Source organism: Oncorhynchus nerka, linkage group LG11, assembly GCF_034236695.1.
Source record: "Oncorhynchus nerka isolate Pitt River linkage group LG11, Oner_Uvic_2.0, whole genome shotgun sequence".
In the NCBI taxonomy this organism is placed as follows: domain Eukaryota; kingdom Metazoa; phylum Chordata; class Actinopteri; order Salmoniformes; family Salmonidae; genus Oncorhynchus; species Oncorhynchus nerka.
The window spans coordinates 62900065-62972153 of NC_088406.1; the positions used below are offsets into that span (position 1 = coordinate 62900065).

Genomic DNA, 72089 nt, shown 5'->3' on the forward strand with positions numbered 1-72089 from the left:
ATAATATATGAGTCGGAAGTTAACATACACCTTAGCCAAATACATTTAAACTCAGTTTTTCAAAATTCCTGACATTTAATCCAAGTAAAAATGATCTGTTTTAGGTCAGTGAGGATCACCACTTTATTTTAAGAATGTGAAATGTAAGAATAATAGTAGAGAGAATTATTTATTTCAGCTTTTATTTCTTTCATCACATTCCCAGTGGGTCAGGAGTTTACATACACTCAATTAGTATTTGGTAGCATTGCCTTTAAATTGTTTAACTTGGGTCAAACGTTACGGGGAGCCTTCCACAAGCTTCCCAAATCAGTAACTGAGTCAGGTTTGAAGGTTTCCTTGCTCGCACACAATTTTTCAGTCCTGCCCACAAATGTTCTATTGTATTGAGGTCAGGGCTTTGTGATGGCCAGTCCAATACCTTAACTTCGTTGTCCTTAAGCCGTTTTGCCACAACTTTGGAAGTATGCTTGGGGTCATTGTCCATTTGGAAACCCATTTGCGACCAAGCTTTAACTTCCTGACTGACTGATATGTTGCTTCAATATATCCACATAATGATGCCATCTATTTTTGAAGTGTGCCAGTCCCTCGTGCAGCAAAGCAATCCCACAACATGATGCTGCCACCCCCGTGCTTCACTGATGGTATGGTGTTCTTCGGCTTTTAAGCTCCCCCTTTTTCCTCCTAACATAACAATGGTCATTATGGCCAAACAATTCTATATTTGTTTCATCAGACCAGAGGACATTTCTCCTAAAGTACAATCTTTGTCCCCATGTGCATTTGCAAACTGTCGTCTGTTTTTTTATGGCGGTTTGTAGCAGTGGCATCTTCCTTGCTGAGCGACCTTTCAGGTTATATCGACATAGGACTTGTTTTACTGTGGATATAGATACTTTTGTACCTGTTTTCTCCAGCATCCTCACAAGGTCCTTTGCTGTTGTTCTTGGATTGATTTGCACTTTTCTATAACAAAGTACGTTCATCACTAGGAGACAGAACATGTCTCCTTCCTGAGCGGTATGACGGCTGCGTGGTCCCATGGTGTTTATACTTGCGTACTATAGTTTGTACAGATGAACGTGGTACGTTAAGGCATTTGGAAATTGCTCCCATGGATGAACCAGACTTGTGGAGGTCTACAATTTTCTTTCTGAGGTCTTGGCTGATTTCTTTTGATTTTCCCAGGATGTCAATCAAAGAGGCACTGAGTTTGAAGGTAGGCCTTGAAATACATCCACAGGTACACCTCCAATTGACTCAAATTATGTCAATTAGCCTATCAGAAGCTTGTAAAGCCATGATATTATTTTCTGGAATTTTTCAAGCTGTTTAAACGCACAGTTACCTTAGTGTACGTAAATTTCTGACACACAGGAATTGTGATACAGTTAATTATAAGTGAAATTATCTGTTTGTAATCCATTTTTGAAAAAATTACTTGTGTCATGCACAAAGTAGATGTCCTAACCAACTTGCCAAAGCAATGGTTTGTTAACTTCTTTGGGGTACCCCACCCCCCATCCCTTCTTCTCAATTTCCGCCTAAAGACATTCCCTAATCTAACTGCCTGTAGCTCAGGCCCAGAAGCAAGGATATGCATATCCTTGGTATCATTTGAAAGGAAACACTGAATTTTGTGCAACTGTGAATTGAATGTAGGAGAATATAACACAATAGATCTGGTGGAATAAAATACAAGGAATAAACATACGTTATCTGTTTTTTATTGTATCTGCATCATCTTTCAAATGGCCAAGAACAGCCAAACATACATATAGGATGCTGTGGATGATTTGAATGAAGAACATAAGATGAGCAAAGTTTTAGACAAAAATGCAAAAATGAGCGAGCTACATGACATTGAGCATGAAGTCACCCAGGTGTCCCACACAAATGTACCCCCCCCAAACAATATATATATGAAAAAAATAATTAAATAATTAAATAATAATAAACAAACATATAACAAGGGTAACTATTTACACATTTTCTATTTACAATGTTGTGACGTCCCTCAGTCCTCTACACAATATTGTGCTGCTGGTGCGATGGCACATAGCAGTCTCTTTCTGCTGTAAAGCAGAGGCTTAATGAACAGGTGGTGCAGGTGATGGGGCATTTCCTGTGACAAAGGGCACAACAGCGTCTCCCTACTGTGCCCTTTTTGCCCTGAGGCACATTCATGCCTGCAGAGATTAATCTGGGCAGGTGAACACCACTGGTTGGAGCAGAAGGTGCTGCAGTGGACTTGCTGTAGCTAGCAAGCTCCTGAATGAGCAGCTCCCTGAAGGCTAGCTGTGAGATGGGGGGCTGTCTACAGCTCTTGGCCATTTCCTTCTTGAGAATGAAGGAATTCACCACATCAATGTCAATGAATTGATAGAAAAATGTTTTGTACCATTTCATGGTCTTGTGGAGAACATTGTAGTATCTTATCAGTGCATCTGACAGATCCGCACCTCCCATGCTCTTGTTGTAGTCCTTCACAGCAGCTGGAATGGGGACATTTTTTGTGGTCTATGCCCCGGCACTGTCCTTCACACGCCTGACGACGTGATCTCCACTGAAGGACTTGTGGATACTGGAGCACCACCTCTCTGGTGTCCATCAACTTCACAAACAGCAGGCCATCTTCACGGATCCATCGCATGGTACCCCACTCAGCCCGCTTAGGCATGTCGTTCACCTTGGTCTTTGGAAATCCCTCCCTGTTGGTAAAAATGGTGCCACAAGCCCACACCTCCCTCTTACTCAGCTCTGTAAACAGGGTAGGGCTTGTGTAGAAGTTGTCCACAAAAAGTTTGTAGCCCTTCCCCAGCAGTTGAAAATGCAATAACTCCATAACGGAATCATAACTCAGTCCATTACCGGTAGCAAAACAGTTTTACCCCTCATAAACAAAAATATTGCAAGTGTAGGCACACACAGAATCAGCCAAAACAAACAGCTTGTAGCCCCATTTGGTTGGTTTGTTACGCATGTATTGTTTGAGGCTGATTCTGGCCTTTGAGGCTACCATCCTCTCATCGATGGACAGGTTCTGGGCGGGCTGAAAATAAGTATTGCAGGCATCAACGATGCTGGGGTAGAGAGGTTTTATTTTACAGAGCCTATCAAACCTTGGTGTGCCTCTCTTCTTCTCATTCTCCCCATCAAATTCTGGGTCACTGTTGTGAAGCGCCCGTGAGATAGTCAGAAACATTTTAGAAGACATGACAGTCATGGGGAAAGGCAGTTGATAGGGAGCTGACGTTTTCCAGTTGTCCCTTAGAGTTTTCAACTTCACCAGCCCCATGTAAATGACCATTGAAAAGTAGCAGAAAAGGTCTGACATGGAAATGGTCTTCCATGCCTCTTTCTTTCCTGCCTGCTTCTTAGCCCCGTACTTATTGGTGTTCGCCACCAGGGAATCAACAACTGACGAGGTGAAAAACAGTTGAAAAAGTTGAAGGGGGCTGTACTTTGGAGTCATGTCTAGTGGAGGTCCTGGCTGCCTTTTGGGTCTAAAAACTGGTGGATTTGGTTCCACATCATCTTCTAACACAGAGTGCCAACGACCCTCTGGCCCTCTGTCTGCAGGTTTCTCTCTTCCCCACCTCCTCTTCTCTGTCACTGACTTCACAACTCTAGATGGCCGGGTAGGTGTGGAGCTGGAGACAGCGGGGTTCTTGCTGGATGAACCAGCTTCAGAGGGAGATGGACACCTAGACATTGTCGGCTCATAATCAGAATCACTGCCACTGTGAAAGATTTAAAAAATCAGTAACAATACTTTCACGTATGAACCCTGTATCAACATGTAAAATAAACAGATATATATAGAGTACAGGGAACATAATCACTGGTGAAGTGCTGTTCCATTCCATGTTTATGTAAAATACATTTAAAAAATATATCACACACACACACAGTATTGCCAATGTGTACTTTACACATTTCATTACAGATGATATTTTTAGATATTGCAAATAAAATAAGAAAATCTAAAAAATAATCTCAAATGAATAATATTTCTTATTCATTTCAAACATTGACATTAGCATTACAATTTACCAATCCAGCATGGCATCCTCGCCATGCAGAAACATTTCTTCCACCTGGGAGTCAAAACTAGCTTCGCTGAAAGATTAATCTTCCTGAAGAAACTCGGTCTCGCTGTCTCGATCAATTTCCTCTATAATTTGGGATAAATCTGTATACCTAGACTTTGTTTTAGCTTTTCCTGATTTATTCGCCATAATTTAATTATATAAACTTGTTGAAAATGCTATTGAATATGTACTGCTATCTGTAACACTCGTGGCTCCGTCAAGTAGGATTTGCAATGGCGAATGAACCTATTTTACGCCAGAGTTTACGACAAAGGCTGGTCTTCGAACGTATAACCATTGCATATTGCCGTTTACCTCAACTCATTGGCTATCTTCCAAGCTAGATTTCAAGATGATCAGTGGTCATTGGGCCAAAATACAGTCAATCAACGATAGACCGGTCCTACCATTGAGGTCATTGATTGGTGTCTTCAAATCGTTTTGTTTTGGTCAATACCTCCTGGGAAAATAACCCTCATGTATGGTTGTGTTAGTAACAACCAGAGGATTGCAATGAAATCAACCATGACTGGATAGAAGTTTGTTTAGTGTGTGTAATTGCCATGAACGCTTCGTCCAAAGTTGAATGAGACGGAAATCACGACGCAACCGGGATACAAATGTTTTGTGTTTGATTTTATCAAACAAAACGAACATTCACTGTGTAGTTAGGACACTTTGCATTGCCACCAGAGGAAGATCTTCAATGGTAAGTGATTTATTTTATTGTTATTTTTATTGTTTATTTCTATTTTATTGTTATTTTCGTGACGCTAATGATTGGTTGGAAAATGCTCGTAATACTTGTGTGTGTGGGGCGCCGTCCTCAGAAAATCTCATGTTTGCTTTTGCAGTAAACCTTTTTGAAATCTGACACAGCGGCTGGATTAATAAGACGTTCATCTTTTAAATGATGTAAGATATATTTACACTAATGTTTAATACAACGAATGGTGTAATTAAAATGTTAACTCTCTGCAGTTTCACCGGATGTTGGCCTGGTGGGACGTTAGCGTCTCACCTACCCTAGAGAAGTTAACAAGAAATTTGTGGAGTGGTTGAGAAACGACTTTTAATGGGTGTATGTGAACTTCCGACTTCAACTATAAGTTGACAGTGCATGTCAGAGCAAAAACCAAGGCAATGAATTGTCAATACATCTCAGACGGGATTGTATCAAGGCAAAGATCTGGTAAGTGGTACAAAAAAATGTCTGCAACATTGAAGGTCCCCAAGAAGACAGTGGCCTCCATCATTCTTAAATAGAAGTTTGGAACCACCGAGACTCTTCCTAGACCTTGCCGTCGGCCTAAACTGAGCAATCGGAGGAGAAGGGCCTTGGTCAGGGAGGTGACCGAGAACCCGATGGTCACTCTGACAGGGTTCCAGAGTTCTTCTGTGGAGATGGGAGAACCTTCCATAACTACAACCGTCTCTGCAGCACTCCACCAATCAGGCCTTTATGGTAGAGTGGCCAGACGCTAGCTTCTCCTCATTAAAAAGCACATGACATCCAGCTTGGAGTTTGCAAAAAGGCACTTAAAGGAATCTCAGACCATGATAAACAAAGTTCTCTGATCTGATGTATCCAAGATTGAACTCTCTGGCCTGAATACCAAGCGTCACGTCTGGAGGAAACCTGGCACCATCCCTACGGTGACGCATGGTGGTGGCAGCATCATGCTGTGGGGATGTTTTTCAGGGGCAGGGACTGGGAGACTAGTCAGGACTGAGGGAAAGATTAACTTAGCAAAGTACAGAGAGATTCTTGATGAGAACCTGCTCAAGAGCACTCAGGACCGAATGCACTGTATCCCCATTGATTCTTAAAGAATATAACATATACATGCCTCATGAGCGTACTTCCCCTGTCGTACTCAATCAGAACACAAAATATAAGCTTGTTTTACTCCAATGTTTGTAAACAAAGTAAATGTTAACAAACAACGTATAGCCTCAGAACATGGTTAAAACACAAATGTCGATTTCATGGATGGGATCCTGCTCTGTTTCTGAATTTCAGACTGGTTACATTTCTCCAGCCCCATCCCTAAATGTTTTACCGAGACGTTGGGCGGAGAAATGTGTTAGGGAATGCTTCTGATAATCAGCTACTCTTTCTAGTGTCTGATGTCACACAGATGCCTAGACCTTTAATTAATCAAATGACATGTCCTTTCTTGTAATTCACCAGGGTTTCCGCGTTGTTTTGCCAGTTTGTTGAGAAACTCTGCATAAAAATGTTGTTTGGCCATTCAGGTTTTAGGAATGATGAAGTGATGGGAGTGCTTATGTCATAACCTAATGACTTCCTCTCCTTAAATGCTCCCACATCTACACTCCCAAGGTAGTTGTCATTTGGCTGCGAGGCAGATAGTTCTACATCTGGAAATCAGTCAATTCATTATCATTCTATTGTGGAAAGAAAGTAACAGGACTCCTCTTCGTGGTAAACATAGTTATATTTCTAAAGGTGAGTGATGGATGTCATGATATCTGTTCTTTGAGTGAACATTAATAGTCTCTTCTCACACACCTGAATGCATGAGAGTTGGTCTGCTCTTTGGTTTGACTATAGGCAGTCAAGCATTTGAACACTTCTGACTGCCGATGCATGTGTTGATTGATTTTACACTTTCAAATCACCTAGATTGTTAAATTAGCCAACATCGATAACACATTTTTTTTTAAACTACATTTAAAATACAATATTGGCTGGTTATTTCATTGATCAAATTCCACAAATCGTCCCTTTAATTGTCTGGTCCTATAATATTTTATTTGATCATTTGCTTCCAACTCTTCAATTTGTTCTCTACTCATTTGTAGGTGTTTCCAGGTAGCGGTAGCATTAAAAGGTGACATGTATTGGAAGATTTTGACAGCAGTTCTCTGCTTCTATGCAGTTGTTCCTGGTAAGTTTCTCCTGTTATTTACTCCTCTCTTGAGGAGCCATGTAATGCATCTCCTCTGTCTCCTGTGTGACGGCAATGACGTCAAAACAAATTGATGGTGTTGAAAGTTACTGTGTCATCAATATTGCCAATCCCTGTCAATGTCAATTAAATAGTTGTTACTGGTGAATTACTGTATATTCTTTTGCGATTTTGTTCAAAATAAACTGAAATATCACAGTCCTGTTGGAAGGTGAACTATCGCCCCACTCTGAGGTCCTGAGAGCTCTAGAGTAGGTTTTCAACATGTATCTCTATCTCTATGTACGTTGCTCCGTTCTTCTCTCCCTCAATCCTGATTAGCCTCCCAGTCCATGCCAATGAAAAGGCAACAGACCACCAGAAAATGTGGGGATAATGGGGGAAAATGGGAGACACCTGCTGGGGGGTGGAGACAAGCACAAGACAGGTGAAATAGATCAGGGTGTGACATGTGGTATGCTGCATAAGTCAATACATTGTATTCAAAGCAAAAAAGTTAGTAATAATGCTGCAAAGTGTAAACAAACAAGACAGACAGACAGACATATATCAAGCAGATAGACAGGCAGACATGTCTGTCGGTTTTTATATCTGTTCTCTCTCTGTTCTCTCAGTTGTCTCTCTCACACTCTCTTCTCTAATCTCTCCTCTCCCTCTCTCTATCTCCATCTCTCTAACTCTCTACCTCATAGTTATCCCCCTCCTTCTCTTCTCTCTCCTTCCCCCTTCTTTCATCCCCTTCACCCTCTTTGTCCTTTCTCTCTCTCTCTTTCTCTCTCACTCTCTATGCTCTCTCACTCCCCTCCCAGGACAGACAGACTGACAGACTGACAGACTGATAGGCAGGCAGACATATCCACTCACAGACAGACAGAGACAGACTCACAGACAGACATGTCTTTTGGTTGTTATAGCTGTTCTCGTTCTCTCTCTATTATCTATTCCCCCCTCTCCCTCTCTCATTACCTCTCCCTCTCTTGTCCTTACTGTCTCTCTCTTCCTTCCCCCCTCCCTCTCTCTCTCTCTCTCTCTCTCTCTCTCTCTCTCTCTGAGATTCTTTCAACCTCTGCCATATTGTGGATTCAGAGCTATCTATCTAATATAACTCAAAGGGTTTTATTCAATGGAATATTCTCTAATGTCAAACATGTAAAATGTGGTGTACCGCAGGGCAGTCTCTACTCTTTTCTATTTTTACCAGTGACCTGCCACTGACATTACAGTTTTTCTGCTAAAACACTAAAACCCATTGGCTGAACTAAGTTCTCAGTTGCCTGGACTCATTGAGCTAATTATGCAGTCTGTTGTCAATACCTTAAACCATTTCACATGGTAAAACACAATTTGTAGTTCTCACTTAGACTTTTCAGCAAAACTCTAAACACATTCTCATTCTCAAAACACATTCTGCACTCTAATGCACATGTCATCCATACTGGTAAACACAAATGGCCACAATCAAATACAAATAGAGAACATACAGTGGGGCAAAAAAGTATTTAGTCAGCCACCAATTGTGCAAGTTCTTCCACTTAAAAAGATGAGAGGCCTGTAATTTTCATCATAGGTACACTTCAACTATGACAGACAAAATGAGAAGAAAATATATCCAGAAAATCACATTATAGGATTTTTAATGAATTTATTTGCAAATGATGGTGGAAAATAAGTATTTGGTCACCTACAAACAAGCAATATTTCTGGCTCTCACAGACCTGTAACTTCTTCTTTAAGAGGCTCCTCTGTCCTCCACTCGTTACCTGTATTAATGGCACCTGTTTGAACTTGTTATCAGTATAAAATACACCTGTCCACAACCTCAAACAGTCACACTCCAAACTCCACAATGGCAAAGACCAAAGAGCTGTCAAAGGAAACCAGAAACAAAATTGTAGACCTGCACTAGGCTGGGAAGACTGAATCTGCAAAAGGTAAGCAGCTTGGTTTGAAGAAATCAACTGGGGGAGCAATTATTAGGAATTGGAAGACATACAAGATAACTGATAATCTCCCTCGATCTGGGGCTCCACGCAAGATCTCACCCCGTGGGGTCAAAATGATCACAAGAACGGTGAGCAAAAATCCCAGAACCAAACGGGGGGACCTAGTGAATGACCTGCAGAGAGCTGAGACCAAAGTAACAAAGCCTACCATCAGTAACACACTACGCCGCCAGGGACTCAAATCCTGCAGTGCCAGACGTGTCCCCCTGCTTAAGCCAGTACATGTCCAGGCCTGTCTGAAGTTGGCTAGAGAGCATTTGGATGATCCAGAAGAAGATTGGGAGAATGTCATATGGTCAGATGAAACCAAAATAGAACCTTTTGGTAAAAACTCAACTCGTCGTGTTTGGAGGACAAAGAATGCTGAGTTGCATCCAAAGAACACCATACCTACTTTGAAGCATGGGGGTGGAAACATCATGCTTTGGGGCTATTTTTATGCAAAGGGGCCAGGACGACTGATCCGTGTAAAGGAAAGAATGAATGGGGCCATGTATCGTGAGATTTTGAGTGAAAACCTCCTTCCATCAGCAAGGGCATTGAAGATGAAACGTGGCTGGGTCTTTCAGAATGACAATGATCCCAAATACACCGCCCGGGCAACAAAGGAGTGGCTTCGTAAGAAGCATTTCAATGTCCTCGAGTGGCCTAGCCAGTCTCCAGATCTCAACCCCATAGAAAATCTTTGGAGGGAGTTGAAAGTCCGTGTTGCCCAGCAACATCCCCAAAACATCACTGCTCTAGAGGAGATCTGCATGGAGGAATGGGCCAAAATATCAGCAACAGTGTGTGAAAACCTTGTGAAGACTTACAGAAAACATTTGACTTATGATACAAATTAACTTGTTGCTCCTACCCTCTACTTTTTTGAACATTTTGTTAAAAATCGCGCAACATTTCAGCGCCCTGCTACTCATGCCAGGAATATAGAATATAGTACGTTCATATGGTTAGAATGTGTGGATAGAAAACACTCGGACGTTTTTAAAACTGGTTAAATCACGACTGTGGCTATAACATAACGTGCGTTACATCGGAAAGCGCAGGAAAACCTGATCACAGAAAATGGAAATAAATATCCTTGCGCCACTTCCAGCAATTGTTCACAGTGAGCCGAATTAGATAAGACCGAGGATTCAACTCCCACAGCATCCCCATGTTGTCTAGAGTCTTGTGAATTGAATCATCTTTGATTCTTGGTTGAACCGAATCAGGGGAACCACTTACCTCCAGTCTCCGCCCAGATCATTTGGAAGAGCTCTCTCGTGAAATTTTTTCCAAGACGACAGCTAATGATTTTTACATCGCCTCCTGATGATTTTTATCGCTTATTAACGTTTACTAATACCTAAAGTAGCATTACAAATGTATTTCGAAGTGTTTTGTGAAAGTTTATCGTCTACTTTTTGAATTTTAAAAAATGACGTTACGTTGTGAAATCGCTGTTTTTTTCGTTTATCACACAGTCTACATATAACGATATCTTGGCTTTATATGGCCCGATTTAATCGAAATAAAGACCCAATAGTGTTTATGGGACATCTAGGAGTGCCAACAAAGAAGATGGTGAAAGGTAATGACTGTTTTCTATTTTATTGTGCGGTTTGTGTAACGCCGAAATGCTAATTATTTTGTTTACGTCCCCTGCTGTGCTTTTGTGTTGTAGTGTATTGGTGCATGCTATCAGATAATAGCTTCTCATGCTGTCGCCGAAAAGCATTTTAAAAATCTGACTTGTTGCCTGGATTCACAACGAGTGTAGCTTTAATTCGATACCCTGCATGTGTATTTTAATGAACGTTTGAGTTTTAACTAATACTATTAGCATTTAGCGTAGCACATTTGCATTTCCAGAGCTCTAGTTGGGACGCAAGCGTCCCGAGTAGAGGGAAGAGGTTAAAGGCATCTCTCGTATTTTTAAGTGGGAGAACTTGCACAATTGGTGGCTGACTAAATACTTTTTTGCCCCACTGTATGTCATTGATTGAACACAACCACTCAAAATTGATTTAACCTGTTTCAAATGATGCGACACAACCAATTTAATCAATTTCAGAGAGCACACAGGTTGTTGAAGGTGGGAAGGAGAAAGTCTGAGAATGGATACTGTAGTACAGTGCATTGTAGGCTGTATACTGTACAATGGACAAATTGTATGGCCCTGAACATTGTGCTTTCCATTTATTAACAGTACCGACTGCTCAATAGATTTTGACTGGTTGCAGGTTCATATCAACAAAGAACAAGAATTACAGTATCACAAGGACATCACAAGTGGAGGAGTGACACAAGTCAGAAATAGCGATACAATTAATCACTTACCTTTGATGATCTTCACATGGTTGCACTCACAATACTCCCATTTACTCAATAAATGTTTGTTTTGTTCGATAAAGTCCCTCTTTTTATCCAAAAACCTTTTTTTGTTCGCACGTTTTGTTCAGTATTCCACAGGCTCAAAGGCAGTCACAACAGGCAGATGAAAAATCCGAAAAGTATCAGTAAAGTTCGTAGAAACATGTCAAACAATGTTTATAATCAATCCTCGGGTTGTTTTTAGTCATAATAATCAATAATATTTCAACCGGACAAAATATTTGTCAATATAAAAGAAAGGCGCGCTCTCGGTCGCACGCATGAAAAACCTCTGGGACACTGCGGTGTCCACTCATTCAGAGTGGTCTTAGTCCCTCAATTTTCAGAATACAAGCCTGAAACAATTTCTAAAGTCTGTTGGCATCTAGTGGAAGCCATATGAAGTGCAATTTGAGTCCTAAGTCAATGGAATCTGTATAGGCAGTCAATGGAAAACTACAACTTAAAAAATAATTATTAGGTTTTTGCCTACCATTTCAGTTCTGTTATACTCACAGACATTATTTTGTGTTTTCTATCCAAATCTACTAATTAGGCATATCCTAGCTTCTGGGCCTGAGTAGCAGGCAGTTTACTTTGGGCACACTTTTCATCCGGAGGTGAAAATAGTGCCCCCTACCCTAGTTGTAAGTCTGTTTTGGAATGGGTGGCCAGTAATAAACGGGTCCTGAACATCTCTAAAACTAAGAGCATTGTATTTGGTACAAAGTTGAGGAGACTAAATTACTTGACGTTATCATAGAATGTAAACTGTCATGGTCAAAACATATACAGTTGAAGTCAGAAGTTTACATAGACCTTAGCCAAATACATTTATACTCAGTTTTTCACAATTCCTTACATTTTATCCTAATAAAAACAATTGGTCAGTTAGGATCACCACTTCATTTTAAGAATGTGAAATGTCAGAATACTACTAGAGAGAATGATTTATTTCAGCTTTTATTTCTTTCATCACATTCCCAGTGGGTCAGAAGTTTACATACACTCAATTAGTATTTGATAGCATTGACTTAAATTGTTTAACTTGGGTTAAACGTTTCAGGTAGCCTTCCACTAGCTTCCCACAATACGTTGGGTGAATTTTGTCCCATTCCTCCTGACAGAGCTGGTGAAACTGAGTCAGGTATGTAGGCCTCCTTGCTCGCACACGCTTTTTAGGTTCTGCACACACATTTTCTATAGGATTGAGGTCAGGGCTTTGTGATGGCCACTCCAATACAGTTGTGGCCAAAAGTTTTGAGAATGACACAAATATTAATTTTCACAAAGTTTGCTGCTTCAGTGTCCTTAGATATTTTTGTCAGATGTTACTATGGAATACTGAAGTATAATTACAAGCATTTCATACGTGTCAAAGGCTTTTATTGACAATTACATAATGTTGATAAAAAGAGTCAATATTTGCTGTGTTGACCCTTTTTTTTCAAGACCTCTGCAATCCGCCCAGGCATGCTCTCAATTAACTTCTGGGCCACTTCCTGACTGATGGCAGCCCATTCTTAATCAATGCTTGCAGTTTGTCAGAATTTATGGGGTTTTGTTTGTCCACCCGCATTTTGAGGATTGACCACAAGTTCTCAATGGGGTTAAGGTCTGGTGAGTTTCCTGGCCATGGACCCAAAATATCAATCTTTTTTTACCCAAGCCACTTACTTATCACTTTTGCCTTATGGCAAGGTGCTCCATCATGTTGGATAAGGCATTGTTCGTCACCAAACTGTTCCTGGATGGTTGGTAGAAGTTGCTCTCGGAGGATGTGTTGATACCATTCTTTATTCATGGCTGTTCTTAGGCAACATTGTGAGTGAGCCCACTCCCTTGGCTGAGAAGCAACCCCACACATGAATTGTCTCAGGATGCTTTACTATTGGCATGACACAGGACTGATGGTAGCGCTCACCTTGTCTTCTCCGGACAAGCTTTTTTCCGGATGCCCAAAACAATCGGAAAGGGGATTCATCAGAGAAAATGACTTTACCCCAGTCCTCAGCAGTCCAATCCCTGTACCTTTTGCAGAATATCAGTCTGTCCCTGATGTTTTTCCTGGAGAGAAGTGGCTTCTTTGCTGCCCTTCTTGATAACAGGCCATAATCCAAAAGTATTCACCTCACTGTGCATGCAATTGCACTCACACCTGCATGCTGCTATTCCTGAGCAAGCTCTCAGCCCCGATCCCGCAGTTGAATCAACTTTAGGAGATGGTCTTGGCGCTTGCTGGACTTTCTTAGGCACCCTGAAGCCTTCTTCACAACAATTGAACCACTCTCCTTGAAGTTCTTGATGATCTGATAATTGGTTGATTTAGGTGCAATCTTACTGGCAGCAAAATCCTTGCATGTGAAGCCCTTTTTGTTCAAAGCAATGATGACGGCACCTGTTTCCTTGCAGGTAACCATGGTTGACAGAGGAAGAACAATGTTTTCAAGCACCACCCTCCTTTTAAAGCTGCCATTCTGTTATTTGAACTCAATCAGCATGACAGAGTGATCTCCAGCCTTGTCCTCGTCAACACTCACACCTGTGTTAACGAGAGAATCACTGACATGATGTCAGCTGGTCCTTTTGTGGCAGGGCTGAAATCAGTGGAAATGTTTTTGTGGGATTCAGTTCATTTGCATGGCAAAGAGGGACTTTGCGATGAATTGCAATTCATCTGATCACTCTTCATAACATTCTGGAGTAGATGCAAATTGCCATTACACAAACTGAGGCAGCAGACTTTGTGAAAATTAATATTGTGTCATTCTCAAAACTTTTGGCCACGACTGTACATTGACTTTGTTGTCATTAAGCCGTTTTGCCACAACTTTGGAAGTATGCTTGGGGTCATTGTCCATTTGGAAGACACATTTGCGACCAAGCTTTAACTTCCTGACTAATGTCTTGAGGTATTGCTTCAATATATCCACATAATTTTCCGGCCTCATGATGCCATCTATTTTGTGAAGTGCACCAGTCCCTCCTCCAGCAAAGCAACCCCACAACAGGATGCTTCATGTTTGGGATGGTGTCTTCGGCTTGCAAGCCTCCCCCTTTTTCCTCCAAACATAACAATGGTCATTATGGCCAAACAGTGCTATTTTTGTTTCATCAGACCAGAGGACATTTCTCCAAATAGTATGATCTTTGTCCCCATGTGCAATTGCACACCGTAGTCTGTCTTTTTTATAGCGGTTTTGGAGCAGTTGCATCTTCCTTGCTGAGTGGCCTTTCAGGCTATGTCGATATAGGATTCATTTACTGTGGATATAGATACATTTGCACTTGTTTCCTCCAGCATGTTCACAAGGTTTGTTGCTGTTGTTCATGGATTGATGGATTGATTTTCACTTTTCACAACAGTGTGCGTTCATCTCTAGGAGACAGAACGCATCTCCTTGCTGAGCGGTATGATGGCTGCGTGGTCCCATGGTGTTTATACTTGCATACTATTGTTTGTACAGATGAACATGGTACCGTCAGGCGTTTGGAAATTGCTTCCAAGGATGAACCAGAATTGTGGTCTACAATTATTTTTCTGAGGTCTTGGCTGATTTCTTTTGATTTTCCCATGATGTCAAGCAAAGAGGCACTGAGTTTGAAGGTAGGCCTTGAAATACATCCACAGGTACACCTCCAATTGACTAAAATGATGTCAATTAACCTATAAGAAGCTTCTAAAGCCATGAAATAATTGTCTAGTATTTTCCAAGCTGTAAAGGTGATAGAGGAATTTTAGATTCCTCTATGCTTTAATTCCCAAAACCAATTACCACTCATTTCTAAATTCATTAATGAATTGTAAGTTCATTAATTATGCATGAAATAGATTGAGACCAGTCTTAAAAGCCAGGTAAGAGCGTTTAATTCCAGAGAGTACTGAATGCTTACACACATTTCCACAGGTTATAAACTGAAAATGACGTCAGCGTTTTCCAAACGTTCCGTTTCACAAACAGAGGGCCCCTCTAACTTTCAAGCCTCCGCGTTATCAGCACGCAGTCAAGGCCAGTCAGCATAAATCAACATTCCCGACCATTTGGAGATGGCCCGTTCCCACCACCTGGAGATTTGTACAACTGAATGAACTAAGGAACAGACCTATTATTGTTACTAACTCCTGACTACATTATATACAATTGGGAAAGGGAGCAAGAGGGATAACTCACATGTACCGTACATTATAGCATTTGGACTAGTCAGTTTCTGATTGGAATGTATACATAATTAGTCATTTCAACCATATTTTCCTCTATCAATCCTCCCTTTGATCAAATATTATACATTCAAATCTACAAAATAAAAATATTATTATAAATGTTTACCCAACTTTTCACCCATCATTAATCAAATCTAACCTTAACTCCAACTGTTTTTAAACCTACATCAGAATCATAACTCCTCTTTCAGGATTTTTTTTTTTCTTTTTACAATCTTTATTAAAAAACAGTTTAATCATTGAAACAAATTACAATCTAATTCCCCTTCATCTCAACACTATTCTCATCAAACATAAATTCCCCACAAATGACAGATCCGGATTCGTCCACTTCCTCTGTTGACATGCCTTCAGTCCTCCATGGGTCAGAACCTGGAATCTGTAGTGTCATTGATCTTTTCCAGAGTCCTGGAAACAATAACTTTCATACATACACGCAATCAACCACGTACGTACAAGACTAACACAGTCACACCGGTTAAGGTGGCCCATAACACCACATTTTTCCGTAAATACTGTCTACCCAATTTAGTTCAGAGAATTATCCACCCCAGAGTTTCTGCCAACCCGTGAGCCAGGGTGGTCAAACCAGCTGAGGCTTCGGGCACTGATTCGTTCGGAGCTGTGCTACCTGGGATGTAAGACACGGTCCTGATTACCACGCCCACTTCCTCCTTTTATCTAATGCAATTCTATTCTGTCAGGTCTTCCAGCTGATTGCTTCAGTCTGTTCTACAAACCCTTTAATAACCCTTCTGGTAACTATAATTAATCCAGTCTACATTCTTATTGAGAGTAGACCACTCTAATCCTGCTAGTATCTGATTTCTTGCCTTGAACTCATCCGGCACACCTCGTGGAACCCCAATGTTATCAATATATACTCTTTCCCCCGCACAACCACCAGATGTCGACACTGGCCCATTTTATTTTATTGAAGTCCCCAGAGTTCAACCAGCCTGTCAATTCAGACATGGTCTCGTCAGTGGTCATATTCTCTGTACCAACTTGGTTCCTGGGGATATAAATAGTGCAAATCAATACAACTGTCATTATTTGGCATTCCTGCTTTCATGAACAGCTTTACCATACATGCCATTCCCTTAGGGGAATTAATTCCGTTCAGTGGAAAAGGGATAGTGGTTAACTGGGGTTTAGCGTTCGCACAGGCATAACATTCTTCTTTAGCCACTGATCTGGCCGTATATTGAATCCATTCCAACCATAAGTTGGACTCCCCAAACCCAGTCTCCACCTCTATAACTTCTTTGAGGTCTTTGGTCTGAACTATTCATACCTTTATACAATACTTCCTCTGTTCAGGAACACAGTCCAAAATGCCAACCCTTACTATACTCCACCTGGTCCCAAATTGAGTGTATGGGTTTACGTAGCCATCCCTTTCAGTGTGAGCTATGACCTGTCCACGATCAATATGGGAACCTGCACTGATATCTCTTCTATTTTGGAACAAAATCCTCACCGTCTAAACCATGGGTCAAATTACCACTCTCCGCATATCTAGTAGGACGTGCTGTATCAGGAATACGTCACCCACGATAAGACAGCTCAGACGAACAGCTTCCATGTGTAACCCCACCCTTTCCCCGAAAACACATAACTTAGCAAGAGCCAGATACATCTTCACTTCTATGAACAAAAACAGGGGTGACAGGACAGGGAGGGTTACTTCATTCGAGAGATGGCCCCCGGAATTCTGTTAATTCCAGTTCTCCTCCCGAACACTGTTTATTTGTTCGACAGTGATCTTACCCCCCCCCCCCCCCCCCCGCAGTGCGATATGAATCCGGGTGGCCCACGGGACTGGATTGAGTGTCTTCACCTGTAGTTCACCTGTAGTGCATAAACTCTTGGACATACAGGTTTGGTTAATAAAACAGTTTCTTATTCGTCAAACCAAAAAATACAAAAACAACAAAAAATGTTTTATTAGCTAATTATCCCGTAGGTCACATCCTATTCTAGAACACTATTTACCCATCCCCTTTTGTTACCTGGCTCTGCCCAGGTAACAACCTTGCCTTATTCTTATACAATGACTTAGATAAGATTTAGTGAATTATCCTTATGTCTGAAATTCCATTTAGGAGTGTCCCTTTCATTTTCCACATGTCCAATTCTCACTTTTGTCTCCACTCAGTAACTTATCTACCCACTATGTTATCTTTGCTCGTCCTGGCCCCCCTTCTAAAGCTTCTCTGTTCTCCAACCTTCAAGGTCTCTGCAGTGCGGGGGAGGGCTCCTCTGTATGTTTCTCATGTTTTCCAAATTTGAACTACATGTCTCACTATTTGGCTCCATCCAAACCCATGGACCCTCTTTTAGAAGAAAAAAACATATCTATGAGCAGCTTTTCTCCAAATTCCTTAATCAATCTATCTTAATCCTAACAATAATCCTAACTCCTCATAGATGTCCTATATTCCTGTTAAATATAATACTATTTAAAAACTTATAATCTAATAAATGCTAACCATATTAAAAATCCTTCCTACACTAACAAGCCCTCTCCTTGGGGACCCTCAGTATTCTATCTGACAATAACATGGATTTAATGTGTTGCAAAGTGTGGAATAAAACTTTGGTCCTGTAAAACAGAGTAAAGCAGAACAAAGCATTCTTATAACCCATCTGGTCCTCTCAGCTATTCTTATCCAGCACCAGGTGGGCACCATGCCACCCTTCACGACAGGGAGAACAAACATACATGGGTCATCCTCAGTCAGTCTTATCCTCCCCTCAAAGCATGCTTCACCTCAGCCTCTCCAACTGGAGCATCAAGCAAAGGCATCATGCCTGAAGCCTTCACCACATCTGTAACAGACTTCTTAAAACACGGTATGATGCAAGCAGCACATCACATCAATAACAAATAATACAAGAATTAGGGTCAGAAATCCAGTAACCACCATACCAGTATACTTACCAAACCAGTCTCCCAACCAGGTGGACAGTCAGACTCCTCTACCCCCGCCATGGTCCTCATCTCAGCAGATAGTGCATCGAGCCCATTTAAGGCCCTTAGATATACTACCATCTGGACTGGTGTTATTAGGGATATACGTACACCATTGTTCACCGAACATCGTGCAGACTCCCCCCTGACTAGCAAGAAGCATATTCTAAGCAAGTCTATTCTGTATAAGACAGCCACAAATTGTCCCTACCATCAAAACCAGTCTCCGTGTCTAATTGATCAATAGCTGAATAGTCTAACATTAATTACCTGAATGGGATTTTTAGCACAGTGGTGGCAGGTTCGGTCCAGGGGTGGTAGAGGAGTGTGTCTGGCCCCCCCGGCTCGTCTGAGACCTCTGTTTTTGGCAGTACCTTAATAGAAAACACACCCACCGTGTCTGTCCCGGTCCTTTGTAGTCCGGGGGTGTAAGTGCCTGCATCAGAGAGCTTAATAGTTTTGATGGTTAGTAGGATTTCATCACCTTTACAAAGTTCAACAGTACTCCCAGGTTTCCCCCATCTCATGGAAAACCTATCCACCTTTGTGGGATTCCCTATGCCGTAAGGATATCCTCTTCTCCAGTCCCAGAACTGTCCCAAGTTGGTTATCATGTAATCCCCATACGGACACCCTCCCCCATTACACAGGTAATGTCCCCCGTCTTTTGACACTCCTGTACACGGGTGTTAAAATCAAACAAAAATACCTCAATTCCTTCCCTGCCCTGTTGGCTCAAAATATGTTATCTTCCCCTATTTATTCTCAATGATGAATATGACTTTCTCTCTGTTACAATACCAACTCCCTAATAGCCCATCCAAAAAAAAAAAACTTCACAGCTAATGTTATAAGACAGAATCCTGAACCACTTTCTCATTTGCAGTTCAAACAGTAATTCTAAACCCTCAACCAAAACTGCTTCATTTCTAATGAATTTACCTTAAAACTAGTAACTCAATATGATCCCATTCATTATACAAATGACTCTCCCCTGAGGCTGATCAGACCTCAGAAGCCAGTCATGATAAGGTCAAAAGGCCATACCATATTTAGACATAAAGATCCCTTTATCCTTACAATAGAAATAGTCACCTGTATGATTCAAACCCATAAAAAAAACATCTCATAAGGTTCCATATGTGAGCGTGCCTCTTTAAAATCTCCTTGCACTAAAACAAATCGTTCTAACAGTTGTTTTATATATATATAATTTGCAGACCTTTTTCAATTTGGTCGTTTAAAGCTGCACTCTCCCCCAAAATTATAATCCCAGGAGGCCTCTAAAAGTGAGCCACCACATCCCTAACTATCATTCACTAATGCTACCTCGAATCAGAAACTCAATAAGTGAACTATAACTAAAACCTAATGATAATTCCCCTTTGACTCAAGTCAATAATCGTAAGTTTTAAACATCGTCTACGGATATGTTTACTTAAATGACCATGCTACCTTTAGATACAATTAACCCGATAACATTATTATCCAATGCATTACTTTTTCTCTCTGCCGCAAATGTCGTACATTTCGCAGTGTAAGGAATCCGTAATTTAATCCCCGATATTGAATAAATATGCATTTGCATTCCCTCATGGCTCTTTTAATTTACTTACTTATGGGTAACTTTCATCCGTTCCGGAACAAAGAGTTCTACCTAAACCCGCCAGAACACACTGTTCAACTAAGTTAAATCAAACCCTAAAATTGACTATAACCAATAAACAAATAAACAAAACAATTTTATCTCAACTTCTGAAAGGTTACTCGAAGCCTCGATACACACACTAACAGCCATACAGTTTGCTCCGTTATTCCCAGTCTCTGGTGACAAAAGTGTCTCGCTAGTGACGTCATCATCAAGCGCTCAACCTGCCAATTCGTAGCGACTTCAAATGGATTGTAAATAATTCTTGTTCTATTAACCAAACCTAATTTATCACATCTGTTCTAATCCTGAATTATAATTTACCACCCCAACCAACATCTCTAAATTCGCCAATTTTATAAAAGCTTTTCGATGGGCATAAACCATAATTGTCTCTTTGTTATCATTTAGAATCCATTTTGCTCTAAATACCTGTCTCGTCTTTGACTTAGTATTTTAATTACAACTCTATTCCCAATACGTTATTCACTTGTCTAATTACAACTCAGACCAGCATTAGTGAGTGCTCGCCTTAAAAATGCCTTGTCTCTGGGAACAGGGAAATCACCTTAACCCAAACATTTACTCCTACAATGACACCCAATAATTCTTATGATCCCTTCACGTCGTTCGTTTTAAATCTCTTGATGTATCATGTAACTTATTTTTCTCTCTCCGAATTGTCGTCCCACAATATTTTTTCCACTGTCATACACTCAAACCACTGTGATTACCGTGCACTGTCCCTTTAAGATAAGACTTTTCATTTGTTCCCCGCAACGAGAACGGAAATCAGATCATTTTTAGAATACGTTACTTTTTGTTCAAATTCACTGGTGTTACCTTAACCAAAAATCAATAATCAGAAAAACAATCACAACTTCTTACGATTCAACTATTCTTACCTAATTTATAGTCCAAAGCGTTGCACTAAATAGCCACATTGAGTGTCTAGCAATTCCGTTGCTGGCCATAGCCACTGCCCGCCTTTGTAAAATATATATTCCCTATTCAGATTGAGTTCCCCCCATTTAACTTTAGGTAACTCTCTCTCTTCTATGATACATCTATTTAATTACGACTCCTATCTCAATACATTATTCCACCAGATCATTTTGGGTGAAATAGCGTTTTACATCGAAATTGTTTCGTCGTTATTTTTAATGACTTCTTTTATCAATTCTATCTGGAACACATAATATCCGTTCAGTTATATCTTTTGCAAACACTGGCGACCGTATTTTCAGGCAAAACATGCAAGTAGGTCGATTACGATCTAAAATCAATTTTAGTTAAACGGGAACCGACTGCCGCGCTCACCACTCCCCTACCAGTACAATGGAATTGACTGAGACTCTCCGCAAATATACCCATTTTCACAGTTATCTGTATTTGTTACTACGACATCTAGACAACAGAAAATAGCCCAAATTTAAACGCCCATATCTCTTTTATTGGAATCCTCATCTACTAAAGTCTGACTACGTGTGTGTCCCTTTAAAAATAATCAGTATGTATTTTCCATCCTGTGAACCGCGTCCATAGAAGACTTTTGATCGGACATCATTTCCCCCATAGGATATTCCTTCTGGGACAACGTTAAATGTCTCAAATCTCACTTCTCTAGACTAAGTTGACCTCTCCTGTGAACCACGTCTATAGAAGACTTTTGATCGGACATTCGAATTTCACCCGTAGGATATTCCTTTTGGGACTTTCAACGTAAAATGTCTCAAATCTCACTACTATAGACTAATCACGTATCATTTGATATTAATTTCTTTCAGCATTGTACAGGTTCATTTATTCTGTTCGCCTAGAATTACCCTGCCTTCTCACCAAGCCTAATTTATCCTCACCTGTTTTAACATATCTATCTGCTACTTTCCACAGTCAGTTTCCCATATACAGATAGACTATTAGGTAAAAACTTTATTTAGGTATGTTTATTGAAGTATTGGCCATCCTATTTGTACGGAACAAGCGTCCTAATTCTCCAATGCGTACTATATCACTCCTTAATAATCCTTGGCTTGCAAAACCAGGCCGTATTAAGCTCTAGTTTATTTGTTGGTAGCGCCCCTTACCTCAGGGTCAATTTCGGACCTGCTTCCATTTTATCGATATCCTGGTTAATACCCCCGGTAGAAACCCATTTTATTTGTTCGGAATATTCAAGCACCTATTATTGATCAAATTCAACTCCTTCATAACATTTTAATCAATAAATATCCTAAATAATCCCTCCCAAATTCGAGAATAAAGGCTACTTTACCTGCTGCCGACTGGGATAAGCATTGTTCGTTTGAATCTAGTCACCCTCTCTGTCCTCTGTGATAATATGCAGGCCTGTTTCAATTTTTACCTCAATTCAGAGGTCAGGTCTTTAGTAAAACGAGTCAAAACTCGTCCGTGCACGATTTTCCAGCGTACTACCTACAGGCACAGAGAGGGATATTTTAGATCCGGCTCAAACGACCAAATTGATAGAGGAATTTTAGATTCCTCTATGCTTTAATTCCCAAAACCAATTTGCACTCATTTCTAAATTCATTAATGAATTGTAAGTTCATTAATTATGCATGAAATAGATTGAGACCAGTCTTAAAAGCCAGGTAAGAGCGTTTAATTCCAGAGAGTACTGAATGCTTACACACATTTCCACAGGTTATAAACAGAAAATGACGTCAGCGTTTTCCAAACGTTCCGTTTCACAAACAGAGTGCCCCTCTAACTTTCAAGCCTCCGCGTTATCAGCACGAAGTCAAGGCCAGTCAGCATAAATCAACATTCCCGACCATTTGGAGATGGCCCATTCCCACCACTTGGAGATTTGTACAACTGAATGAACTAAGGAACAGACCTATTATTGTTACTAACTCCTGACTACATTATATACAATTGGGAAAGGGAGCAAGAGGGATAACTCACATGTACCGTACATTATAGCATTTGGACTAGTCAGTTTCTGATTGGAATGTATACATAATTAGTCATTTCAACCATATTTTCCTCTATCAAAAGGGCACAGTCAACTTTGTGCATGTAAACTTCTCACCCACTGGAATTGTGATACTTTGAATATATAAGTGAAATAATCTGTCTGTAAACAATTGTTGGAAAAATTACTTGTGTCGTGCACAAAGTAGATGTCCTAACCGACTTGCCAAAATGTTAGTTGGTAACAAGAAATTTGTGGAGTGGTTTCAAAATGACTCCAACCTGTGTGTATGTAAACTTCCGACTTCAACTGTAGATACAATGGTTGTAAAGATGGCCGTAATAAAGAGATTCTCTGCTTTTTTGACACCACACTAGAAAAAGCAAGTTCTGCAGGCTTGAGATTTGCATTTTATTGTAATCAGAGGGCTGTTATAAGTACTATGCACACCAGTCTCTCTAGGCTAAGAGTTGAGGAGAGACTGACTGCATCACTTCTTCTTTTGATAAGAAACATTAATATGTTGAGAATCCCATTTTTTTTTGCATAGTCAATTTACACACAGCTCTGACAACACACATTTAATCCACCACCAGACATGCCACCAGGGTTCTTTTCACAGTCCCCAAATCCAGAACAAATTCAAGGAAACGTGCATGGAACTTACTTCCATCTCATATTGCTCAAATATACATCAAATCTGGTTTCAAAATACAGATGAAGCAACACCTCGCGGGCACAACGCCTCTCCCTTATTTGTCCTAGATAGTTTGTGTGTATGCATTGATATGTAGGCTACGTGTGCCTTCATTTTTTTTAACGTAGTTCTGTCCTTGAGCTGTTCTTGTCGAATGATGTTCTGCATTATGTCATTCTTTATTATGTTTCATGTGTTGTGTCGACCCCAGGAAGAGTAGCTGCTACTTTTGCAACAGCTAAAGGGGATCCTAATAAAATTCCAAATACCAAATACCCCGACAGACAGGCAGTTTCAAGTTTCCAGTTCATCTCAAAATATTTGACTGATATTCTCTTCAGAATTAATTCTAACAAGGCAGTTTGTTTATTGTGTTATTTTTTGCCCCACTGTAAATGCTTTCGGGCTGATTGACTTAAATTGTCATATGCTGGTAATTTGGGAAGGTTCAACCTTTTTAACCCCTCAAAACTGTTCCTATGACCCCCAATTAACTCACTTCCTATAATCACAGGAAGCTGATGTTGAATGTATGACTTCCTGGGGACACCTTTTAAAAATGTACCGAATTTTTGTCTTTACGTTAAGAATTGACTGTTCTACAGACGATGGAAGACCGTGTTTTTGTGTAACCTCAGGGAGAGAATGAAGAACCATGTCGAGAATGAATTAAGTCACCACCTATTTCCACAGAAGCTGAACCTTAACACAGGCAATCCCTATACAGTCAGAATGGATTTTGTGAAAAGACAGTTAGCTAGCTCAATCGAGTCCGCGGGGCGTCATGGATATGTAAGGGATGTAGGTAATGCTTTTCTATGGAAGAAAGGCCTTGTTCTTGCTGTAAAGAGTTAATTTCACATGGTCAGCTGTAATCTTGCGTTCATCGAGAGCTTCTGCTGAATGATCCCAAATGTGAATTGTCTTTCTAGTCTCAACCATTCTGCAGATGTCACTCACAGCCCTAGCCCTAAGCACTAGCAGACCGGACACTCCGGCATCCCCTGCAAGGCCGGGCCCATGCGCCCGTCATCTATGTCTATTTTCTTTTATAAAGAAATATTTTTTTGTTTTATACAGCTTTTTTCACTCCAGACACAAATGTATACATACGAAAAACAACTTACATGAGCACACAAACAATGACTAGATTTCATCAGCCCAGACGTGCATGCTCACACCCCCATCCCTAGTGCCTGCATTATTGTTTGCCACATGGCCTTAAATTGCACAGATTTGTTTTTCTTCTGTCAACCATGCTTTTTCAATATTTTAATACTAGTCATTTGATTTTACATTGTGTTAATGATGGCGGATTGATTGATTTCCAAGTTTGTAGTCTAACGTTTTCTTGAAATGTGTAACGGTCGTCGTTGGAATGAGGTGAGGACCAATGTGCAACGTGGTAAGTGTCCATCGTTTTAATAAAGTAAATGAACACTGAACAAAAACAACAAAGTGAACGAACGAAACCAGAAACAGTTCTGTCTGGTGCAGATACAAACACTCAACAGAAAACAATCACCCACAACTCAAGGGTGAAAACAGGCTGCCTAAGTATGGTTCTCAATCAGGGACAACGATACACAGCTGCCTCTGATTGAGAACCTTACCAGGCCAAACACAGAAATACCAAATCATAGAAAAAGAACATAGACCGCCCACCCAACTCACGCCCTGACCATACTAAAACAAAGACATAACAAAAGAACTAAGGTCAGAACGTGACAAAATGAGTGATGAGAAGAGAATCGTCCAGCCCATTGGGTATCTCACTATATCCCCATATGCCATGTCTTGAAATATGTAGACAAACAGATTAAAAGTAAGTTTACAATGTAGTACTTCTGATAGACAACTTTCTAGCTCCGCCCGTAATTTTTGGACTTCATAGCATCCCCAGCAGCGATATTGAGAAATTATTAGTTTTACACTTAAGACATAACTCTGCCGTTCTGCTGTAAATCGGACCAATTTTTCTCTCCATGTCCCTGGATTTCAACCGCTAACTCTGGACATTCATACCTGGATCTCACAGCTAGCTAGCTGCTATCCGTGTGACTATCGGCTTTCGTCGATCCTGGAGCAAACATCAATTATTCCGGAGCTAGCAAGCTTCGTCAATCACTCCTGAGTTCCATCAATCACTCCTGGGCTGCAGTCACCTATCCGGACCCGTTTTACTGCCTACGCGGAGCCCCACCGGGCCTTCACAACTGGACTGCCGACGTTATCTACCCGAAGGAGTTATCCGGCTGGCTTCTCCGTCGCGATGTTACCTGAACGCCCATCTGCGGCCTGCTAACCGTTAGCTGTCTTATCGGCTGCTATCTGAATAGACAATCGGACAATTTATTTATTTATTTTTATTATTATTATGTTTTCTTTTTGGGCCTCTATAACTATATGTATTGTTTTTATTTTTGTTGTTGTTGTGGGATTTGGATTAATCCCCTCTACCACACGGAACCCCACTAATCTATTGACGGAACGCAAGAGGTGGCTAATAACAGACCTCCATCCTATGCTAGCTTGCTACCGATGGCCTGGCTAGCTGTCTAAATCGCCATGACCCCCAACCAACCTCTCCACTCACCGGACCCTTTTGATCACTCGAATAAGCATGCCTCTCCTTAATGTCAATATGCCTTGTCCATTGCTGTTCTGGTTAGTGTTTATTGGCTCATTTCACTGTAGAGCCTCTAATGCTGCTCACTATACCTTATCCAACCTATTAGTTCCACCACCCACACATGCAATGACATCTCCTGGTTTCAATGATGTTTCTAGAGACAATATCTCTCTCTTCATCACTCAATACCTAGGTTTACCTCCACTGTATTCACATCCTACCATACCTTTGTCTGTACATTATACCTTGATGCTATTTTATCGCTCCCAGAAACCTCCTTTTACTCTCTGTTCCAGACGTTCTAGACGACCAATTCTTATTGCTTTTAGCCGCACCCTTATTCTACTCCTCCTATGTTCCTCTGGCGATGTAGAGGTGAATCCAGGCCCTGCAGTGCCTAGCTCCACTCCTATTCCCCAGGCGCTCTCTTTTGATGACTTCTGTAACTGTAATAGCCTTGGTTTCATGCATGTTAACATTAGAAGCCTCCTCCCTAAGTTTGTTCTATTCACTGCTTTAGCACACTCTGCCAACCCGGATGTTCTAGCTGTGTCTGAATCCTGGCTTAGGAAGACCACCAAAAATTCTGAAATTTTAATTCCAAACTACAACATTTTCAGACAAGATAGAACTGCCAAATGGGGCGGCGTTGCAAACTACTGGAAAGATAGCCTGCAGAGTTCTGTCCTACTATCCAGGTCTGTACCCAAACAATTTGAACTTCTACTTTTAAAAATCCACCTCTCTAAAAACAAGTCTCTCACCGTTGCCGCCTGCTATAGACCACCCTCTGCCCCCAGCTGTGCTCTGGACACCATATGTGAACTGATTGCCCCCCATCTATCTTCAGAGCTCGTGCTGCTAGGTCACCTAAACTGGAACATGCTTAACACCCCAGCCACCCTACAATCTAAACTTGATGCCCTCAATCTCACACAAATTATCAATGAACCTACCAGTTACCTCCCCAAAGCCTTAAACACGGGCACACTCATAGATATCATCCTAACCAACTTGCCCTCTAAATACACCTCTGCTGTCTTCAACCAAGATCTCAGCGATTACTGCCTCATTGCCTGCATCCGTAATGGGTCAGCGGTCAAACGACCTCCACTCATCACTGTAAAACGCTCCCTGAAACACTTCAGCGAGCAGGCCTTTCTAATCGACCTGGCCGGGGTATCCTGGAAGGATATTGATCTCATCCCGTCAGTAGAGGATGCCTGGATATTTTTTTTAAATGCCTTCCTAACCATCTTAAATAAACAAGCCCCGTTCAAGAAATTTAGAACCAGGAACAGATATAGCCCTTGGTTCTCCCCAGACCTGACTGCCCTTAACCAACACAAAAACATCCTATGGCGTTCTGCATTAGCATCGAACAGCCCCCGTGATATGCAGCTGTTCAGGGAAGCTAGAAACCATTATACACAGGCAGTTAGAAAAGTCAAGGCTAGCTTTTTCAAGCAGAAATTTGCTTCCTGCAACACTAACTCAAAAAGTTCTGGGACACTGTAAAGTCCATGGAGAATAAGAACACCTCCTCCCAGCTGCCCACTGCACTGAAGATAGGAAACACTGTCACCACTGATAAATCCACCATAATTGAGAATTTCAATAAGCATTTTTCTACGGCTGGCCATGCTTTCCACCTGGCTACTCCTACCCTGGTCAACAGCACTGCACCCCTAACTCGCCCAAGCCTTCCCCATTTCTCCTTCTCCCAAATCCGTTCAGCTGATGTTCTGAAAGAGCTGCAAAATCTGGACCCCTACAAATCAGCCGGGCTAGACAATCTGGACCCTTTCTTTCTAAAATTATCTGCCGAAATTGTTGCCACCCCTATTACTAGCCTGTTCAACCTCTCTTTCGTGTCGTCTGAGATTCCCAAAGATTGGAAAGCAGCTGTGGTCATCCCCCTCTTCAAAGGGGGGAGACACTCTTGACCCAAACTGTTACAGACCTATATCTATCCTACCATGCCTTTCTAAGGTCTTCGAAAGCCAAGTCAACAAACAGATTACCGACCATTTCGAATCTCACCATACCTTCTCTGCTATGCAATCTGGTTTCAGAGCTGGTCATGGGTGCACCTCAGCCACGCTCAAGGTCCTAAACAATATCTTAACCGCCATCGATAAGAAACATTACTGTGCAGCCGTATTCATTGATCTGGTCAAGGCTTTCGACTCTGTCAATCACCACATCCTCATCGGCAGACTCGACAGCCTTGGTTTCTCAAATGATTGCCTCGCCTGGTTCACCAACTACTTCTCTGATAGAGTTCAGTGTGTCAAATCGGAGGGTCTGCTGTCCGGAACTCTGGCAGTCTCTATGGGGGTGCCACAGGGTTCAATTCTTGGACCGACTCTCTTCTCTGTATACATCAATGAGGTCGCTCTTGCTGCTGGTGAGTCTCTGATCCACCTCTACGCAGACGACACCATTCTGTATACTTCTGGCCCTTCTTTGGACACTGTGTTAACAACCCTCCAGGCAAGCTTCAATGCCATACAACTCTCCTTCCGTGGCCTCCAATCCGTGGCCTCTTAAATACAAGTAAAACTAAATGCATGCTCTTCAACCAATCGCTACCTGCACCTACCCGCCTGTCCAACATCACTACTCTGGACGGCTCTGACTTAGAATATGTGGACAACTACAAATACTTAGGTGTCTGGTTAGACTGTAAACTCTCCTTCCAGACCCATATCAAACATCTCCAATCCAAAGTTAAATCTAGAATTGGCTTCCTATTTCGCAACAAAGCATCCTTCACTCATATGCTGCCAAACATACCCTTGTAAAACTGACCATCCTACCAATCCTCGACTTTGGCGATGTCATTTACAAAATAGCCTCCAATACCCTACTCAACAAATTGGATGCAGTCTATCACAGTGCAATCCGTTTTGTCACCAAAGCCCCATATACTACCCACCATTGCGACCTGTACGCTCTCGTTGGCTGGCCCTCGCTTCATACTCGTCGCCAAACCCACTGGCTCCATGTCATCTACAAGACCCTGCTAGGTAAAGTCCCCCCTTATCTCAGCTCGCTGGTCACCATAGCATCTCCCACCTGTAGCACACGTCCCAGCAGGTATATCTCTCTAGTCACCCCCAAAACCAATTCTTTCTTTGGCTGCCTCTCCTTCCAGTTCTCTGCTGCCAATGACTGGAACGAACTACAAAAATCTCTGAAACTGGAAACACTTATCTCCCTCACTAGCTTTAAGCACCAACTGTCAGAGCAGCTCACAGGTTACTGCACCTGTACATAGCTCACCTATAATTTAGCCCAAACAACTACCTCTTTCCCTACTGTATTTAATTAATTTATTTATTTTGCTCCTTTGCACCCCATTATTTTTATTTCTACTTTGCACATTCTTCCATTGCAAAACTACCATTCCAGTGTTTTACTTGCTATATTGTATTTACTTTGCCACCATGGCCTTTTTTGCCTTTACCTCCCTTCTCACCTCATTTGCTCACATCGTATATAGACTTGTTTATACTGTATTATTGACTGTATGTTTGTTTTACTCCATGTGTAACTCTGTGTAGTTGTATCTGTCGAACTGCTTTGCTTTATCTTGGCCAGGTCGCAATTGTAAATGAGAACTTGTTCTCAACTTGCCTACCTGGTTAAATAAAGGTGAAATAATTTCTTTTTTTTTAAGTAACCCTACAAAAAGTAATTAATACACCTTTTTATTTTATACGTAGGAAGTTGTGTTTTTCAATAGTCTACATGGGTAGTAGGTGCGTCAGAGACAATAGGCCTATCATTGCCATGCATCTAATTGGCCTCTTGCTCAGCCCCGGCCTCCTCACTTAATTGGCTATCCAGTTTTTTTTTAAAGTAAATTGGATCAGCAGGTCGGACTCGGATACGGAGAGTGAGATGGATAAAAGGCAAGACCAAGTGGTGCACAAAAATGCCAAGAAAAAGTATTATCTGATTAAGCTCGTACCAAACTATCGAAGATTATTCAGACCAGTCAGCGAAGCCACCTCGTCCTCGACTGACGCAACACCATTGCATGTGGAAGAAGCTAGCACTTCTGCAGCAGCTTTCGATAGCAGCCCCCCAATCCCAACAGATACCTCACTGCCAGCAATGACAGCAATAGCAGTGGCCTTGCTCCTCTTCCTCTCCACGAGAATAGTCACAGTTCATCTAGTGAGAGCACTGGTTCTCCATCTCCTCCTCCTCCTCTCCCAGAAAACCAAGCTGATGACCAGAGACCCTGCAGCGCTAATGAGTGAGATTGTCCTTCTCTGAACATTGGTAGGCCTGCTACGAGTGAGTTACGTACTGACAGGGTCAATTTCCCCGTTGATGTAAATTATGACAATTATGACAACATTAAATCAGTGTCAATATAAATAGTCCGGGTGGCCATTTGATTAATTGTTCAGCAGTCATATGGATTGGGGGTAGAAGCTGTTAAGGAGCTAATTGGTCCTAGACTGCTTGCCATGCGGTAGCAGAGAGAACAGTCTATGAAGTACTGGAGTCTTTTACATTTTTTTGGTCTTTCCTCTGACATTGCCTAGTATATGGGTCCTGGATGGCAGGAAGCATGGCCCCAGTGATGTACTGGGTCATACGCACTATCCTCTGTAGTGTCTTGCGGATGGAGGCAGAGCCGTTGCCATACCAGGCAGTGATGCAACCCGTCAGGATGCTCTCAATGGTGCAGCTGTTAAACCTTTTGAGGATCTGAGGACCCATACCAAATCTTGTCAGTCTCCTGAGGGGGAATAGGTTGTGTTGCGTCCTCTTCACGACTGTCTTGGTGTGCTTGGACCATGTTAGTTTGTTGCTGATGTGGACACCAAGGAACTTGAAGCTCTCAACCTGCTACACTACAGCCCCGTCAATGAGAATGGGGGAGGGCTCGGTCCTCCTATTCCTGTCGTCCATAATCATCTCCTTTGTCTTGATCACGTTGAGGGAGAGGTTGTGTCATTGCACAACACGGTCAGGTCTCTGACCTCCTCCCTATAGGCTGTCTCATCGTTGTCGGAGATCAGGCCTACCACTGTTGTATCATCAGCAAACTGAATGATGGTATTGGAGCCTGAATGCCAAGCGTCACGTCTGGAGGAAACCTGGCACTATCCCTTAGGTGAAGCAAGGTGGTGGCAGCATCATGCTGTGGGGATATTTTTCAGTTGCAGGGACTGGAAGACTAGTCAAGATCGACAGAAAGTTGAACGCCGCAATCTAGAGAGAGATCCTTGATGAAAACCTTCTCCAGAGCACTCAGGACCTCACACTGGGATGAAGGTTCACCCTCCAACAGGAAAACGACCCAAAGCAAAAAGCCAAGACAATGCAGGAGTGGCTTCGAGACAAGCCTCTGTATGTTCTTGAGTGGCCCAGCCAGAGCCCGGTCTTGAACCCGATCGAACATCTCTCGGAAACCTGAAAATAGCTGTAGAGCGACAGGGCTTTAGAGGATCTGCGGAGAAGAATGGGAGAAACTCCCCAAATACAGGTGTTCCAAGCTTGTAGCGTCATATCCAAGAAGACGCGAGGCTATATTTTCTGCCTGAGGTGCTTCAACAAAGTACTGAGTAAGGGTCTGAATACTTCTGTAAATGTGATATTTAATTTAAAAATTTTTAATACATTTGCAAACATTTTTAAGAACATGTTTTTACTTCGTCATTATGGGGTATTGTGTGTAGATAAATCGTGTGGGGAAAACTATGTAATCCATTTTAGACAAAGGCTGTAATGTAACAAAATCTGGAAAAAGTCAAGGGGTCTGAATACTTTCCGAAAGCACCATAAGATTGCAACAATATGCTCCAACAATGTGAGTTGTAATCAGCAAGAAATTAGTTTTCTACTGAAAAAATATGCACGAGATTATTACACGAAAATGTAATACAGATATTGGTTCTTTATATAAATGCATTCACTGTTTTTCAGTAGAACCTACTGCATCCTCAGCAGCTCCCACAACAACTGGAAATGCAACAACAACAGCCACAGCTGCCAACACCACAATCACAGCTGCCAACAATATCACCACATCTGCCAACACTACAACCACAGCTGTCCCCACAACAGCCACAGCTGCGAACACTACATCCACATATGCCAACAATATCACCACATCTGCCAACACTACAACCACAGCTACCAACACAACAGCCACAGCTGCCAACACTACAACCACAGCTGCCAAAACCTCAACCCCAGCTGCCAACAATATCACCACAGCTGTCAAAACCACAACCACAGCTGCCCCCACAACAACCACAGCCGCTCCAACTACAACACCCTCGCCCCCAGTTGTTTTTGACCTGGTATTCAGATCAGATGAGGTTTTCAGTCCTGCTCTGACAAATACCTCTTCACCTTCGTTCCAGAATCTTGTAACAAAGACAATTCAAGCGGTAAGATCCTCGTTTACCATGCAATAGGAAAGTACCAGGCATCCACAGTAATGATTTAAATTAAAGGCAGCTCATCTGGGCCATTGAGTTTGCTTTGACAACCAATTTCAAATTAAATTAAAAATAGGAATTTTGTTTGGCACATTTTGATAATCTCAACAAATTACTTTTAGTGAAATGATCATGTAGATTTCATTATAGGACCCCTGTAAATTTTAAACACACATTCAAACATTCATACCAGGAAGTGAAAGTTTGCTAAACAGAATATCATTTATCACAGATAACAGCACCAATTGTGCATAACATGGGAAATCACAAGACTGTAAAATGTTGTTTACCTCTAAAACAGCATTTTAGAATAATGAAGTTATTGAAATATTGTTTTATATTTTTAGAATTTCTTGAAAAATATCCTCTACCAGGCAGATGAGTTGCCCATTAATTAGAGGAATGCTGTTTAGTCAATGCTAGCTATTATAGATAATGGAGAAATGTTGCTCTGGGATTTGTTTTGAGCAAATAGAACAATATTTTCATATTCATATCAGTATTTACTGTCTGCCACATGTCACTGAATCACTCTTTATCATTTTTGTTTTTCAGCTTGAGCCTCTGTTTAAGGCACAATTCCCAAACTTCATAAGACTGATTGTGGTGGGTTTCAGGTCAGTAAGCTGTAACACTCAATATACAAAGTCAGTAACATTTATAACCCTTTTGTATACCCAGTGTAATTTATTTCTAAATCAGTATTACCATTAAACAGTTTTAAATAGCTAGTACAACAGTTTACTGCTACCAACAACCACCAAACTAATTATAAAAAATAAAATATTCGGTCTATGCCTTGTTTTGTCACCCCAGGAATGGTTCCATCATCACAGACACCCAGCTGGAGTTTGCTGCCGCTAACACAACTGCTAATGCGACCACACCTTTTGCTGATGCTGTGGCTACTACTCTGAAGGCTGCGATCACCAATGGAAGTTTGAGTATCAACATCTCAGCCAATTTCAAGATTACTGGTCAGTTCTTGCACACTTCAACATTATACATTTAATCAATAAGACACGGGGGGGTGTGGTATATGGCTAGTATACCACGGCTAAGGGCTGTTCTTAAGCACGACGCATCGTAGAGTGCCTTGACACTGCCCTTATCTGTGGTATATCAAAATCAAATCAAATTGTATTTGTCACATGCGCCATACAGTGAAATGCTGTAAGGCGCCGGTACGGAGTCAATGTGCAGGGGCACCGTTGTTGAGGTAATATGTAAATGTAGGTAGAGTTATAGATAATAACAGAGAATAGAAGCATTGTTCCAGGGGTGGGGGCAATGGTAGCAGTCTGGGTAGCCATTAGATTTGCTGTTCAGGAGTCTTATGGCTTGGGGGTAGAAGCTATTTAGGAGCCTCTTGGATCTAGACTTGGCGCTCCATACCACTTGCCATGCGGTAGCAAAGAGAACCGTCTATGACTAGGGTGGCTGGAGTCTTTGACAATTTTTAGGGTATTCCTTTGACACCGCCTGGTATAGAGGTCCTGGATGGCAGGAAGCTTGGCCCCAGTGATGTCCTGGGTTGTACGCACTATCCTCTGTAATGCCTTGCGGATGGAGGCAGAGCCGTTGCCATACCAGGCAGTGATGCAACCTGCCAGGATGCTCTCAATGGTGCAGCTGTTAAACCTTTTGAGGATCTGAGGACCCATACCAAATCTTGTCAGTCTCCTGAAGGAGAATAGGTTTTGTCGTGCCCTCTTCATGACTGTCTTGGTGTTCTTGGACCATGTTAGTTTGTTGCTGATGTGGACACCAAGGAACTTGAAGCTCTATACCAGCTTACACTACAGCCCCGTTGATGAGAATGGTGGCGGGCTCGGTCCTCCTATTCCTGTCGTCCATAATCATGTCCTTTGTCTTGATCAGGTTGAGGGAGAGGTTGTGTCATTGCACAACACGGTCAGGTCTCTGACCTCCTCCCTATAGGCTGTCTCATCGTTGTCGGTGATCAGGCCTACCACTGTTGTATCATCAGCAAACTGAATGATGGCATTGGAGCCTGAATGCCAAGCGTCACGTCTGGAGGAAACCTGGCACCATCCCTTAGGTGAAGCAAGGTGGTGAAGGCATCATGCTGTGGAGATGTTTTTCAGCGACAGGAAGACTAGTCAGGATCGACAGAAAGTTTAACGCCCAAACTAGAGAGAGATCCTTGTTGAAAACCTTCTCCAGAGCACTCAGGACCTCACACTGGGACGAAGGTTCACCCTCCAACAGGACAACGACCCTTAGCACAAAGCCAAGACAATGCAGGAGTGGCTTCGGGACAAGCCTCTGTATGTCCTTGAGTGGCCCAGCCAGAGCCCGGTCTTGAACCTGATCGAACATCTCTGGGAAACCTGAAAATAGCTGTAGAGCGAAGTTCCCCTTCTAACCTGACAGGGCTTTAGAGGATCTGCAGAGAAGAATGGGAGAAACTCCCCAAATACAGGTGTTCCAAGCTTGTAGCGTCATATCCAAGAAGAAGCGAGGCTGTAGTTTCTGCCTGAGGTACTTCAACAAAGTACTGAGTAAGGGTCTGAATACTTCTGTAAACGTGATATTTACATTTTTAATTTTTAATACACATGCAAAAATTTTAAGAACATGTTTTTACTTCGTCATTTTGGGGTATTGTGTGTAGATTGATGGTGGGGGGAAAACTATGTAATCCATTTTAGAATAAGGCTGAAATGTAACAAAATCGGGAAAAAGTCAAGGGGTCTGAATATTTTCCGAAAGCACCACAAGATTGCAACACTATGCTGCAACAATGTGTGTTGTAATCAGCAAGAAATTAGTGTTCTACTGAGAAAATATTATGCACGAGATGGTGGACACGAAAATGTAATACAGATGTGGATTCATTATATAAATGCATTCACTGTTTTTCAGTAAAACCGACTCCATCCACAGCATCTCCCACCACAACTGGAGATGCAACAACGACAACCACATCTGTCCCCACAACAACCACAGCTGTCCCCACAACAACCACAGCTGCCAACACTACAACCACAGCTGCCAAAACCACAACCACAGCTGCCAACACTACAACCACAGCTGCCAACACTACAACCACAGCTGCCAACACTACAACCACAGCTGCCAACACTACAACCACAGCTGCCAAAACCACAACCACAGCTGCCAACACTACAACCACAGCTGCCAACACTACAACCACAGCTGCCAACACTACAACCACAGCTGTCCCCACAACAGCCACTGCTGCCAACACTGCAACCACAGCTGCCCCCACAACAACCACAGCCGCTCCAACTACAACACCCTCGCCCAAAGTTGTTTTGAATCTGGTATTCAGATCAGATGAGGTTTTCAGTCCTGCTCTGACAAATACCTCTTCACCTTCGTTCCAGAATCTTGTAACGAAGACAATTCAAGCGGTAAGATCCTCGTTTACCATGCAATAGGAAAGTACCAGGCATCCACAGTAATGATTTAAATTAAAGGCAGCTCATCTGGGCCATTGAGTTTGCTTTGACAACCAATTTCAAATTAAATTAAAAATAGGAATTTTGTTTGGCACATTTTGATCATCTCAACAAATTACTTTTAGTGAAATGATCATGTGGATTTCATTATAAGACTCGTGTATTTTTTAAACACACATTCAAACATTCATACCAGGAAGTGAAAGTTTGCTAAAACAGAATATCATTTATCACAGATAACAGTACCAATTGTGCATAACATGGGAAATTACAAGACTGTAAAATGTTGTTGACCTCTAAAACAGCATTTTAGAATAATGAAATTATTGAAATATTGTTTTATATTTTTAGAATTTCTTGAAAAATATCCTCTACCAGGCGGATGAGTTGCCCATTAATTAGAGGAATGCTGTTTAGTCAATGCTAGCTATTATGGATAATGGAGAAATGTTGCTCTGGGATTTGTTTTGAGCAAATAGAACAATATATTCATATTCATATCAGTATTTACTGTCTGCCACATGTCACTGAATCACTCTTTATCATTTTGGTTTTTCAGCTTGAGCCTCTGTTTAAGGCACATTTCCCAACCTTCATAAGACTGATTGTGGTGGGTTTCAGGTCAGTAAGCTGTAACACTCAATATACAAAGTCAGTAACATTTATAACCCTTTTGTATACCCAGTGTAATTTATTTCTAAATCAGTATTACCATTAAACAGTTTTAAATAGCTAGTACAACAGTTTACTGCTATCAACAACCACCAAACTAATTATAAAAAATAAAATATTCGGTCTATGCCTTGTTTTGTCACTCCAGGAATGGTTCCATCATCACAGACAGCCAGCTGGAGTTTGCTGCCGCTAACACAACTGCTAATGCGACCACACCTTTTGCTGATGCTGTGGCTACTACTCTGAAGGCTGCGATCACCAATGGAAGTTTGAGTATCAACATCTCAGCCAATTTCAATATTACTGGTCAGTTCTTGCACACTTCAACATTATACATTTAAGCAATAAGGCACGGGGGGGTGTGGTATATAGCTAGTATACCACGGCTAAGGGATGTTCTTAAGCACGACGCATCGTGGAGTGCCTTGACACTGCCCTTATCTGTGGTATATCAAATTCAAATCCGGTACAGAGACAATGTGCAGGGGCACCGGTGTTGAGGTAATTTAGGTAATATGTACATTTATGTAGAGTTTTAGATAATAACAGAAAATAGCAGCTATTGTCCAGGTGTGGGGTCAATGCTAATAATCTGGGTAGGCCTTTGATTAGCTGTTCAGGAGTCTTATGGCTTGGTAGAACCTATTTAGGAGCCTCTTGGACCTAGACTTGGTGCTCCGGTACCGCTTGCCGTGTGGTTGCAGAGAGAACAGTCTATGACTAGGGTGGCTGGAGTCGTTGACAATATTTAGGGTCTTCCTTTGACACCTTCTGGTATAGAAGTCCTGGATGGTAGGAAGATTTGCCCCAGTGATGTACTAGGCCATACGCGCTATCCTCTGTAGTGCCTTGCAGATGGAGGCCGAGCAGTTGCAATACCAGGCAGTGATGCAACCCGCCAGGATCTCTGGTCTCTGACCTCCTCCCTGTAGACTGCCTTATCATTGTCGCTGATCAGGCCTACCACTGTTGTGTTATCAGCAAACTTAATGATGGTGTTGTAGTCTTGCCTTGCTGTGCTGTCATGAGTTAACAGTGAGTACAGGAGGGGACTGAGCACGCACCCCTGAGGGGCCCCCGTGTTGAGGGACAGAGTGGCAAATGTGTTGTTACCTACCCTACCACCTGGGGACGGCCCGTCAGGAAGTCCTTGATCCAGTTGCAGAGGGAGGTGTTCAGTCCCATGGTACTTATCTTAGTGTTGAGCCCTCAAAGAACCGTAGTGCATTCAAATCAAGATGATGCCGGAGAACAAGGCTGACGTTTTATGTATTCCTAACCAGTTGTGTTTTTTTGTTTGTTTCTCTGCAACTTATTTATTTTATTTATTTTGTTCATTATGTTGCTGCTACCATCTCTTATGACCATAAATAACTGCAATTACTCACCAGGGACTGGCAGAATCCTTTTTTCCCTTTAACCTCTCTAGGGTAGGGAGCAGCATTCGGAATTTTGGATGAAAAGCATGCCCACATTTAACGGCCTGCTACTGGGGCCCAGAAGATATGATATGCATATACAGTGGGGCAAAAAAGTATTTAGTCAGCAACCAAATGTGCAAGTTCTCCCACTTAAAAGATGAGAGAGTCCCTGTAATTTTCAACATAGGTAAACTTCAACTATGACAGACAAAGTGAGAAAACAAATTCAGAAAGTCACATTGTAGGATTTTTTATGAATTGATTTGGTTTTGTAGTTTTCTATTCAATGCCATTACAGTATCCATTGACAGTATCACGTGACTCCATTTGCAGTTTCTATGCCTTACACTAGATGTCAACAGTCTTTAGAAATCGTTTCAGGCTTGTATTCTTGTAAATGAGGGGTAAGACCAGTCTGAACGAGAGGACCCTAACGTGACGCAGACCTTTTTTCAGGCGCATGTACATTTCTAGTTGACCTTTTATATTGGCGACGTTATTGTCCGGTTGAAATATTATAGATCATTTAGGCTAAAAAACAACCTGATGGTTGAATATAAACATTGTTTGACATGTTTCTATGAACTTTACGGCTACAGTTTGGATTTTTTTGTCTGATTGTTTTGACTGAGTTTGAGCCTGTGGATTACTGAAGAAAACGGCGCTAACAAAACTGAGTTTTTTGGATATAAAGAGACTTCATCGATCAAAAGGAACATTTATTGAGTAAATGAATGTATTCTGATTAACACCATATGAAGATCATCAAAGGTAAGGGATTAATTGTATCTCTATTTCTGAGTTTTGTAACGCTTCTACTTGGCTGGTTACTGTTCTGGGCTAGGTATGTTTTGGGCTAGGTATGCTTTCCCCGAAAAGCATTTTATAAATATGACACTGTGATTGGTTTAACAATAAGTTCATCTTTAAACCTATTTAAAATATGTTTTGTTTTCTGAATTTTTATAATGATCACAGCAACATTAATTGTATTTGTTTATTTACAGGGGACAATGCACATTAATCAACATCAATATTACAATAATGTAACATCCATGTAAATGTGTCAGCCAAAAACGAATTTGCACCCAGGCAGCTAAGGACAATTACACAGCCACAATACAAATACTCACTAAAACAATACAAAATAGTCATTAGGATATTTTAGCCATTAGGATCATTTAGCCATCCGCATTAGGAGACGTCCTAAATGCCTCCTATGATGAGTGAGTGTGACGTTGCAAAAACAAAAACAAATTACATTTGGGACGTCTGCCCCTGAAAGGCCTGTGCGCAGCCCTGACTACGGCACATCAACACATACAATTATGCACTACTGTGCTGCAAAACTGTGTGTGGTAATCCGCAAGGAATTTGTATCTACAGAGAAAAAGATTATGCAGAAGATGTTAGAAATGATATACATTCAAATTAAATACATATGTTGATTTATTATATGAATGTATTGATTTGTTTTTCAGTCCAAGCTAATGCAACTACAGCAGCTCCCACAACAACCACAGCTGCCCCCTTAACAACCACAGCTGCTCTCACAACTACCACAGCTGCCCCCTTAACAACCACAGCTGCTCCAACAACTACCACAAGCGCACCAACAACAACCACACGTGCACCAACAACAACTACAGCTGCCCTACAAACAACCACAGCTGCCGTTGCCCCGACGACCACCGCAGCCCCAAATGTTTTGCTTCTGGAGTTCAGTTCAGATGAGAACTTTACCGAAACTCTCTCAAACAACACCTCGCAAGCTTTCCGGGATCGGGCTACTACTGTAAAAAACGCGGTAAGGTCATTTTTTGCAATCAAGCAGCAAATAGAGTTTGTAACGTTAGTTGATTTCAAATTTCCCAGCTATGAACCTTCTAAGGTCTGTGATTTCTGTCTTGATCCTGAAGTCTTCATACCATCTCTGTTTGCTTTTCAGATTGAGCCAGTCTATCGCAAAGTCTTTAGAAGTTTCATTCAGCTTGTTGTGTTGAGTTTCAGGTGAGTGGCAGTCTGAGTTCAATAATGATCTGGGTGTTCTTCTAATAGATGTACAAATTGTCCTTTTTCCAATTTACTTCAGCCACTTTTAAGGGACTGTACCACTTTTTTTAACCTTAGCTCTGTTCCTTGTTTTGCATTCACAGACGTGGGTCCGTCATCACAGAATGCAGAATGGAGTTTGGACCTACTGGTAACGGGACTGCACCCACTGCTAATTCGGTGAAAGATGTTCTGGTGGAAGCAGTCAACAACGGGAATATAGATATCCGTGTCAATGCCAGCTCCATCGTTGTCAGCGGTCAGTTCAACACATCACCTACTGATATTTCTGACATGTCACGCTCAACATTTCACCACAATCATAGCTGCCCATCTTCATTCTGCGTCACTTCACTATACCATGCACTTGACATAAGGTGGCACAATGTCACTCTATTCAGAGCAACACATAACAAGTCAGACAGGGACACAGTTGAACATAAATAAATGTTACCATTTAATAGTCTGGGTAGCCATTTGATTAGCTGTTCAGGAGTCTTATGGCTTGGTAGAACCTATTTAGGAGCCTCTTGGACCTAGACTTGGTGCTCCGGTACCGCTTGCCGTGTGGTTGCAGAGAGAACAGTCTATGACTAGGGTGGCTGGAGTCGTTGACAATATTTAGGGTCTTCCTTTGACACCTTCTGGTATAGAAGTCCTGGATGGTAGGAAGATTTGCCCCAGTGATGTACTAGGCCATACGCGCTATCCTCTGTAGTGCCTTGCAGATGGAGGCCGAGCAGTTGCAATACCAGGCAGTGATGCAACCCGCCAGGATCTCTGGTCTCTGACCTCCTCCCTGTAGACTGCCTTATCATTGTCGCTGATCAGGCCTACCACTGTTGTGTTATCAGCAAACTTAATGATGGTGTTGTAGTCTTGCCTTGCTGTGCTGTCATGAGTTAACAGTGAGTACAGGAGGGGACTGAGCACGCACCCCTGAGGGGCCCCCGTGTTGAGGGACAGAGTGGCAAATGTGTTGTTACCTACCCTACCACCTGGGGACGGCCCGTCAGGAAGTCCTTGATCCAGTTGCAGAGGGAGGTGTTCAGTCCCATGGTCCTTATCTTAGTGTTGAGCCCTCAAAGAACCGTAGTGCATTCAAATCAAGATGATGCCGGAGAACAAGGCTGACGTTTTATGTATTCCTAACCAGTTGTGTTTTTTTGTTTGTTTCTTTGCAACTTATTTATTTTATTTATTTTGTTCATTATGTTGCTGCTACCATCTCTTATGACCATAAATAACTGCAATTACTCACCAGGGACTGGCAGAATCCTTTTTTCCCTTTAACCTCTCTAGGGTAGGGAGCAGCATTCGGAATTTTGGATGAAAAGCATGCCCACATTTAACGGCCTGCTACTGGGGCCCAGAAGATATGATATGCATATACAGTGGGGCAAAAAAGTATTTAGTCAGCAACCAAATGTGCAAGTTCTTCCACTTAAAAGATGAGAGAGTCCCTGTAATTTTCAACATAGGTAAACTTCAACTATGACAGACAAAGTGAGAAAACAAATTCAGAAAGTCACATTGTAGGATTTTTTATGAATTGATTTGGTTTTGTAGTTTTCTATTCAATGCCATTACAGTATCCATTGACAGTATCACGTGACTCCATTTGCAGTTTCTATGCCTTACACTAGATGTCAACAGTCTTTAGAAATCGTTTCAGGCTTGTATTCTTGTAAATGAGGGGTAAGACCAGTCTGAACGAGAGGACCCTAACGTGACGCAGACCTTTTTTCAGGCGCATGTACATTTCTAGTTGACCTTTTATATTGGCGACGTTATTGTCCGGTTGAAATATTATAGATCATTTAGGCTAAAAAACAACCTGATGGTTGAATATAAACATTGTTTGACATGTTTCTATGAACTTTACGGCTACAGTTTGGATTTGTTTGTCTGATTGTTTTGACTGAGTTTGAGCCTGTGGATTACTGAAGAAAACGGCGCTAACAAAACTGAGTTTTTTGGATATAAAGAGACTTCATCGAACAAAAGGAACATTTATTGAGTAAATGAATGTATTCTGATTAACACCATATGAAGATCATCAAAGGTAAGGGATTAATTGTATCTCTATTTCTGAGTTTTGTAACGCTTCTACTTGGCTGGTTACTGTTCTGGGCTAGGTATGTTTTGGGCTAGGTATGCTTTCCCCGAAAAGCATTTTATAAATATGACACTGTGATTGGTTTAACAATAAGTTCATCTTTAAACCTATTTAAAATATGTTTTGTTTTCTGAATTTTTATAATGATCACAGCAACATTAATTGTATTTGTTTATTTACAGGGGACAATGCACATTAATCAACATCAATATTACAATAATGTAACATCCATGTAAATGTGTCAGCCAAAAAATGAATTTGCACCCAGGCAGCTAAGGACAATTACACAGCCACAATACAAATACTCACTAAAACAATACAAAATAGTCATTAGGATATTTTAGCCATTAGGATCATTTAGCCATCCGCATTAGGAGACGTCCTAAATGCCTCCTATGATGAGTGAGTGTGACGTTGCAAAAACAAAAACAAATTACATTTGGGACGTCTGCCCCTGAAAGGCCTGTGCGCAGCCCTGACTACGGCACATCAACACATACAATTATGCACTACTGTGCTGCAAAACTGTGTGTGGTAATCCGCAAGGAATTTGTATCTACAGAGAAAAAGATTATGCAGAAGATGTTAGAAATGATATACATTCAAATTAAATACAGATGTTGATTTATTATATGAATGTATTGATTTGTTTTTCAGTCCAAGCTAATGCAACGACAGCAGCTCCCACAACAACCACAGCTGCCCCCTTAACAACCACAGCTGCTCCCACAACTACCACAGCTGCCCCCTTAACAACCACAGCTGCTCTCACAACTACCACAGCTGCCCCCTTAACAACCACAGCTGCTCCAACAACTACCACAAGCGCACCAACAACAACCACACGTGCACCAACAACAACTACAGCTGCCCTACAAACAACCACAGCTGCCGTTGCCCCGACGACCACCGCAGCTCCAAATGTTTTGCTTCTGGAGTTCAGTTCAGATGAGACCTTCACCGAAACTCTCTCAAACAACGCCTCGCAAGCTTTCCGGGATCGGGCTACTACTGTAAAAAACGCGGTAAGGTCATTTTTTGCAATTAAGCAGCAAATAGAGTTTGTAACGTTAGTTGATTTCAATTTTCCCAGCTATGAACCTTCTAAGGTTTGTGATTTCTGTCTTGATCCTGAAGTCTTCATACCATCTCTGTTTGCTTTTCAGATTGAGCCAGTCTATCGCAAAGTCTTTAGAAGTTTCATTCAGCTTGTTGTGTTGAGTTTCAGGTGAGTGGCAGTCTGAGTTCAATAATGATCTGGGTGTTCTTCTAATAGATGTACAAATTGTCCTTTTTCCAATTTACTTCAGCCACTTTTAAGGGACTGTACCACTTTTTTTAACCTTAGCTCTGTTCCTTGTTTTGCATTCACAGACGTGGGTCCGTCATCACAGAATGCAGAATGGAGTTTGGACCTACTGGTAACGGGACTGCACCCACTGCTAAATTGGTGAAAGATGTTCTGGTGGAAGCTGTCAACAACGGGAATATAGATATCAGTGTCAATGCCAGCTCCATCGTTGTCAGCGGTCAGTTCAACACATCGCCTACTGATATTTCTGACATGTCACGCTCAACATTTCACCACAATCATAGCTGCCCATCTTCATTCTGCGTCACTTCACTATACCATGCACTTGACATAAGGTGGCACAATGTCACTCTATTCAGAGCAACACATAACAAGTCAGACAGGGACACAGTTGAACATAAATAAACGTTACCATTTACACCAATTACGGCAGAAAGGACTAGTGTCTAGTGTTCTTTACCGTCACTTTTGTCTTAAACTCACCCAGGCAACTCTTGTTCAGATAGTGATGATGATTATAAATTGTACATGTGTTTCAAGTGTTTTAACGGGAATCCCATTTTTATGTCCACAGTTCTAAGCTCATCCATGTCTCCAGTGGTAAACAGTGTGTTTTCCTCTTTTGGAATGACCCTGGTTTTCCTGCTGCTGTCTGCTGCAATGCACAGACTTTAAGACCAGGACAAACCAACTCATTTGCAACCCTGCACCTGACTACACATGTAACTCTTTTATTTTAATTTTTTTTATCACATAGCCCTCTTTTTCCAGTGAAATATCTCTATAGCATATGCATATTAGGATCCAGCTCTATCATTCAAATGAAATTATGTTTGTTTAATCCTAGATGCTCTTTAACGTAATGTTAAACCTATTGTACAGGAATGGATGCGTAAGCAGATTTTGTTTGTTTGGTTATAGCCCATAGTAAAATATGATGTAGAGCACGTTTGATAATACATTGAGTGTATTCATAGAGTAAACCTTTTTAGTGGAATGAATTTCAATATGCAGTTAATGAAGGCAGGGCAAACAATGAAACCCGACCTGAAGATCATCCCAACCATCAAAATCACCCATTATCACTATTGTGAGAATATGTCTGCGTTAATACAATTATCCCTTGTGTTTACTGTTGATTTGATGAAAATAAAAAGGAAACTTTGGAAGAACTTTCACATGTCTTTTTTTTTTTACTGGTCCAAGAGAAATCTCGAAATTTACTCGTTATTACTGTTACGTTCGTCGATGGAAGGATCGGACCAAGGTGCAGCGTGGTAGGCGTACCTTTTAATTTATTAAATGAACACCGAAAAAACAACAAATACGAAACGTAACGTCTAGTAGGGCTAAACAGCACAGTACCAAAAACAAGATTCCACAAACAACAGGTGGGAAAAGGCTGCCTAAATATGATCCCCAATCAGAGACAACAATTGGGAACCATACCAGGCCAACATAGAAAAGAAAAACTAGAGGACCCACCCTAGTCACACCCTGAACTAACCAAAATGGAGAATAAAAAGGCTCCCTAATGTCAGGGCGTGACAATTACAGAAGTCGAAAAAAGGCACCGTGATTATGGCATCCATTCCATGTGAAAAACGAACTGTGTATATTTTCCTGACATTAAGTAATGAAAGAATGAAAATGTTATAATTCCGAAGTAATTTGTTAAGTGTTTTTTTTCTTCAAATTTGAGCCATACCAAGGATGGATGATTTGTCAATTTAATTATGAATTCTGAAAAGTCTTCAAGAAGTCCTGGGTGAACACAAATGATCATATACTGTATATGCCTATTAATAATGTATTCATAAATACTCATATAAAATAAAAAGTCAGATAATGTGACCTAAAGCATAAACAACAATAGACAGGCCAATACATTTGTTTTGCTTCATAAATCATTTATTCTTAAATATGAATAAGTTATATACAGAATGTATCATTCTTGTTTTAATCCCAGTATTTTTTTGCATATTGCAACCGGCCCACCATATGACTTGCAGTAGCATAGCATGTAAACATAGCACAACTTTTCAAAAGCTTACTTTGTTTTCTTCCTATGAAATAATGTCAGTATTTAGCTGGTGTTTTGGCTATGATTATGTTTGCATGTGAATTTTGTCATTCACAACTTCTCCTGATTCATCATTATTGCAGATAAAACATGTTGAGCCACTTTAAATGTGAAAGTCACTCCCCTCTAGAAAGAATGTATATGGCACACCTAGTTTTCCTCTCTTTTTCCAATCCCTCCAGTACTCACTTTCATAACAATTGTTGTGTTCCTCGGTTAATGTCCTTTAGTTCATAAGGGTTCGAGCAAGCTGACATTCTTTACTTTACAAGGGTTATAGCCAGCTGGACAGTCCTGTTAGCATAGTGAAACTGCAATCATCATGGTGATTTTCAAGGTGTTGGCATCTGCGACTACAGCTGCTGTAGTTGGTGCTGTGGTGGTAGTGGTTGTCAGGGTTTAACAGCGGAAGAGAGTGAAATAACACTAAGATGTATTCCCTTGTATAAAGCTCCATTCGTTTTCATAATAATGGTAATAATGCAACAGCTACATCAGAAACACTATAACATCTTAGAATAACAGATGGAATTACTTACTTGCTCTAATGGAGGTTGTATCAACGGTTAGGAAGGTGTTCCCCTGAGCCAGAGATTGAGCCAAACCCTGCTCTGCACTCATTGTATTGGGAACCACTGTCTGGTTCTTGAAAATAAGCGTCAGGTGGGCAATAACTGAGCTACTACTGTAAACAAATAAAAATATAAATATTTAGTATTTCTTTTGAGGTCAGACTTAAACAGTTGTTTCCCAAAAAGTATTTAGAAAGATGACAATTGTTTATAGTAATTATTTTAAAAAAAAATCTTACTGTATTATTCAAACTTGCTATTTCTAAATAATTATATTTAAGTGTCGACATTCATACAGTTACAGAATACAATTCATTGTTACTTACGTGGATTTAATGATCTTACACCTTAGGTAATTTAAAAGGTAAATGATTTTGTAACCACGATTCACCTGTAAAAAATAAGTATATTAGTATTAATAGTTTCAATCAATAATTTCAGCATTATTGTTCATAGACACGCTACTCACCTCTGTGGTAACATTTGCTGTGTCCGAATAGTCACTTAGGAATGTACAGATCATTCTGAATCCTACTCCCAGTGATCCCTCATTTGCTGTCAGTGCTGCTGTTGAGTCGGTAGTGGTGGTTGTCTCAGCTGTGGTGGTTGTGGGAGAAACTACGGTTGTTGTTAGTGTGACTGTGGTTCTTGTGGTAGAAGCAGTTGTTGTGGTTGTGGCAGCAGCTGTGGATGTATAAGCAGAAACTGTGGATATTGTGGGTGCAGCTTTGGTTGTTGTGGGTGCAGTTGTGATTATTGTAGTAGCAGCTGTTGTTGTAGCAGCAGCTGTGTGTGCTGTGGGTGCAGATGTAATTGCTGTTGGTGTAGCTGGGGTTGTTGTGGGAGTAGCTGTTATTGTTGATGAAGCTGTGGTTAGTGTGAGTGCAGCTGTGGTTATCCGTAGCTGTGTTAGTTGTTGGTGGAGCTGTAGTTGTTGTGGGAGCAGCTGTGTTTGATGTGGGAATAGCTGTTGTTGCCGGTGCAGTAGCTGTGGTTGTTTATGGTGCATCTGTGGTTATTGTTGCTGCGGATGTGGTTGTTGTTGGTGTAGATATGGCTGCTGATGGTGCAGCTATGGTGGTTGTTGGTGCAGTTGTGGTTGTCTTGGGTGCAGCTGTGGTTGTTGTGGTAGTAGCTGTTGTTGTCTTGGCAGAAGCTGTGGTTGTTGTAGGTAACGCGGTGGTTGTTGTTGGTGCAGCTGTAGTTATTGTGGTAGTAGCTGTTGTTGTCATGAAAGCAGCTGTGGTTATTGTAGGTGCAGCTGTGATTGTCATGGCAGCAGTTGTGGTTGATGGTGGTGGAGCTGTTGTTGTAGTGGCAGTAGCTGTGGTTGTTGTAGGAGGAGCTGTGGTTGTTGTTTGGAGCTGTTTTTGTTGTAGCTGTTGTTGTCTTGGCATAAGCTGTGGTTGTTGTAGATAATGCGGTGGTTGTTGTTGGTGCAGCTGTAGTTATTGTGGTAGTAGCTGTTTTTGTCTTGGCAGAAGCTGTGGTTGTTGAAGGTGCAGCTGTGGTTGTTTTTGGAGGAGCTGTTGTTGTCATGGCAGCAGCTGTGGTTGTTGTAGGCGCAGCTATGTTTGTTGTTGCAGCAGCTATGGTTGTTGGTGGTGGAGCTGTTGTTGTCATGGCAGTAGCTGTGGTTGATGTAGGAGGAGCTATGGTTGTTGTTTGCAGCTGTTTTTGTTGTAGCTGCTCCTGTGGTTGTTGTGGGTATAGCTGTCATTGTAGTTGCTGCAGCTGAAGTTATTGTGGGAGCAGCTATTGTTGTCATGGCAGCAGCTGTGGTTGTTGTGGGTGGAGCTGTTTTTGTCTTGGCAGAAGCTGAGGTTGTTGTTGGTGCGGCTTTGATTGTTGTAGGTGCAGCTGTGCTTGTTTTGCTGTAGTTGTGGTTGTTGTGGGTGAAACTGTTATTATCGTGGCATCAGCTGTGATTATTGTGGCAGCAGATGTTTTTGTTGTGGTGGCGACTGTGGTTGCTGTGGGGTAGGTTGTGGTTGTTGAAGAAGAACCTGTAGTTATGGCTGCTGAAAATGTGATTGTAGCTGCGGCTGTGGTTGTAGTTTGTGCAGCTGTGTTTGTTGTGATGGCTGCTGTGGTTGATGTGTGTTTCTCAGGGGCGGCTGTGGTTGTTGTTGGAGCAGATGTGGTTGTTGCGAGGCAAGCTGTGGTTGCTGAAACAGCAGCTGTGGTTGTTGTGGCAGCTGTGGTATTTTCTTCACCTGTAGTTGTTGTAGCAGCTGAAATTGAAGTTGATGTCCCTGTAACTCATAAAATGTACCCAATATTAACATGCCATGTGTCAATCTTGAAAGTGATGAAAATGCCAACAACGTCAGCAATGATGGCTTTACTTACTTGCAGTAATGGAGGTTGGATCAACGGCGAGAAGGTGTTCCCCTGTGACAGAGAGTCAGTCAATCCCTGCCTTGCCATGGTTGCATTTGGAACCACAGTCTGATTCTTGAAAACAAGTGTCATGTTTACAATCACTGAGCCACTCCTGTAGGAAAAGATACAGACAAAGAGATGTAGTATTCCTTTCAGGTGAGGTGCTTGAACAATTGATTCAGATTCAATTTGATTCATCCATTGACATCTTTTAAGGAGAGTGCACAGTTTTGAACAATGGTTCGTTAGATCAGTCTAAAACTTTGCACAAACACTGCTCCCATCTACTGGCCAAATTATAAATTGCAGCCGGGCTGGAATATTGCAATTAAAAGAGGATGGTACAAAAAAATACAAATTAATGGTTGTTCTTTTCTTTGTGTTGTCTTTTACCAGATATTTTGTGTTATATTCTCCTACATTAATTTCACATTTCCACAAAGTGTTTACTTTCAAATGGTATCAAGAATATGCATATCCTTGCTTCAGATATTCTTGCTACAGGCAGTTAGATTTGGGTAGGTCATTTTAAGCGAACATTGAAAAAAAGTGTCCGATCCTTTAAAACAGGTTTCCAAACGTTGTATAGTCTGGTACCTCTTCAAACATTCAACCTCCAGCTGGTAACCCCTCTAGCACCAGGGTCAGTGCACTCTCAAACTTTGTAATCCTACCACACACACACTATACGATACATTTATTAAACATCAGAATGAGTGTGAGTTTTTGTCACAATCTGGCTCGTTGGTATTGACAAAGAGCTGTTTATAGGACCAGGGCACAAATAATAATATTATAATTATCAATAATTTTGCTCTTTATTTAGCCATTTTATATATACCTCTGTATTTGTTCATCGAAAATTGTGAAAAACGCAGGTTAAAGAGAAGGGTGTGCTTGAAGGGATTTTATTTGTATTTAATTTAACCTTTATTTAACCAGGAAGGGCTCATTGAGATTTGAAATCTCTTTTTCAAGAGTGCCCTGGCCAAGATAGGCAGCACCAAGTCATTACATAATTACAGACAGACAACATGAAAAACTACAGGTAATCCAGTAAAAAAACATAGAATTCACAAGAGTATAACAAAATCATAAAACAGCTAATTAAAAACATTGCCAGGTCAGGGAATCATCCTCCACATCCTTTATCAATGATTTAAAAACACCAATTGGGATAAATTCTTCCAGATTAAAAGTATTTTTTAAGGCGTTCCAAGCCGATGGTGCAGAGTACATAAAGCCCCTCTTACCATATTCAGTTCGGACATTTGGAACAGTTAGCAGGATAAAGTCCTGCGAACAAAGAGAGTACCCACCACATTTCTGAACAATACAAATGCCCAAATTAAATGGTAGTAAACCCAAAATGGCTTTGTAAATAAAAGTATACCAGTGACTGAGCCTACGATTGACTAGAGAAGGCCAGCCCAACCCTTGTATATAAAGTGCAGTGGTGCGTAAGGATTTTGCAGTTTAAAATAAATCTCAATGCTCCATGGTAAAGAGTGTCAACTGATCTCTATCACTGAGCGGAATAATTCATATTTAAATTATCCCCATAGTCTAGTAAAGGCATAAATGTAACTGATACTAGCCTCCGTCTGGCTTCAAAAGAAAAACAGGCCTTTTTCCTAAAATAAAATCCCAACTTCAGCTTCAATTTTTTTTGTAAATTGTTGAATGATCAATTAAAATTCCAGGATATTTATTTGAGGTTAGAGTCTCAATCTCATTGTCCTGACAGGTAGTAATATGTGAAAGGTTCAGAGGTCTATTTCTTGCTTTAGAAAACAGCATTAGTTTAGTTTTGTCAGTATTGAAGATAAGCCTCAATTGACACAAGGTATGTTGAACAGTATAAAAAGCAGTTTGCAAGTTCTGGAAAGCATTTGTGAGAGATGAGGCACAGCAATAAATAACAGTATCATCAGCATAAAAGTGAAGTTGCGCATTCTGCACATTTCTGTCTAAAGTACTTTTTAAATAGTCAATAAGAGGGGACCAAGTACAGAGCCCTGGGGCACACCATTACAGACAGACAATGTAACAGACATGAGCCCATCAAATTAAGTGCACTGAGTTCTATCAGACAGATAGTTATCAAACCAAGCAACTGCATGCTCCAAAAGACATACGCTTGACAATCTGTCTCAGTATAGCATGATCAACTGTATGAATAGCCTTAGAACAGGGGTGGGCAATTCCAGTCCTCGAGGGCCCGATTGGTGTCACAGTTTTGCCCCAGCCCCAGCTAACACACCTAACTCCAATAATCACCTAATCATGATCTTCAGTTTGGAATGCAATCAGCTGTGTTTTCTAGGGATGGAGAAAAAGTGTGACACCAATCAGGCCCTCTAGGACTGGAGTTGCCCACCCCTGCCTTAGAGAGATCAATAACAAGTGACACACAGTGCTGTTTTTGTCAAGTGCTTCAGTGAGTATGCACATACCTCTGCAATGTTGGGTTGTATTGTAGAGAGTCTCAGTCTTAAATCCTTTTCTACACACAGTCTGTGCCTGTATTCAGTTTTCATGCTAGTGAGGGCCGAGAAAACAATCTCACACAGGTACGTGGTTGCAAAGGCATCCGAGCGATTTGCCAAGGCAGGTTTCTCAGAACGCAGCCAAATCCAGAAATCTGGCAGTGTCTTCTGATTAAATTCAATTTTCACAGAATCGATTGTTGCAATTTTGATGAGGCTCTCTTGTTCAGATATTGGTAAGTGGACTGAAGGCAGGGCATGAAAGGGATAACGAATCCAGTTGTTTGTGTCAACCGTTTCGGGAAAGTACCTGCGTAATTGCACAACCAACTCACTCAGGTGCTTCGCTACATCATATTTGACATTGTCCGTAAGCTTGTGTTAATTTGCAGACAAAAATTCATACAATGATGGAAAGACCTGTTTGTTTTCCTTGCTAATGCAGACAGAGAAGAGCTCCAACTTCTTAACCATAGCCTCAATGTTGTCCCGGACATTGAATATAGTTGCGGAGAGTCCCTGTAATCCTAGATTCAGATCATTCAGGCGAGAAAAAACATCACCCAAATGTATAGCCCCGTTGGAAAATATGACTGCACTGTTAGAAAATGTGAAGAAGAATAAATACTACTTTAATATATCACTAAGATAAACACTGCCCTTTTGTCAATAAAGCGATTTCTACTGCTCACCATGGTGATGCTAAGGATTCCTTTTTGGGCCAGAATGGTAGCAACAAATCGACTAATTATTTTTATTTCACCTTTATTTAATCAAGTAGGCCAGTTGAGAACAAGTTCTCATTTTACAACTACGACCTGGCCAAGATAAAGCAAAGCAGTGCGGCACAAACAACAACACAGAGTTACACATGGAATAAACAAACGTACTGTCAATAACACAATAGGAAAAAAAATCTATATACAGTGTGTGCAAATGAGGTAAGACTAGGGAGGTAAGGCAATAAATAGGCCGTAGCGGCGAAGTAATTACAATTGAGATATTAAACACTGGAGTGATAGATGTGCAGAAGATGAATGTGCAAGTAGAGATACTGGGGTGCAAAGGAGAAAAAAAAATACATATCAATATGGAGATGGGCTATTTACAGATGGGCTATGTGCAGGTGCAGTGACCTGTGAGCTGCTCTGACAGCTTATGCTTAAAGTTAATGAGGGAGATATGAGTCTCCAGATTCAGTGATTTTTGCAATGCATTCCAGTCGTTGGCAGCAGAGAACTGGAAGCAAAGGCGGCCAAAGAAGGAATAGGCTTTGGGGTGACCAGTGAAATATACCTGCTGGAGGGTGTTCTACGGGTGGGTGCTGCTATGGTGACCAGTGGGCTTTACCTCGCAGAGACTTATAGATGACCTGGAGCCAGTGGGTTTGGTGACGAATATGAAGTGAGGGCCAGCCAACGAGAGCATACAGGTCGGAGTGGTGGGTAGTATATGGGGCTTTGGTGACAAAACGGATGGCACTGTGATAGACTGCATCCAATTTGCTGAGTAAAGTGTTGGAGGCTTTTTTATAAATGACATTGCCGAAGTCAAGGATCGGTAGGATAGTCAGTTTTACGAGGGTATGCTTATTTGCGAAATAGGAAGCCGATTCTAGATTTAATTTTGGATTGGAGATGCTTAATGTGAGTCTGGAAGGAGAGTCTACAGTCTAACCAGACACCTAGGTATTTGCAATTGTCCACATATTCTAAGTCAGAACCGTCCAATGTAGTGATGCTGGACGGGTGGGCAGTTGGGGGCAGTGATCGGTTGAAGAGCACGCATTTAGTTTTACTTGAATTTAAGAGCAGTTGGAGGCCACTATCCAACTTTCTGACGATCACAGTGGGGAGGTGAGAACTACAGTATTTGTGCCAATTTGAAACTGGGGTTGACAAAAATAGCCATTACAATGTATGTTTGGGAATACATTAAGCCCTGTAAGTACTTGTGGAGATTTGATAGGATTAGTGTAGTCAGTAAGCAATATGGTAATAGCTATATTTAGCGATCTGAATTTGTTGTTTTAGGCTTAGACCTATCTAAATACAGTATAATAATATGTCTGGAAGTGCAAAGGTTATAAGGTCTAATACTGTTTGCCTGGCAGTGCCATTGAGGTAACCTTAGTTTAGAGAGAAGAGTGTACTCTACTGGCCCTCCAACACTACTTCCTTGTACAGCAACCGCAATTATCCAAGGTTTCTCTGTCCTATGTACCGACCAGGCCCATCCCTGCTTAGCTTTAGCTGAAAGCCAGGAGAGTGATCCAAGGTGATATGTCAATTTATAAGAAACAAGAATCTCCATCACCTTGAATGTTTTTATTGTTCTTTGAAGGGTCAGGAAGTTAATTGACAACACCTGTACCATCAGTCTTGGACTTTCATGCTGAGTAATCAGCAGAATGAGGTTTACTCTGGAAGCAGAGGCTACTGTAATGGTCAGTCTTACATTTTACCCCCTATCAAACTTCAGGACTTGGGGAGCAGTGGGGGAAAAAGTACCCAATTGACATACTTTAATAAAAGTAAAGATACATTAATAGAAAATTACTCAAGTAAAATTGAAAGTCACCCGGTAGAAAACTACTTGAGTTTTAAATATGTTTAAGTATCAAAAGTAAATGTAAATGCTAAAATACATTGCATTCGGAAAGTATCAGAACACCAGACTTTTTCAAAATGTTGTTACGTTACAGCCTTATTCTAAAATGGATTAATTTGTATTTTTTTTCTCCCTCATCAATCTTGGCACAATACCCCATAATCACAAAGCTAAAACAGGATTTTAGAAATTGAAATATCACATTTACATAAGTATTCAGACCCTTTACTCAGTACTTTGTTGAAGCACATTTGGCAGCGATTACAGCCTTGAGTCTTCTTGGGTATGAAGCTTGGCACCTGTATTTGGGGAGTTTCTCCCAGTCATCTCTGCAGGTCCTCTCAAACTTTTTCAGGTTGGATGAAGAGCTTCGCTGCACAGCTATTTTCAAGTCTCTCCAGAGATGTTCGATCGTGTTCAAGTCCGGGCTCTGGCTGGGCCACTCAAGGATATTCAGAGACTTGTCCCAAAGCCTTGTCTTGGCTGTGTGTTTAGGATTGTTGTGCTGTTTGAAGGTGAACCTTTGCCCCAGTCTGAGGTCCTGAGTGATTTGGAGCAGGTTTTCATCAAGGATCTCTGTATTTTCTCTGTTCATCTTTCCCTCAATCCTGACTAGTCTCCCATTCTCTGCCGCTGAAAATTAGCACCACTGCATGATGCTGCCACCACCATGCTTCACCGTAGGAATGGTGCCAGTTTACCTCCAGACTTGATGCTTAGCATTCAGGATAAAGAGTTCAATCTTGGTTTCATCAGACCAGAGAATCTTGTTTCTCATGGTCTTAGAGTCCTGTAGGTGCCTTTTGGCAAACTCAAAGCGGGCTGTCATGTGCCTTTTAATGAGGAGTGGATTCCATCTGGCCACTATACCATATAGTACTGATTGGTGGAGTGCTTCAGAGATGGTTGTTATTCGTGAAGGTTCTCCCATCTCCCCAGGGGAACTTTGGATCTATGTCAGAGTGACAATTGGGTTCTTGGTCACCTCCCTGACAAAGGCCCTTCTCCCCGATTGCTCAGTTTAGACGGGTGGCCAGCTCTTGGAAGAGTCTTGGTGGTTCCAAACTTCTTCCATTTAAGAATAATGGAGACCAATGTTTTCTTGAGGACCTTCAATGCTGCAGAAATGTTTTGGTACCCTTCCCCAGATCTGTGCCTCAATACAATCATGTCTCGGGTCTCTATGAACAATTCCCACGTCCTCATGGCTTGGTTTTTGCTCTGACCTGAACTATCAACTGTAGGATCTTATATTTATTTATATATATATATATATATATATATATATATATCTTCCAAATCATGTCCAATCAATTGAATTTACCACAGGTGAATTCCAGTCTAGAAACATCTCAAGAATGATACATGGAAATAGGTTGCACCTGAGCTCAATTTCGAGTCTCATAGAAAACGGTCTGATAACCTATGTAAAGAAGGTATATCTGTTTTTATTTTACTTTTAATTTGCAAATATAAAACAAACTATTTTGACTTTGACTTTACAGAATGCAGATTGATGAGGGAAAAAATGTAATCCATTTTAGACTAAGGCTGTAACGTAACAAATGTTCGAAAAGTCAAGCGGTCTGAATTCTTTACGAATGCACTGTGTACTTATTAAGCATAAAAAGTAAATGTATAAAAGTAAATGTAATTTCAAATTCCTTATATTAAGCTAATGTTTTTTAATTTACGTATAGCCAGGCCAAACTCCAACACTGAGATAATTAATATACAAAGCATTTGTTCTTTGTGAGTCCACCAGATCAGAGACAGTAGGGATGACCAGGGATATTATCTTGATTAGTGCGTGACTTGGACCATTTTTCAGTCCTGATAAGCATTAAAAAGTAGTAATTGTAAGTACTTTACACCACTGTTGGGGAGTATACGCTGATCCTAAATCTGACTGATGGATAACTACCCAGAGCAAAGTAAACATACCTACAATAATGTAAATAATGTATCAAAAAAGATGTCACATACACAGGATAGGTGCATGGATAGTAGCCATAGTAGTACAGAGCCCCTAATGCAAATGAAGTGCCTTGCTCAAGGGAAGGCATGTCTGATGTCATCAGATTTTTCACCTGTCGGCTCGCGTATTCAAACCACCAACCATTCGAATATTGGTCCAACTGTAACTCACTGCGCGCAAGAGCCAGGAGATACAGAGTAGCGCTTTAATACTAACCGGGAAAATGTACTCTCCAAGACACTGTGCGCACATAAATAATCGCCCAAAACCAGGACCACACCAGTCCGGAGGGAAAATCTAAAACAATCAGCACTACTACACAAAATACACAGTGGGGAAACAAATATAAGCCTGCACAAAGAGCAGGCGGGCCTACCGGCTTAAACAGTCCAACTAAACCTAAACAAGAAACAGGTGTACTAATCAGACAAACACAATAGAAAAGGGGAAAAGGGATCGGTGGCAGCTAGTAGGCAGGTGACAACGACCGCCGAGTGACACCAACGCTCTAACTGATATACAATACTACCTGCCGCCACTGAAAGGGGGAAAAGGGGATGGTAATTCACAAACACTCTTTAAACACTCTTCAATTAATTTCAGCTGCATTGAGTCAATTTCCACTTCCCCTCAAAAATTGAATTAGCATCATAAAAAGAATCCCATAAAATCCATCTGTTTAAGATAGAGATATCTGCATGGGCTGCCTCTCAACCCACCGCATCTGCCGATATCGGCCTGCCACATCTGCAGCGAAAGGTGTTCGTCAGACCATGAGACATCCCAAAAATCTGTCTTCTCACAAAAACGTATGTGGTGTCTGAAAGGTTTGGCCTACACAATGATATGACCCCTCTATGGAAGGTGAGTCTCTCACCAACACATACATGTCAGTTGTTTTAGAAAGTATATATGGAAGTAGTTTAGTGCCTAAAAACGTTTATAAATATTTAAAACATTGTTTCCCTGATCTGTCATCAAAGCAAAGGGTGGAATCTCAAATATATGTTGATTTGTTTAACACTTTTTTTAGGTACTACATGTGTTATTTCATAGTTTATATGTCTTCACTTCTACAATGTAGAAAATAGTCAAATAAAGAAAACCCCTTGATTGAATAGGTGTGTCCAAACTTTTGGCTGGTACTGTATATAAAACAGGAATATACTGTATCTTGATTACAGAGGTATTCAACTTACTGTTAGAATCATTGTTTAGCAGTGATTACAGTTGTTAGTCTTTCTGGTTAAGTCTCTAAGAGCTTTGCACACTTGGATTGAACAATATTTAGAAATTATAATGTAAACATTTCTTCAAGGTCTGTCAAGTTGTTGTTCATTACCAGGCAGCCATTTTCAAGTCTTGCCATACATTTAAGTCAAAACTGTAACTAGGCCACTCAGGACCATTCAATTCCAGTGTATATTTGACCTTGTATTTTAGGTTATTGTCCTGCTGAAAGGCAAATTTGTCTCCAAGTATCTGTTGGAAAGCACACTCAACCAGGTTTTCTTCTGGGATTTGCTAAGTTCTATTCCATTTATTTTTATCCTAAAAAACTCCCTATTCCTTGACGATGACAAGCATATACATAACATGATGCAGCCACCACAATGCTTGAAAATACTGTATGACGAGTGGTACTCAGTGATGTGTTGTGTTGGATTTGACCAAAACATAACGCCATGTATTCAGGATATAAAGTTAATTTCTTTGCCACATTTTTTGCAGTTTTACTTCAGTGCCTTATTGCAAACAAGATGCCTGTCATGGAATATTTTTCGTCTGTGCAGGCTTCCTTCTTTCCCCTCTGTCATTTAAATTACTATTGTTGATCCATCCTGAGTTTTCTCCTATCACAGCGATTCAACTCTGTAACTGTTAAAGTCACCATTTGGCCTCCTTCCTCTCCTGCATCTGAGTTAGCAAGGACACCAACTTCAGACGGGCCTGGACATGTACTGGCCTGGACATGTACTGGCATGTACTGGCTTAAGCAGGGGGACACGTCTGGCACTGCAGGATTTGAGTCCCTGGCGGCGTAGTGTGTTACTGATGGTAGGCTTTGTTACTTTGGTCCCAGCTCTCTGCAGGTCATTCACTAGGTCCCCCCGTGTGGTTCTGGGATTTTTGCTCACCGTTCTTGTGATCATTTTGACCCCACGGGGTGAGATCTTGCGTGGAGCCCCAGATCGAGGGAGATTATCAGTGGTCTTGTATGTCTTCCAATTCCTAATAATTATTATTTCTTCAAACCAAGCTGCTTACCTATTGCAGATTCAGTCTTCCCAGCCGGGTGCAGGTCTACAATTTTGTTTCTGGTTTCCTTTGACAGCTCTTTGGTCTTGGCCATAGTGGAGTTTGGAGTGTGACTGTTTGAGGTTGTGGACAGGTGTCTTTTATACTGATAACAAGTTCAAATAGGTGTCATTAATACAGATAATGAGTGGAGGACAGATGAGCCTCTTAAAGAACAAGTTACAGGTCTGTGAGAACCAGAAATCTTGCTTGTTTATAGGTGACCAAATACTTATTTTCCACCATAATTTGCAAATAAATTCCTAAAAAATCTACAATGTGATTTTCTGGATTTTTTCTCTCATTTTGTCTGTCATAGTTGAAGTGTACCTATGATGAAAATTACAGGCCTCTCATCTTTTTAAGTGGCTGACTAAATACTTTTTTGCCCCACTGTATGTGATAGCTGGCTTCTAAAAGAGTTGGACAAAGTGAGTTCATTGTCTGTATGTATAAATTTGGTGTCAGTATGATATCTTATTGACTGATGGCTGACTTGATGGTATTATACTTTTTTGACATTGTACATTTTATATTGCAAATGGACAGTTTACATTTCCAATGTATTTATTGAGGGATTATCCATCACCAAATGGACAGGCTGAAATCAACACCAAAGAGCGATGGAGAGGGACCACCATCACTGCTCGGCCATCCCGAGTTCAACGGGCTTGTCAGTTGGGCATTTCTGCAGTACATTAGAGCATGTCAATTTTGTGATGGTAAATGCCCATTGTAATACATTGCAAATGGACAGTGTACATTTCCAATGTATTTAATGAGGGATTTACCATCACCAAATGGACATGCTGAAATCAACACCAACGAGCGATGGAGAGGAACCACTATCACTGCTCGGCCATCCCGAGTTCAACAAGCCAGTAAATTGGCCATTTCAGCAGTATATTAGAGCATGTAACTCCTAATGGGAGACAGTTGAATGCTGAAAGGGTTCAATCTATTTTGGCTATACCATAGCCTGTTATTAAGCAGCACATGGTGACCCTCAATGGGATGGCAGGGCACTGCAGGGCATGGTTGCTCCATTATGCTCAGGGAGTACAACCACTTGCTGATCTAATATACGGCCACAAGATGGCGGTGCAAGACCTCACTAAGTGGACTCCAAAGGCTAAGTTGTCTTTGACTAGGTTTAAACAGCTTCGTACTTCCTCTCCTTGTTTAGGATTGCCTGATCATGAGAAGGTTTTTAATCTTTTTGTTTTTGAAAATGATGGGTTTATGTCCTCAGTTCTTACTCAGGATCATGGTGGTAAACAAAGACCTGTTGCTTACTATTCTATTGGTATGTTGTCTGAGAGCTGTGGCTTCTGCATATGAGGCTGTGCTGGCTTGTGCTGATATTGTGACTATGTGCCCATTGACCGTTCATGTTTCTCACACAGTATCTCTCAGGCTAAGACTGTACACCGTACTCCTGCCAGACTGTTGCATTATCAGAACGTGCTACTAACAATGTCTCATGTCACCTTTAAGCGTTGTGCAGTTTTTATTCCAATATATTATATATTGCCGACGGAGGAGGATGTTGAACCGCATGATTGTGCTGCACTGTTGGAACAGGTCTGTAAGACACGCCCTGATTTATTTGTTGTGCCATCAATGAATGTTGATTTGGAACTGTTTGTTGATGGCTCTGCCCAGAGGTCAGAATAAAGGTGAACCATTGGTGGCATATGAAATAACTACTGCTGCCAGCACCCTGGAAAGTGCAAAGCTACCATCTCATGTATCTTCCCAAGCAGCATAACTGTTTGCTTTGACTAGAGCATTCCATTTTGGCAAAGGATAAAACTGTGACTATTTACACAGACAGAGGGTATGCATTTGGGGTTGTGCATGGTACTCTATGGAAGCAGGGTGGTCTTACCTCCTCTGGTAAGACGATTTCACATTGTAAATTGGTTGATAACTTGTTGAAGGCTATTTTGTTACCCACTTCCATTTCAGTTTGTAAATGGCACAATCGCACTCATTTATCTGACCCCATTTCTAAAGGGAATGCTGCTGCCGATCTGGCTGCAAGGGCGGCAGCCACCTCAACTGTCTCGCCACACTTCTGAAGGTTTCATTTCCTATTTCTGTGAAAAAATATGCTTTCTTTAAAGGATGTGTTTGATCTGCAATCAAGTGCAGGTCCTGGGGAGCTTTGCATGTGGAATACAAAGTGTTCATTTGATGCTGGTCAGAACCTATAGACAGGACCTAATGGCCTGCCGGTTCTGCCCCCTCTTGTTATCCAAAGTTTGCTCATGGTCCAGATCGTGTGTCAAAGGGGGGATTTGTGGGAATTGGACTTCATATTTGGTTTGCTTCTGGGTTTTCTGTTTTTGCGGAGGAATTTTGTGCAAAGTGTGTGATTTGTATGACTAACAATGCAGACAGAGGCATTCCTATGCCCATGTCAGCCCACCCAGAACCTGAAGGACCCTTTGAACACATTATGTTGGATTTTATTGAGCTCACTCCATGCCAGGTGTGTAAGTACTGTATTGATGCTTTTTTTTTTAAAGTGGATAGAGGCATTTCCTTTACACCTATGACTTTAGTCAAGAACCTACTGAGGGAAATCATTTCTAGGTGGGGTCTGCCATCCAAATTAACGTTGGACAATGGCACACATTTTGTAAATAGTGTTATTCAAAATATTTCTGAGAGTTTGCAGGTTGACCTGCGGACACATTGCAGCTGTCACGCAACAAGTGGTGGTCTCGTTGAGAGAGCCAAACAATCGCTGAAAAATTAAGCTGACGAAACTGATGGCTGAGACAGGTTTGCCAAGGGTAATGGTAATGACTTTGGCTCTAATGTACATGCGTGGGCGCACGCATCGTACCACTGGGTTAGCACCTCATGAGATACTAACAGGGAGACCTATGAGAATGCTAAATACCCAATTTCCACAGAATAGGCTCAGAATAGGCCTTAGCAGAAAGACATGGCACCAGAAGCGTTGGACTGGTCCATTCCAGGTACTCCTGACAACCCAGACTGCTGTGAAGGTTGCTGAGAGATCTATGTGGGTTCATGACAGCCACTGCATGAAGGTGCCATACAAACCGGTCCAAGATGTACCAGAGGACGAATGGCCGCAGAGGACCTAGACGGCCATGGGAGGATCAGGACCAGACTCGTATCCTGTTTGTAGCTTTTCTGACTAGCCTCCTTATTGCAGCTGCTGTATTGACCCTGAAGGGAGCAGAGCAGACCCGAGGAGGTGATGAAAAGAATGCTACCATTCTAACTAATTCCAGTGCAGTCCTACTGCGGGACTTATTAACTAACAGCGACACAAACAGAAATAAATGTTCAGCACCTTGGCAATATCACCCAGAAACACTGAACATTTCAACACCATGAAAAGAAAATGTATGGTATGATATGCTGATGTCAGAAAACGGGACATGTATAGCAAGCCTTCCCATCCCTACTAGTTCAATGTCTATGTTCACTCTGTATGAAAAAAAAAGAAAGTGAAGCGAATACTAGATGTGTTGTGTTACTGATGACATACTGGGCAGATGCTGGGAGATTGCCAGGACCCACACTACTGAACAAAGGTTCCTGTTTAGAATTAGTACAAAGCTTAACTGATGTGTTTTCATCTGTTGGTGGCCATTATGAGAGTGAATGTAAAAAAAATGTGTGATAATGAATGGTATTTCCTGATAATTCCACTGATAAAGGAATTCGTACCAGCATTATGTATCTGCAAGGGCAGTATTCAGACTGCAATTAAATGTAACACCACATGTTCAGATTAGAGAGTATATTTGGGAACATCTGTATGTGCAAAGCAAATAGTCAGTTAACTGGTGTGTAATACCAAAAGCTGCTATTTCAAGGTGAATATGAGAAACCCCAATCACAGAAACATGTCTGTAGTCAAGATGGCACCGCGTATACAGTGGGGAGAACATGTATTTGATACACTGCCGATTTTGCAGGTTTTCCTACTTACAAAGCACGTAGAGGTCTGTCATTTTTTATCATAGGTACACTTCAACTGTAAGAGACGGAATCTAAAACAAAAATCCAGAAAATCACATTGTGATTTTTAAGTCATTCATTTGCATTTTATTGCATGACATAAATATTTGATCACCTACCAACCAGTAAGAATTCCAGCTCTCACAGACCTGTTAGTTTTTCTTTAAGAAGCCCTCCTGTTCTCCACTCATTACCTGTATTAACTGCACCTGTTTGAACTTGTTTTCTTTATAAAAGACACCTGTCCACACACTCAATCAAACAGACTCCAACCTCTCCACAATGGCAAAGACCAGAGAGCTGTGTATAAGGACATCAGGGATGAAATTGTAGACCAACACAAGGCTGGGATGTGCTACAGGACAATAGGCAAACAGTTTGGTGAGAAGGCAACAACTGTTGCCGCAATTATTAGAAAATGGATACTTACTACATGCTTTGTAAGTAGGAAAACCTGCAAAATCGGCAGTGTGTCAAATACTTGTTCTCCCCACTGTAGGTACGCCGGTGGGGAAATATTAGGGTATGTGGTACAAATGCTTATACTTTTATTCCTCGTGATTATGCTGGCTGTTTCCATTTATCCAATCTTACTGCTGGCATAGCCGTGTTTCTGTTCAATTCTGTGGAAGGACCACCAGAGGGCAGGCTGGGCTCATGGATAGTAGCCCAACAAGGCATGGGAGACAAGGTAACCAGAGGCAATTAAGCACAGCTGACGGTACTAATGACATACTCTCCTTCCCCTATAAGAGAGAGAATGGAACCAGCAGAGAGGGGGGGGAAACTATCTCTGGAAGATGGCCACCGAGAGAGAGGAGCTATCCAGGAAGAACCACTAAGACGGTGACAATCCCGTGACTTTTTGTTGTAGTTTAAAGATAAGCCTATTGTGTTCCTGTTTCATCTGGAGAAGATGTATGTTTTTCCTTGAAAGATTTTCATTGATTATGTTGGAGTGTTTGTGTTGACCAAATGCCCTCAATAGAGAACTGTGTTCAATCAAGAAAACCTACTCCTGACTCGTTTATTCCATCTTCCCTCTTTAGAGTGACGCCCAATTACTTGGCCCGCTCACAATTCCCAGAGGGGAAATACATCATAGAAATGAAAGGGATTAAGTAGTTCAATAATCTTGAATATTTTCATTGGCATACATCACTAGAAGAGAAGTGGGCTATAGGTATTTTCCCCTGGTATGGGACAGTATTCTTGGCTGAGCATAACGACAACATAACCTACTCTATATGGCAGTTTTCTAATCTCGCTGTACACCGTTTCAAACCTTGAGTAATCCCAGCAAAATCACAGGATAATGCTGTTACAGCATCAGATGGCACTAGGTTATATTTTGACAAGACAAGGTGGGGTATGTGGCGCTTTAAACCTGACGGGTTGTGCATGCCGTACTATGTTGCCAGATCCATATGATGATTTAACAGCATTAATGGATGGTTTGGAGGCATTAACTAATTAATTTGCCCCTTCAGATAGTGAGGGGTAGTTCAGCATCGTTGGAGTTTTTTGACACGTTAGGCCCTTGGTGTACTCTGTTACAAGTTCTCCTCCCAGTAGCAATTGTGTTATGCCTTATGTTTTGTGCCTGTGCTATTTTGATAACATGTATGAGAGCTGTATTGCTGAAATGGGTTGGGGTTGCTCTAGAGCCTGACAAATCCTTAATGATGCCCCTGCTAGCAAAGGACGATGGAACCGAGGATAAGGACCCTAATTTGAATGAGTTGCCAAACAATTTTTCTAATGGTGAAGGTGATGAACTCCATTGTTGCAAACACTGCATTATGCATTAAATAATTGATGTTCACTGTCTATGAAGATCGTATAAACTGTATGTATCTTTTGTTTTTCTTTAAGGGTCATGCAGGTGACTGGTATCATAACCTCTTCAAACCAGTTGATAGAATGCTTAGAATATGTGTTGGAGGTTGAAATGGGAGACAGTGCACATCTTGGGGGGAGGAGAATGAGGCCTGTGATATAGCTGTAAGTCACATACAGGGACAAATGCATTCATTATTGTTTTTATGTTTCTTGTTTTATGAAGAATGTATGATCTATGTCAAAGTTAAAAAAGTCAATGAACCAACGGCTGGTAATGTACAATGGTAATATACTAGTGCAAGGAAGATTTTTTTTCCTATATGTTTTAGTTAGAAGTTGTTTGTTTTTATTTTGTGCGAATGTTTTTTTAAAGTTGTAATTTAAAATTGAGACTAAGTCTCAAGTTGGGGAAATGTCGTAGAATTACAACATGATGTTAATCACATTACTTTTATATTAGTACTTTCACAATATCTGTTCATCTGAGTTGTGCCTCTGAAGGTTTCGCTGAGGGTTGATTTACGATGCATTGGTGATAAAACAAACAGCCACATTCCATTCATGTGAGAGAGATTGCTCCGGTCTGACTGAGCCAGGGAGCGATAGCTCAGGTATGGATAAGGGTGCGGAGAATACTCCCTCAAAGGTTATTAATGAACACTGAACTTTATTAATTAAGGGAAGGACTTAGTATCCTATGTCACATTAGTATTTTTGTATAAACAAACAGTAAATTAACTAGAGACAGATATGCACCATGTAAATCTTGATATCTGTTGCATGAGGGCACAATGTACCTTTGTATAATTTCACGTTTCTGTTCTTCGTCATAATGACTCAGAAAGACTATAAAGAGTTGTAACCGAAACCTGTTTTTTGGGGCTTTAACTCTACACCGTTGGGTGACTGCTCTTCCTCCCGGGGAAGGACTGCCCGTTCCATGATCTCGCCATCACGGTTGACAACTCCACTGTGTCCTCCTCCCAGAGCGCTAAGAACCTTGGCGTGATCCTGGACAACACCCTGTCGTTCTCAACTAACATCAAGGCGGTGGCCCGTTCCTGTAGGTTCATGCTCTACAACATCCGCAGAGTACGACCCTGCCTCACACAGGAAGCGGCGCAGGTCCTAATCCAGGCACTTGTCATCTCCCGTCTGGATTACTGCAACTCGCTGTTGGCTGGGCTCTCTGCCTGTGCCATTAAACCCCTACAACTCATCCAGAACGCCGCAGCCCGTCTGGTGTTCAACCTTCCCAAGTTCTCTCACGTCACCCCGCTCCTCCACTCTCTCCACTGGCTTCCAGTTGAAGCTCGCATCCGCTACAAGACCATGGTGCTTGCCTACGGAGCTGTGAGGGGAACGGCACCTCAGTACCTCCAGGCTCTGATCAGGCCCTACACCCAAACAAGGGCACTGCGTTCATCCACCTCTGGCCTGCTCGCCTCCCTACCACTGAGGAAGTACAGTTCCCGCTCAGCCCAGTCAAAACTGTTCGCTGCTCTGGCCCCCCAATGGTGGAACAAACTCCCTCACGACACCAGGACAGCGGAGTCAATCACCACCTTCCGGAGACACCTGAAACCCCACCACTTTAAGGAATACCTAGGATAGGATAAAGTAATCCTTCTCACCCCCTTAAAAGATTTAGATGCACTATTGTAAAGTGGCTGTTCCACTGGATGTCATAAGGTGAATGCACCAATTTGTAAGTCGCTCTGGATAAGAGCGTCTGCTAAATGACTTAAATGTAAATGTAAATGTACTGGTAACGCTCCATTACTGCAGTAACTATGAATAAAGTTTGATGGTTTTGAAGAAATGTAAGAATCTCTCCTTTGATTAGAATAATTACCACGACAGGTGAACAAAAGGACTTGAGTATGTTATCACAATCACACCATGAGTAGTTAATCAGGAATCATACACCTCTCCCTCTCTTCTTCCTGGAGATTTTTTTTTATTCCTATCCGCGATGTACTGAGAACCCAGCTGGCTGTATGAAAGGGGACCGTATATCCCGAGAGAGCTATGTTTCCGTTACAATCTCTGATGTCTCTCTGGAAGGAGATCCTCACCCTGAGCTCATCTACTTTATTATCCAGAGATCAAACATTAGCAAATAATATACCCGGAAGCAGTGGATGGTGAATACCTCTTCTCTGCCGGCTGTGTTTTGGAGCAGTCTCTGGAATAAGATCAATTGCCCTGGGGGTTACAAACAAAAGATCCAATTCAGGAAAGTTGTATTAATGGGTATAATGCTGGTGAGTTACCGCCGCTCTGATATCCAAAAGTTATTTCCGGCTATATGTAATAACACCAAAACAATTCTGCTTTAATAATGTAAGAAATAACACACACAAAAAAAATACTGTAAAGTTGCTTAGGAGCTAGAAGCAGAGGGCCATGTCTGTTGGCGCAATCTTAACTGAACACATTATCCGTCTGAAAAACAGTACATTATCTTTTACCAGATATAATGTGTTATATTATCCCACATTCATTTCACATTTCCACAAACATCAAAGTGTTTCCTTTTAAATGGTATTAAGAATATGTATGTCCTGAGCTACAGGCAGTTAGATTTGGGTATGCATTGAATACTGGGGTAGTTGAACGAGCTGTTATCTTGCCTACTGGGGTAGTTGGAGAAGCGTTTGTGTTGATTACTGGGGTAGTTGGAGAAGCGGTTGTACTGATTACTGGTGTAGCTGTAGTAGCTGTTGTGTTGACTAAGGGCATATTTGAAGAAGCTGTTTCACTGACTACTGGGGTAGTTGGATTAGCTGTTGCCTTGACTACTGGGGTAGTTGGATTAGCTGTTGCGTTGAATAATATGGAAGTTGGAAGAGCTATTGCCTTGACTACTGGGATAGTTGGAAGAGCTGTTGCCTTGACTACTGGGGTAGTTGGAAGAGCTGTTGCGTTGAATAATATGGAAGTTGGAAGAGCTGTTGCCTTGACTACTGGGGTAGTTGGAAGAGCTGTTGCCTTGACTACTGGGGTAGTTGGAGAAATTGTTGTGTTTACTACTGGGGTAGTTTTAGGAGCAGATGCTTTGACTACTGGGGTAGTTGGTGGAGCTGTTGCCTTGACTATTGGGGTAGTTGGAGAAGCTGTTGTCTTGACTACAGGGGTGGTTGATGGAACTGTTGTGCTGACTTTTGTGGTGGTTGTAGGCACTTATGCATTGATAGCTGGCGTAATTAGAGGAGCTGTTGCAATAACAGCCTGGGTAGTTAGAGGAGCTGTTGCATTGACTACTGTGGTAGTAGGAGTAGCTGTTGCATTTGCTACTAGGGTAGTTGGAGGAGCTGTTGCGTTGACTACCTTGGTAGTTGGAGTTGCTGTTGTGTTGACTATGGGAGTAGCTGAAGGAGCTGTTTCTTAGACTACTGGGGTAGTTGACAAGGATGGGGTTGTAGTTGATAGTGTTGAAGTTGTATTGCTTTGTGTTGCAGGCACAGATGTGACGCTGACAGCATTTTGGGCTGTTGTTGACAACTTGAAGGTCCGCCGAATTTCCGTTGGGCTCTCTATGTGTGTTGTTGACATTTTCATGCAAGTGGAGTGAGCATGGAGAGAGATCACGTTCAAACTCCTCTCATGCTGCTGGTGCACTAGTGGGATAATAGACCTCACAGAATGGACTGGACAGAATGGTGGTGTCGGCTTAGGTAAGATTGGTCTGCTTGGGAAAATGTGATTATTCCTCAGATATTGAAATCGGGACATTATCAAAGGATGTCACATCTCAGGAGGGATTTTGTCCCACGCCTCTTTGCAGATCTTCTCCAAGTCATTAAGGTTTCGAGGCTGACGTTTGGCAACTCAAACCTTCAGCTCCCTCCACAGATTTTCTATGGGATTAAGGTCTGGAGACTGGCTAGACCACTCCAGGACCTTAATGTGCTTCTTCTTGAGTCACTCCTTTGTTGCCTTGGCCGTGTGTTTTGGGTCATTGCCATGCTGGAATACCCATCCACGACCCATTTTCAATGCCCTGACTGAGGGAAGGAGGTTCTCACCCAAGATTTGAAGGTACATGGCCCCGTCCATTGTCCCTTTTGATGCTGTGAAGTTTTCCTGTCCCCTTAGCAGAAAAATACCCCCAAAGCATAATGTTTCCACCTCCATGTTTGACGGTGGGAATGGTTTTCTTGAGGTCATAGGCAGCATTCCTCTTCCTCCAAACACGGCGAGTTGAGTTGATGCCAAAGAGCCCCATTTTGGTCTCATCTGACCACAACACTTTCACCCAGTTGTCCTCTGAATCATTCAGATGTTCATTGGCAAACTTCAGACGGGCATGTCTATGTGCTTTCTTTAGCAGGGGGACCTTGCGAGCACTGCAGGATTTCAGTCCTTCACGGCGTAGTGTGTTACCAATTGTTTTATTGGTGACTATGGTCCCAGCTGACTTGAGATCATTGGCAAGATCCTCCCGTGTAGTTCTGGGCTGATTCCTCACCGTTCTCATGATCATTGCAAGTCCACGTATTGAGATCTTGCATGGAGCCCCAGGCCGAGGGAGATTGACAGTTCTTTTGTGTTTCTTCAATTTGTGAATAATCGCACCAGCTGTTGTCACCTTCTCACCAAGCTGCTTGGCTATGGTCTTGTAGCCCATTCCGGCCTTGTGTAGGTATACAATCATGTCCCTGACATCCTTGGAGAGCTCTTTGGTCTTGGCCATAGTGGAGAGTTTGGAATCTGATTGATTGCTTCTGTGGACAGGTGTCTTCTATACATTTTACATTTACATTTAAGTCATTTAGCAGACGCTCTTATCCAGAGCGACTTACAAATTGGTGCATTCACCTTATGACCTCCAGTGGAACAGTAGTGCATCTAAATCTTTTCAGGGGGAGGGGGGGGAGGGATTACTTTATCCTATCCTAGGTATTCCTTGGGGTTTCAGGTGTCTCCGGAAGGTGGTGATTGACTCCGCTGTCCTGGCGTCGTGAGGGAGTTTGTTCCACCATTGGGGGGCCAGAGCAGCGAACAGTTTTGACTGGGCTGAGCGGGAACTGTACTTCCTCAGTGGTAGGGAGGCGAGCAGGCCAGAGGTGGATGAACGCAGTGCCCTTGTTTGGGTGTAGGGCCTGATCAGAGCCTGGAGGTAGAGGTGCCGTTCCCCCTCACAGCTCCGTAGGCAAGCACCATGGTCTTGTAGCGGATGCGAGCTTCAACTGGAAGCCAGTGGAGGGAGCGGGTAAGTGGAGGGATACAGGTAACAAACTGAGATTAGGAGCACTCCCTTTTAAGAGTGTGCTCCTAATCTCAGCCTGTTACCTGTATAAAAGACACCTGGGAGCCAGAAATCTTTCTGATTGAGAGGAGGTCAAATACTTATTTCCCTCATTAAAATGCAAATCAATTTATAAGATTTTTGACATGCGTGTTTCTGGATTTTTTAAATGTTATTCTGTCTCTCTCTGTTCAAATAAACCTACCATTAAAATGATAGACTGATAATTTCTTTGTCAGTGGACAAACGTACAAAATCAGCATGGGATCAAATACTTTTTCCCCTCACTGTACATATGTGCTGTTGGGAAGATGAACTGTAAAGTTATCTGAAGAAGAAAATTAAGATACGCCAGAAGATGAATGCCGAGGATGGGTGGTCAACTGTGCCTGTAAATTGATGTGGGGTTCCCCTAAACTGTTTATTTGGGGTGTCAGGTTGATTGTGGAGGTCTACACACTGGAAAAGGTCAAAGATATATTGAGATAACGATATGCCACTCGCAACTGTAAAACAGGGACAAACGGAGGCCGTACATACAGTCTACCGTAATTTCCGGACTATAAGCCGCTACTTTATTCCCACACTTTGAACCTCGCGGTTTATACAATGATGCGGCTAATTTATGGATTTTTCCCGCTTTCACAAGATTCATGCCGCCAAAAAACTGAGCACCATCACATAATGTGACGTAAATAGAGCGCGCTCAAACTTCCCATCATTCTGATTACGGTAGTAATTTTGTCACCCTCATCATGGCAAAGACACGGAGAAATGCATATGATGCAGCTTTCAAGTTGAAGGCGATCGATCTGGCTGTTGGAAAAGGAAATAGAGCTGCTGCATGGGAGCTTGGCCTTAATGAGTCGATGATAAGACGTTGGAAACAGCAGCGTGAGGAACTGACTCAGTGCAAAAATACAACAAAAGCTTTCAGAGGGAAGAAAAGCAGATGGCCCAAAGTATTTGCAGCCACTCGACATCAGTGTAAATCGTGCATTTAAGGTGGCGCTCCTTGTTCAGTGGGAGGCTTGGATGACAAGTGGGGAGAAATCCTTCACTAAAACGGGCCGCAGGCGAAGAGCATCTTATGGTCAAGTCTGCCAGTGGGTCCTGACAGCGTGGAGCATTGTCAAAAAATCCACTATCATCAACGGGTTTCAAAGGCTGGACTGCTGCGTGTTGAAGGGGCAGCATGAGCTCAGCGGGGTATTTGCCTCCGGATGAAAGTGATGAGAGCGACAATGAAAATGATCCAACATCGGATGAAGCAATTCTGAGGCTATTCAACTCCGACACCGAAAGAGATGACTTCAGTGGTTTCAGTGCACAGGAGGAGGAAGATAGTGACCAATGACTTTCTTGGTAGGCTACTGTTTTAATTTTTGTTACAAGCCGTGTTTTGTTAAAGCCTATTTATTTTTGTTACAAGCCGTGTTTCGTTAGAGCCTATTTATTTTTGTTACAACTCCGTGTTTCGTTTAAAGGCTGTGTAAAGTTAATTTGTTTCAATGTACCGGTAGGCACCTGCGGCTTATAGACATGTGCGGCTTATTTATGTACAAAATACATATTTTTAAATAATTCAGTGGGTGCGGTTTATATTCAGGTGCGCTTAATAGTCCAGCAATTACGATATATACAGTGGGGAGAACAAGTATTTGAAACACTGCCAATTTTGCAGATTTTCCTACTTACAAAGCATGTAGAGGTCTGTAATTTTTATCAATGGTACACTTCAACTGTGAGAGACGAAATCTAAAACAAAAATCCAGAAAATCACATTGTATGATTTTTAAGTAATTAATTTTCATTAGGAGCAATGTGCCCCCGGTGATGCGTTGAGCAGACCGCACCACCCTCTGGAGAGCCCTGAGGTTGCGGGTGGGCAGTTGCCGTGCCAGGCGGTGATACAGCCTGATAGGATACTCTCAATTCTGCATCTGTAAAAGTTTCTGAGGTTTGGAGTATCTGAAAGATTCAGTCCTAGGTCTATCAGTGAACTGCAAAGGCAATAGGAGAGCAGGAGACAGATTCAATGAAATAGCTATTCTCACAGTAGTCGATGTAGGGACAGTAACTGAATGAGCGGGAGTTGTGGTGAAGGCTGCTATAGTAACAGCATGGAACTGGACAATAGCTGCAAATTAGGAGTGGGAGAAGGGGAGAAAAGTGAAAATGACATGGATTGGGAACGCCTCTTTGAACCTGTTGCCGGACGGGGGAAGACTGGGTGAAAGGATGAGGAGGCTTTTTAGGGCCTTCATTTTCGTGGAACCCAGCATAAAATTATCCCTAAGTCATAGAGTTAGGCGAAGAGAGAGTTGGAATCGTCATGTTATCAAACTTCGGTTTTTATTTGCATATATAATTATGCAAAGCTTAGCACATTCTTAATACTTGTTTTTGTTTTGTGTTTCTTTTTCATTTTCAAGTCTTGTGCTATCACTCTTTTAGGAACCAGAAGGAGGAAATGGAGGAAGTCCAGAGCTCCAGCTGAAATGTCATTATATCAGTTGTCCGATGAGAGATGGAAATAAGTGTGCATAGTGCGATTA

At 41.6% G+C, this 72089-nt stretch overlaps 1 protein-coding gene across 1 annotated transcript; it reads left to right on the forward strand.

Moving 5' to 3' along the window:
* Positions 1-6461: 6461 nt before the first annotated feature.
* On the forward strand, positions 6462-45181 carry LOC115137536 (integumentary mucin C.1-like). The gene is made up of 15 exons (XM_065024731.1): positions 6462-6570; positions 6927-7012; positions 32461-32930; positions 33537-33598; positions 33798-33958; positions 35871-36382; positions 36990-37051; positions 37251-37411; positions 40008-40333; positions 40475-40536; positions 40683-40837; positions 43355-43722; positions 43864-43925; positions 44072-44226; positions 44584-45181. The coding sequence occupies exons 2-15, from the start codon at positions 6961-6963 to the stop codon at positions 44682-44684; spliced, it is 2709 nt and encodes a 902-aa protein (XP_064880803.1). The 5' UTR covers positions 6462-6570; positions 6927-6960; the 3' UTR covers positions 44685-45181.
* Positions 45182-72089: the final 26908 nt, after the last annotated feature.

Coding starts and splice junctions, on each gene's coding strand:
- LOC115137536 (XM_065024731.1), top strand. CDS start 6,961: ATGTATTGGAAGATTTTGACAGCAGTTCTCTGCTTCTATGCAGTTGTT. Junction 36,383..36,989: donor TAACGAAGACAATTCAAGCG/GTAAGATCCTCG, acceptor TTGGTTTTTCAG/CTTGAGCCTCTGTTTAAGGC. Junction 37,412..40,007: donor AGCCAATTTCAATATTACTG/GTCAGTTCTTGC, acceptor TTTGTTTTTCAG/TCCAAGCTAATGCAACTACA.